This window comes from Gymnoscopelus microlampas (genome assembly GCF_963454915.1).
Source record: "Gymnoscopelus microlampas genome assembly, chromosome: 2".
Classification (NCBI taxonomy): Eukaryota; Metazoa; Chordata; class Actinopteri; order Myctophiformes; family Myctophidae; genus Gymnoscopelus; species Gymnoscopelus microlampas.
This window is the reverse complement of record NC_139939.1, coordinates 8,936,709-9,008,797: the sequence shown is the minus strand read 5'-3', so window position 1 is coordinate 9,008,797 and position 72,089 is coordinate 8,936,709. Positions and strand designations below refer to the sequence as shown.

The 72,089-nt window shown below is 42.1% G+C and overlaps 2 protein-coding genes across 3 annotated transcripts; one reads left to right on the top strand and one right to left on the bottom strand.

Moving 5' to 3' along the window:
• Nucleotides 1–3,080: 3,080 nt before the first annotated feature.
• LOC311038177 (uncharacterized protein) lies at nucleotides 3,081–12,946 on the bottom strand. Its single transcript, XM_084047557.1, has 9 exons — nucleotides 12,925–12,946; nucleotides 12,208–12,882; nucleotides 10,171–10,259; nucleotides 6,527–6,588; nucleotides 5,660–6,349; nucleotides 5,467–5,527; nucleotides 5,211–5,336; nucleotides 4,512–4,649; nucleotides 3,081–3,844 (listed from the first exon to the last, which is right to left on the bottom strand). Exons 2-9 carry the CDS (start codon nucleotides 12,573–12,575, stop codon nucleotides 3,771–3,773), a joined length of 1,608 nt encoding a protein of 535 aa, XP_083903683.1. The 5' UTR covers nucleotides 12,576–12,882; nucleotides 12,925–12,946; the 3' UTR covers nucleotides 3,081–3,770.
• A 16,623-nt stretch (nucleotides 12,947–29,569) lies between these two features.
• LOC311034431 (galactosylceramide sulfotransferase-like) lies at nucleotides 29,570–44,374 on the top strand. 2 transcript variants are annotated; one of them, XM_084042312.1, is made up of 4 exons: nucleotides 29,570–29,692; nucleotides 37,588–37,752; nucleotides 39,837–40,080; nucleotides 40,807–44,374. In XM_084042312.1, exons 1-4 carry the CDS (start codon nucleotides 29,667–29,669, stop codon nucleotides 41,710–41,712), a joined length of 1,341 nt encoding a protein of 446 aa, XP_083898438.1. In that variant the 5' UTR covers nucleotides 29,570–29,666; the 3' UTR covers nucleotides 41,713–44,374. The 2 variants fall into 2 exon arrangements, with proteins under 2 accessions (XP_083898438.1, XP_083898439.1); XM_084042313.1 differs by having other exon boundaries at nucleotides 29,579–29,687.
• The last annotated feature ends 27,715 nt before the right edge of the window (nucleotides 44,375–72,089 follow it).

Here is a 72,089-nt window from a genome sequence, read left to right as displayed (position 1 = left end):
GTATTGTGTTTTATATCATTTTTATCGTTGATTAGTCACCTTTACAAGGAGGTACAGCTTGTAAGGATCGGGCATTCGTGGAATGAGCAACACAGCTAAACGTGTGGGTAGCGCCTCCAAAAAATTTGCCAAAATCACCCAATATGCTTCTGTTGGTAATCGCTCTTGTTTTGAGCAACCTGCCAGCACACACCTGCTGAGAGGTGTGTGCCAGTAGTCACAGGTGTGTGACTGCCTCACAGGTGAGTGACTGGCACCTGAACATGGGTTTTGCAACTTTGTTAAGTTGGAGTGTGTATGCTCCAAGCAGCAACACTGCCCCCATGGAAAGATGCCACGTTTGTCCCTTCAGGATGAGGCCTGTGATAGGGCAAGTGAATCAGAGTGACAGCATTATTTGGTGTCAGCCCAGGTACCATTTGCAAACTTAGGACCAAGTTCTGTGAGACTGGTGAAGTCAACAAGGAAGACAACAACCCAAGACCCCTTGCTTAACTGAGGAACCATAGATTTACAGGCCAGATTTGCACAACGGAACCAAAGACAGACGTCAAAGTTGCAGGACCCATGCTCAGGTGCCGGCACACACCTGCCTGCAAATGGTACCAGGTCTGACATCAAATAATGCGTAATCTGCGTAACAGAACATCAGCTTCACTTGCCCTATTGCACGGGCCTTATCCTGAAGGGACAAACGTGGTATCTTTCCATGGGGGCAGTGTTGCTGCTTGGAGCATACACACTCCAACTCAACAAAGTTGCAGAACCCATGTTCAGGTGCCAGTCACTCACCTGTGAGGCAGTCACACACCTGTGACTACTGGCACACACCTCTCAGCAGGTGTGTGCTGGCAGGTTGCTCAAAACAAGAGCGATTACCAACAGAAGCATATTGGGTGATTTTGGCACATTTTTTGGAGGCGCTACCCACACGTTTAGCTGTGTTGCTCATTCCACGAATGCCCGATCCTTACAAGCTGTACCTCCTTGTAAAGGTGACTAATCAATGATAAAAATGATATAAAACACAATACCAATTGGTATTATTAAAGGGGAGATATAATTGGCCGAAGTTACGTTTCCGAACTTTTTTTGAGCAGTTTAGTATTGACAAAGGATGAGGCCGCACAGCTCTTAGCCACGATGCAAAATGTTTATTTTAAAATGAAACCAACGTTTCGACAGTGAAGTCCTCCTCAGGGTACCATTACCAAGATACACTCAAATAATACTCAGATTATTATAATTGGACTGTACTATACATGTGTGAAGCTCTGTTGGTCTAGCTTTTTGGAACCAGAAGTTCACAAGAGCAACAGCTTTCTTGCCGCTTCCATATTTAAACTGCTGTAGCACAGCTCCAAAATATGCACACACGGCGTCTCTATAATTCATCGTTATGTCAACGTCCTCATCGTTATGGCACTTACCTGATGGGGTTGAATGGAGTCTCTGGTCCTCTGGGTGTGTCTGTGGACCAGGACGATGGGGTCTGCGTTGCAAAATGCATTGACCCATGATGGAAGAAAAGCCGTTGACTACTGGTCTGCAGACTAGCTTGGTTGGTTGGTCTGGTTCTTCTCTTTGGTTCTCTATCTGTGGTTGTCTCGCTGGTTGTCTCTCTGGTTCTGTGGTTGTCTCTGGTTCTCTGGTTTTAACTCTGTGGTTGTCTCTCCTACTCTACAACGTCCGCATCTGCTCCGCTCGCATTTAAGCACCACAGCGTTCAAAGCCAGGCCAATCGCGAGGCCGATAGGTTGAGTTGACCAATCAGAATCAGGGAACGTAGCGCAGGTAACCATGGAGGTGCGTGAGATATATTTTTTAAAGTCGCACTTTTTTTTTTAAATAGCATGCGACGCGTTGTGACTTTGTAATGTAAATTATATATTTAAAGGGTGAAGTTATGTTTAAAGGGTGAAGGGTTTGCTTAATTTGGGCTTGTTTTCATAGATCTGGTTGCTTGTTTCTCTCTCAAAATCTGGCAACACCGTCATCGTGTATGTTAATGTGTTACTGCGATTCGAGTCCATTATTTCACCGTGTTGGGGAGAGACTAGGTTGGTAACGGTGGTTCTCAAACTTGTTGGGCTCAGGGCATCCCCTATATAGAATTGTTTCATCCACAGCACCCCTACATTAAATTGTTACGATATGTTGGGCCCTATAACTATTTGTATCATTATTTATCTTAACATTCAAATGAATGCACCCAGTTGAAGGCATGCATACGCTCACTCTAATTGTGTGGTTTCAGTCTCAATTAATTGGATTTGTATCCTGGATGGCTAAAAGACTTGGTTAGAGCTGATTGAAAATGACTGACTAGATAAACTAAACCAATGGTAAATTGCGTGGCACCCACTTTGAGGAACCCTGGTCTGTACAGTAATGGATTTTCTCTACGCACTTTGACGCCATTGTTTGGATGTGGGCTACAACCTCTCCGATTTGCTCTCCTGGAGAGAGCGTAGGTGCATCATGCTGTTCTGGTCCTGGCTCTGGCTGCTCCAACTTGTCTTCCTGGTATTTCTGGTAGGCAACCCCTTGCATTTCACAGAAGCTGTGCAACACTACACAAGCAGACACGATATACTTAGCTCTCTTGGTTGCATAATGCATCACCAGCGACCAAATGCATGTTATACATGGATTCGTGCATGGCTCAAGCAGGCGTTGTAGGGTGCCTCTGGTGGCCTACCTCTGATGGTGAATGAAAGTAATATTCAATGTTGGTGTGAAGGTGCCATTACGGCTAAAAAAAAAAGTTATTAAAGATATTTATTATAGTATTATACTAATTATACCATTTTCCCTTGGACATATATGGACCTTTTTACAAGTATTAATTTTACAGGAAACGTTGAAACATATTTTCTTTTTTTTTATTTTCGTCAAAATCTAAAATCATTTTTTAACTTCTATAATTGTAAAATGCATCTATACAATAACATTCGTATAATAATTTTAGAGAATGAAAACATGTTTCTTAAATAACTGTTTATTTATAAATAATAAAATTACAGAAAATAACAAAAAAACAATTGTATTTGATTGTATGATATATACTTCATCCTCCTCATGTATTGTCGCCATATGCAGGTCCAGTTCGGTGTCTTCATCTGATAACGGTAAATGGCTTGATGATCCTTGTGGAGCGGTAGAGGGGATTATTGAGGTGATTATGAAATTGGATGTGTGTTCAATGGTGAAATGTTCCGTGTCCAAGAGGTGCTCTTCTATCGTGTCGGAGTTGGTGAGTGTGCGTGCGAGTTGTGGTTGTGATAATAAATACTTGGTGACGGCGGAGTGAGGGAAAGTGAGTCATTGTTCTGATGATTGTGTTTTTATTACGATTGTGCCGGATGTGAGTGCTTTTTAAGTGTTTGTTTTTTTACGCATTGTGCAATTAGTGCATTTGTTTGTGGGGTTGTTAGGTAGAAAATTGTCCATATATGTGTGGCAGTGTGAACATTCCATCTGTGTACTAAGGGTGCATAGCAGTGATAGGTGCGGTGACGGTGATATTTTGTGGGGCTAATCGTGATGATAATACTGATTGGAGAATGTGAATATTGGTGCTCTGTGCAGTGATGGTGCTGTCTGGGGTGGTGCTTAATGATGAATGAACCAATGATGAATGGTGAATTTTTTTTGTATGTAACATCGTTATGTTGTATGATGATCTTTCTTGCACTTGTTCTATTGCAGTTCCCCAGATTGTTAAATGACATTTCCCTGTGGGGTCGGCTATTTCGGCATTGCGTAGGTTAATGGGTCCTCTTGATGTATGGGCAGTTTCTTCCGTGTATATCTTTAGAACTTCGCACTTGATTTCTCCAATCTTATGACAAAAGAAAAGACAAGATATTAGGTTATATTAAGTTATTTCCGATGCATTACTGATGGATGATCTTCAAAATACTTGCTGCACCGTCTCCTATTTTGATCTGTAGACTACATCTACATACTAATAATACATGGTCACAGTCTCACAGATGTTACAATTGTGTATACGGCCCTCAGAAGAATCCATATATTTGATATTGTTGGATAAAAAAGTATTTGAATCCTATTAGTGGCCATTTTCACCATAATGCTTTCAAGTAAAACACCTTATTGGTTAGAAGATGTACTGCATTGTGATTGTATGAGAAAATGCCCACTGATCGGATTATAATGCTTTTTAGAACAATACGGAATGTATAGTTACTTCTGCGGGATCGGATTTAACTATAACATATGTGCTATGGAGTGCACTTTATATTTGAAATCTGAACGTTTATGTAGATACAAATGGGAAAAGTTAAAATACTATTAAACACATCTTTTTCCACACAAATTACAAACATTACTATAGGGCGTAGTCACACCAAACTGCAGTTCTCATTGAATAGCAATTGTTACATTCTCATTGAATAGCAATTGTTAGCAGAACATCGAAGTTAAACTTCGACGACAACGTGCGTTCTCTAATAAGTCTAATGATGAAGCATGAATTCAATACTTACTTTTTGATTTAGTTGCAGGTTTCCAATGTCCATGATGTTGAATGGTTTGTCCTCGGTTCTCGGGTTCATTCTCAGAAAGGTGGCTGTGGCTGATAACACTTGGCTGTATGAGTTCACCATTACATTGAGTAGTTGTGTCTGTAATACAAATATTAGATAGACATTTAGTTCTTATGGTAATATTATGTAGGAACAAAAGAAACAGAACAATGGGATTAAAAGTGATTTAACTCGTCAGGCAAATGAGTTATCAGCATAAGTGATCGTGCATTAACTGTAGGCCGACATCTGTTATTGAAATTTGTTTATCCCTTAAAATCACAAAGGGTAATTTGACCTTTGAGATACACAAATAAGTTGGTGTGTCCAAAAACATAGTTATACTGCTTTGTAAGGCTGCTTTGTATAGGGCAGTACAGGCCCAAACCATGAAATAGCATTAATAAAAGATCAATGCAAATCATCAAATTATATATACAGCGCGTGCGCACACACACACACACACACACACACACACACACACACACACACACACACACACACACACACACACACACACACACACACACACACACACACACACACACACACAGAACATTGTGCCCTGTATTGCATGAAATTACATGCGCTGCCACAATTATCTCATGATAACATGAATAGTATATACTGTACTGTATACAGCTTTGAACCAGAGCCAACCTTTAGCTGTGTTCCATACGTCGAACTGATGTTCGATCTCCGGGTGTTCAACTCTCATCAGCTTTCGGACCGAGGGAGAGCGGTCTGTAGCGATCATGTCCACATACAACCCCATACCAAGCAGCTCTGTAAGTAAGCAAAGTTTATCTATGAAGTGCCTTTCAAAACATAGTTACAAGGTGCTGTACAATGACCCACAAAATGAGAAAATGTAGTTTTAACAAGGCAACATAAGAGCAATAAAGCATATGAGAACCTGTCAGTCCACGCCTGAAGCCCAGTGGTTCCATCATAACAGAGCTGGAGGCTTCTGTGACCTGGAAGGAGGAGCAAGAAACAAAATGCAGCAGTACAGAAAGTTATTTCAGAAACAAGACAATGTTACACTATGTTCTGTTAGAAACAGACCACCCTGCTGTGAACGCAACATTTCAAAACATCACAATTACCTGAACCAGTTCAGTGTGAAGAATCTCCTTCGTGTCCTCCAACATGAAGGTGTAGTGGCAGAACTTGGCACTGAATCCAGGAGAGTCGCATCTGGCATCTCCCAGGAGGTGTGGCTCCTTACTAGGACTATAGTCTATGCCTTCCTGCTCAAAGTAGACATGGGCCAAGAGTCCTCTTCTCTGCTCCTGGTATAGGTCCTCAATGGCAGGGTGAAGATATGCCTTTGGAAGTTGATGGAAGGTTGTGGCACCAAACATGTGCAGTCTCATGGCCTTTGCCCATGCTGAAAACTCAGTGAAACTGCCCCCCGTGAAAACAACTGCTCCAGCAACTTGTAAGTGGACCATTGGCATGCCCCTGACATCCGGCGATGACCTCCAGGTGTCTGTGTGCCCGTCAGTGCACCGCCACTTTATGTTCAGCTGTGCACCAACATAGTGCTTCTGCACATCAGATTTTGGGAGAGATTTTCCACAAACCTGGCAGAATTTGAAGAGGGACATTATCCTCTCCTCATCCACCAGCACCTTCCCATCCTTGAGCACCTTCCCCTTCCCATTCAATGCCTCCTCCTCCTCCTCCTCCCCGCAAGATGACGTCATCGTCTCAGGCTCGTAGCTCTCATCCCCCAGGTCATCGGCCTCCTCCTGAGAAGACGTCTCAACTTCACTGGAAAGTTGTCCTGCGGTCTGAATGAAAAACATAACTTGAAAGCAATCTCTTTCATATGGAACTATGATTGTATTCAAATGAGAACATTACAGATGTTCACTTCAACATTTGCTAACTTTTCATTGCATATTTTCAATGGCGCTAGAAGTGGATGACACCTGAGTAAAGTTTTTCAAACAGCTAGGCTAACTTACAGATTGATGTGCCCTGGCACTGCCACTGGAACAATGTTCAGCGACGTTGACGGTTCCTCTGTCTGGATGAGAGTAGAAACAGCAACAGAGTGTTATGTCAAAAAAAAAAAACATGATCTATTACTACATTCAAACATTTGGACAGCTGTGTGAGGCCTGGTGAGGAATGGTTTAGCGGTACAATTCAAACATGTTATCAAATTCTGTTGTCCAAGCAATATACAAATTAGTTATATTTGGTATTATATTAGTTTGACTAGTTTTTCTTTTCCTGATCATGTTGCTAATGCTATGAAGAATTTCACACTCTTATTTCATTGTAAACTGTGATGTGACAAAGTGCATTCTGAAGTGTAAGAAGTGAAGAGATGTACTGTAAATGGAGTGAAAATGAAATCACGTGCTGTAAAACATCTGGCCCCCCAGATATGTGGCCCAGTTGTAGGGGAGGTATTATTGACCTATTTTCCAACGTTGTAAAGCGAATTTGAAAGGAACTGACCTTTTCCTACAGATGTACAAACAAACGGTACAACCCGAAACAAACAACTCAGATGGGCAAGGAAATATTACACCACGCAACTTCGACACATGCAATAATAACGATAGCCATTCATATATACCCATTGTTATGCTACGCGTAGCTATGTTTGCTCAATGTACTCAGATATAAGCATGGATCACACAACGGTCGTGAAGTCATCTACATAAACATTCCGATTTCACATATAAAGTGCTTACCCCATTGCCACGGATGTTACAATATACTGTACATCGGGTGGGTCTAAGTACCCGTATCTTACGTATTGTTCAATAAAAAGCATTTTAATCCGTTCGGTGGCCATTTTCTCTGAATTTCCTCCATGCTTTCAACTATGCGACCCTATCGGTTGGGAGTTGTATTGCACTCTGATACATTATAACTATGATAAAATGGCTGGCGATCGGATGAAAATGCTTTTTATTGAACACTACGTAAGATACGGGTACTTCTGGGGGCCCGTACATAATTGTAACATCCGTGGCCATGAAGTAAGCACTTTATATTTGAAATCTGAACGTATATGTAGATGTACGGGTTGTAAATGCAGAAAGTACCTAAAAACCAGGTTGAATTTGCGCCATTACGCTCATGACAGACGAACATCATGCAAACCATTTATGGCTAGTTTCAATGCAATACTAAGATATTACCGTGATCCGATCAAAACAAAACAGTGCTATGACAAACAAGAAACAAGTCTGATACCTCAAGACTACTCTGAACTCCTACTCTACAAATTAAATATGGCGCTTCTTGAGTTTATACCCCATGCATGCCCAAAACATACCCAGGTGGCACCGGGGTAGCCATGTGTTGTGGGTGTGTGTAGGTGATATTATTATGTAATGTGGGTGGCTGTGTTTGGGAACCGCGCCCCGTCGGAGAGGGTGGGTGCGCAAAGCATTCTGGGAGTTGAAGTTATAGGTGTCACGGTGAGGACCGTTTAAGACAGAATGTGAACCCAAACGCAGGACATGATGGAAACTTGGAAATAAGGCTTTATATTACTTCAGCATATAAACAAGCAACAGAAACAAGAACAGAACCCTCAGGTATAGAGGGAAAACACTCAAGACACGGAAGGCACACACACGTAAACAGAGTGTAATGTCCGGACAGCGGCTGGGGAGTCCGAAAGGCTGGCGAAGAACCACGGGGGGGGGGGGGGTCGAGAACCAAGGCAGAAGATAAGAGGCCCCGGACAGCGACGACCGGTGAACGGGACTCGAGCGGCCCTGCCGGGACCGCGGACCAATCAGGAGGACCGGACGCCGCACCGGATACTGGCGGCGCCCCTCCCTCACAGGAGACGGGACCGAAGACACGGCCCGACCCGCAGCAGGACGACGAGGCACGGCAGGACGAGGTGACACGGCAGGATGAGGAGAACCAACGGAACCAGGGCGCGGAGACGAACGGTGACGCGCCGGGATGACCCGTCGCTGCGGAGTTCTCACCCGCTCACGGGGAAGATGGAAGCTCTCCGAAGAAGACGACCTCCGCAGACGAAGCCCAGCCAGCTCGCAGGAGAGAGCTCGTGGACCACTGGTTCTCACACGGGAACGGGAACGGGAAGGCAAACACTACTGTGGCGCCGAGGACGAGGAAGTGGGAGCCTCGGGCCGCTCGCTGGAACTCGGCTCGCCGGCTGAGCTTTCACTCGAGGCGCGTGCACTCGAGTGGACCGAATCCGCCGCTAGAGCACGCTGCGGCGGACCCGACCCCTGAACGACCCGTTCCCAGATATTCTGGGTCCGCACCAGCAGGGACCGCTGGCCGCCCGCCACTGCCGCCAGCGGGATTCCAGGCGAAACATGCGCGCCTCGAGGCGAATGAAAGCGTCCATTATGATGCCCAATCCGCCCTCCAGGGCGAGTGGATCGAGCGCAGAATCGTCGGTCTGGCTGCCGACGGAGTGCCCCGCTGGGTTCAGGTTTGGTCCGGACATTCTGTCACGGTGAGGACCGGTTAAGACAGAATATGAACCCAAACGCAGGACACGATGGAAACTTGGAAATAAGGCTTTATATTACTTCAGCATATAAACAAGGAACAGAGACAATAACAGAACCCTCAGGTATAGAGGGAAAACACTCAAGACACGGAAGGCACACACACGTAAACAGAGTGTAATGTCCGGACACAGAGTACCGGCTGGAAGGTGCTATATAAAGGGAACGCAGTCATTAGGTACAATAGGCCGCAGCCGGGCGAACCGCCGGCAACAAGGCTCACACGGGAAAAAGTCAGTGAAGAGAAAGGGGCGGGGCCGGAGGCGCGGCGGCGCCCGGACTGTGACAGTAGGTTATAGACACAGACAGACTATTTTTGTCCTCCAGTTATGGGACGCCAATTTTAAATGTTTATACTTGTTCCCACTACATATAGAGGTATGTTTGTGAGTGACTGAAATTTCTTCCAGGGGTGAAATGCTCCTTTAAAGCACAAAGAATAATGGTTAAAGTGGTTCAAAGCAAAAGCACACAGGTCTAAATGGGTTAATGAACTTGGAAAAGAAAAGTTAATTTTTAGGTAAAATAAAAAGCATCCCAAAAAAACTTGCACTGCACAAAACAGAACAAAGTGCAAATTAAAATAATGTTTAAAGTGGTTCAAAGCTAAAGTGCACAGGTATAAATGAAAGTGCAAAACTCACCTACACAGCACTAATGAGCCCATTCATTTTCCCCATAGCTTGGTTCTATGTTTAACATAATTGTTAAATAAAGATTTTTGTAAAAGTCTATGTTGTCAGTGAATCATGACCATGAAACCTTTGATCCTGTGAAATGTAATAACCTTTGTTTAGCGTTTATTTTATTTATTTTTTCTCTCTTTCTTTCTATATTTTTTTTTCACAGAATCAAAAGTTTCATGATCATGATTCACTGAGATCCAAATGGAGAAAATGAATGGGCTCATTTCAGAGGAACAAGTAAACCCCGCCCACTTGTCAGCGCTACTGTCTACCTCCTCCCGAGATCTTTCTTTTCAAGGCAGCGATTTTGTTCTTCACATAGAATTTTACGGCATTCCAGTCCCTTTCTTTAAGTCCCGGCTCTGCCGCGAGGCATCTATCGCAGGCCGTTTTATCTGGCACCTTGTAGATGAGGATGTTTTTCTTGAGGTGCCTCTCCACCGCTGCCTGCTCCTCTGCTGTCCAGGGCCTCCTCTTCCTTTGTTGCTGTCCTAAAAAAGAAGAGAAAAAAAAGAAAATAAATGAATAACTTAAACCCCATCACGGTAATGTAGGGAAAGCTACCACTGAAAATCGCATATCGACAAGCTCACAATCGATCAGCTATTTTCAGCCGAAGCTTTCCCCCACTCTAACAGAAAACAGAAAAGACTAGCATTGAGCCCTGAGGGACTCCGGATACCCATATGAGGTTCAAGAGGTTAATACAAGCCTGATTCCGGTGAAGATGGGACGCTTTGTAAAACTTGGAAAAAACATAATAATGTGATAATTTGCAAAGCCTATTTGACCTATATTCAATTGAATACACTACAAAGACAAGATACTTGTATTTTGTCACACACACACACACACACACACACACACACACACACACACACACACACACACACTTGTTGTATTGCTTGTTGATATTTGCCAGTTTTATTGCATACAATAGTGAGGACAAAAATGAATCCAGTGGCACTTGATTCATCCTCCAGTTTCTGTTTCTTAGCAGATGTCGCCATTTTGAGTGAGTATTTGTCCGTTAATTGTAGTGATATTTATAGTGGAATATATTAACATTATTTGATTTTTGTGATGGAAGTCAGGTGTTTGGGGGGATTTGGGATGTTTGGGATTTCGCTCCTCCTGAAACTTTAACCGAAAAACATCACCATAAGCTAACGTTTTCCCCCCCTATCATGCCTGAAGTGTTTACCACAAACCTTACAGGGGTTTTCCCCTGTATGAATCCTCATGTGTCTTTTCACATGACTCATCTGACCAAAGTTTTCTGTTGAAGTAGTCGTGGGATAGTTAACTGGGGCAATGACTGGTATGTGCGTGCCGTGCAAAGGACCAGCACACATGGGGAATCCAGTCTTCCTCTCGAAACCAGCAATAATGGCTTGAACTTCAGGGACAGTTTTTGGCCCCTGCACAAAAACCTTCCTCAGTTCACTCAGTGCCTATAGAATAGAATATTTTTTTATTGGCAGACTGCAGTGTATAAAATTACAATAATAATTAAAGCTGCAAGCAGCGATGAACGGGCCCTCGACGTTCTGTCCAAGATACAAGCCTGTATGGCAATCAGCTGAAAAGTTAGGCTAAATAGCTTAAGCGATTACAGCCTGTCCCTATTGGCCGTCTAAGTGCACCTAGCAAGTTTCAGAAGTTTAGCATGCGGGGAATGAATCAGAATCAGAATCAGAATCAGAATCAGGTTTATTGTCACATCACAGGTTTACAAGGTAAAAAAGTGGGTGAAATTCGTTTTTGTACAACACTCCCATCGCAACGTTAAATTCCGTAGAAAGAAGAGTGGGGAGAGAGAAAAAGAAGAGGGGTAGGGGGTTAAGTGGGAAGGAGATCAACAGAGAACAATAGAAGGCCAAGAACAAGTTATCTACATATTTACAAAGTACCTGAGATAAGAGACAAACTAAGGTGCCTGAGCATAGCAGCAATGTATGTATACTGTGCATGATATACTTATAGACGCTAAGGTGCTTAGAGAGAAAAGAGCGCAGTAATTATAAATAAAAAAAAGATTTTTTAGAAGAAGGGGAACTGAAGTTATGGCTGTTTAAAGCCCAGCCAATAGGAACACAGAGGGGGTGGGGCTTAAACAATTACAGCCTGTCCCTTTTGGCCGTCTAAGTGTACCTAGGATGTTTAGAAGGTGTTCGATGCTGGGAACCGGAGTTATGGCTGTTAGAAGCCCTAGATACATACTCCACTTAATCATTAATTCAAAGAATGAATAGGATCATATTTTACTAAACACATATCATGGCGGGGTTATGTAACTCCAATGAAGGACAAGGACTCTGAACCGAATCAAGTGACGCGACTCACAAGTCTGTGTGACAAACCGTTCAAATGTTTTGGCAAAAAAATAGGAACTATCAAACGGCCATAAGAACATGTCGCCCAGGTCCTTCAACTTACCCATCTCCTGATCTCTGTCTTTGATCTGCTGTCTCAGCCTCTCGCAAGCCTCCCTGGCTGCGTTGTGTTCCGGCTCTTTCACCAGGATCGTATAGTCTAGCAGAGCCTTGTCCAGCTTGTCCGTCTCCTCGTAGAGCTGGACCCTCTTCAGGATAGCCCGCACGTAGTCCGGGTTCAGCTTTACGGCTGTGGAGCAGTCGGCGATGGCCTGGTACTTCAGATCCAGGTGGAAGAGTGCGGTGGCCCGGTTGTAGAACAGAACCGCCATGTCGCTGCTGAAGCACTCGGGCATACGCCCAACGCCTCTGTGTAGTAGCGCTCGGCCTCCCGGAACTCCTTGGCTTTGAACTGAACGTTGACTTTACCATTCAGGTTTAAGCTCGCTTTATGCTCGCTAGCCTTGTTCTTTTCAGCGTCAGTCTCCATCCTCCCTCCAACCTCCTGTGTTCCAAAGGTAGAAGTACTCATTAGGCAGAATGTCCCAATTCAAGTTTTCAAAATGTATACAAATCTTTTGAAAATAGCAGATATACTGGCTCACAACGACGGGTTGTGAGCTTGTAGATCGGCTATTGTTCAAATAGCCGAAATATATAGAAAGTTTAAGTGGATAATGTATGTTTAGTAATACAAATCTGAATCTAAAAAGTTATATCACAAAAAAAAGGAAACGTACTTAAAAAGTGTCATAATTGGGAAATTTAGTAGGTATTTCACACTGAGAACCGGAGTTATGGCTATTTAAAGCCCAGCCAATAGGAACACAGAGGGCGTGGAGCTTAAGCAATTCAGGCCTGTCCCTATTGGCCGTCTAAGTGTACCTCAGAAGTTTTGTAGGTATTCGATGCTGGGAGCCGGAGTTATGGCTGTTTAAAGGCCAGCCAATAGGATGACAGAGGGGGCGGGGCTTCAGAAATTACAGTTCGTCCCTATTGGTGGTCTAAGACCACATACCAAATTTGTACTCGGTATCATAATGAGAACTCAAGTTATGGCTGTTTAAAGGCCAGCCAATAGGAAGACAGAGGGGGCGGGGCTTCAGCAATTACAGCTCGTCCCTATTGGTGGTCTAAGTCCACACACCAAATTTGTACTCTGTAGCATGCTGCGAACTCGAGTTATGGCTGTTTAAAGGCCAGCCAATAGGAAGATAGAGGGGGCGGGGCTTCAGAAATTACAGATCATCCCTATTGGTGGTGTAAGTCCACATGCCAAATTTGTACTCGGTAGCATGCTGCAAACTCGAGTTATGGCTGTTTAAAGGCCAGCCAATAGGACTTGTAGATCGGCTAATTCTCACTTCCTGTTTGGCGTTGAAGTTTGACGCTTTGCCACGGTCACGCCGTTTTACGAAAACTCAAGCTTTTGATAACTTTTCATCGTTAACGTCTTTTGTGTACTCTGAGCGAATTTGAGGCGGATCCGATAATCCGCCTGGGAGGAGTTTGTTAATGTACAACCTGTGAAAATGGCGTGAAATACACAAAAACGCCACTATCAATTCAATATGGCAGACTTCCTGTTTGGTTTTGGCTCCAAGTGACTTTTTCGTAAGTTGTGACATGATACAGGTGTGTACCGATTTTTATACATGTAGGTGAAACCGTATTGTCGGGCTTGAAGCACAAAGTTTTGTAGGGGGCGCTATTGAGCCATTAGACCACGCCCACTTTTTTTTTTTTTAAATACGTAATTTTTCACCACTGATGATGTGTGTGCACAGTAGCGTAACTTTTGGAGTATGTGTAAGCCGTCATTTTCCCATTTCATTATCGGGAAGAATCGGAAGAAGAAGAATAATAATCATTGCAGTTTCAATAGGGCTTCGCAGTGCTCGGGCCCTAAAAATGCCAACGTGGATGAAAGTCACAAAAAAGCAGGAGCTTGTTTGTTTCCATTGTGGTCCACTCACCTCACACATCAACATCATGGAACTCAACAGTACTGGCAAGCTTATACACAGTAACTGCAACCCCCTTCTCTAAGGTCACTGGATCCACCATAGTAGTAGTTTGGGGGTCGACGAACGGGCGCAGCATGTCTCATAAGACATAGAAGGCATGCTCGGGCATTCTGAAGTTCAGGTCCCAATCTTTCTCCACAAATGTCTGAAGTGTCTGTTTCCCAGAAAGCCAGCCCTCACACCTGTGTGTCCTCCCAATGTACCATGCATTTGCTAAAACAGAGAGGGAAGGCAATCAGTTAGCAGTGTATAGACCTATTAATGCACCTTTATACGGCACTTGGTCCTCTGACTTGTCTGTGCGCTATTAGGAGTCATATTGATTGGAAAGAGTATTATCAGCCATAACTTTATTATTAGCCTAATAGGCGGAGCTACTATTTGCACTAAAATAGCCTTTTCTGTTGATCGACAAATGTTCCTTACCGCATGCTGCTATGCAATTTACACCTCAACATCTTTCGAGACTTTGCTCTTCTGGGGTTGGATTTCACTCTGCGAATGGTCGGTCCCCATGCTGATGCCGTATAGAGCGTGCCAACGACTCGTCACCACGGGGGGTGTGGCATAGTAGCCGCAGACATACTTGAGGGGGGCAATGTTAAGTCAACCTGGTTTTTACCCCTCAAAGATGTCCGCCGCTACCAAAAGACACTTGTTGACGCCCCCTTCAGGATTTTTGGCACGCTCTATAGGTAGATGAGCCTGAACTTGAACCCAAAATGCTGTCCAAACTATCACAAAAAATACTCGAACGAGCTCCTGCTTGTTCTCCATTAAAATATACTACCTGAGCTAGCACTGCTTAAACAGTTAACACTTGATAAACAAGACAAAATTAAACAGTAATGCTAGAACAAGTGTTTAGGCCAAATATACGAGCGATCAAGCAAGATCAGGAATGGATTGTGTTCAGAACTACATTAAGCAGCACAGACAGGTAAGTGAACAATCACAGGTGTATTTATACTGTGGTGATTGCAACGTGGATTGGCTATGAGATAAGTGAAGGCAGGTGTAGTTGATAAGGTGATAGTGGACAGGGAGTGGCCGAGATAAGCAGAGGGTGGTCTCTCTACTTCTGAACTTGCGTTGAACACAACTACATTAGCTTGTGTGTGAAAGAATATCATCCACTTTGTATCTGTAAACATGTGATGTGACAATAAAGCTGATTCTGATTCAGACCCACTGTCACTGGAGCTGACGACAAAAGACTATATGAAATATAGTGCCCCCAGGACTCTATACTTGGTCTGCACCTTTTTTGTCCCTATACCGGATCTCTTCACTGAACATAACCAATCTACAAGCTCTTGCAGCACACTGTGAGCTTGTAGATCTGCTATTTTCGCCGAATGTTCGCCCCCAGTACAGGGACGCTAGGGTGGCTAATTTGTTTGATGTGGCCATAAAGTATATGAATTTGTTCTTTATAACCTAAGGTTAAATACAAAATAAATAAGAGAGGAGAGGAGAGGAGAGGAGGGGAGAGGACAGGACAGGACAGGACAGGACAGGACAGGACAGGACAGGAATGTTCTAAAAGCCCAGCTTGTAAAAGGTCCTCACTGACAGATCAATCCTGAGGACCCCTTCAGGCCAACACAACCCTCTCCCCATCCTCCCCGCCGGACATTCCCTGGCTTTTTTTTTCTTTTCTTTTTTTTATATAAACAGAAATTATTTATATGCTACAGAGATGCAAGCCCTGTAGCCGAAGCTGATAGAAATATTTTATACAACAAAATAATTTAACAAAAAAAGAATATAAACTACAAAAGAAACAACAGAACACCAGATTTCTTGGCAGCAGGTGTTTAACACAGTCCACTCCAAACAGTCCATGGACACCACTGGAAGAGTTGCCACTTGAAGACTGTGGCAACGCGAAGACCCTTTTGACCTCCACGCCTCTATTTCTCCAGGGCAGCTACCCTCTTGCGCAGATCCATCTGACCATACGTCAGGACAGCTACCCTCTCGCACAGCTCCTCCTGAGTTGACCTCAGTTCTTCGATTCCATCAGATTGCCTCATGCCTTTCCTCATCATGTGGAGATCTTTCACTCGATTCTGAGAGTGTTGCTCTCGCTCCCTCCTATCCACTTCCAACTCCTTTCTGTACAATAGCATCGTACGCTCCATAATAGCCCCAGAGTCCCGGTCGAAAATAATGTGGTTGCGCCAATTTTTTACATTTTCAGAAACTCCTGGGAGCGTGGTGTGACTGTGAACTTCCACATCTTGGCGACAATCCATTCCCTGGCTTTCTAACGGGTGACATCGAACATGAGTCATATTTTGTGCGGTACTGTGCAGACATTTCTAGATATCTCCTGACTGTCTGAATGTCAGCCAGGCAGACCAATAACTGCTATGACTCACCCCGAGATGGTTTTTAATGTCGGCCATGAGGACAAATGCGCACACACGCACACACACACACACACACACACACACACACACACACACACACACACACACACACACACACACACACACACACACACACACACACAGCTTTTGTCTCGTGAGTCGCACACACATACACGCATGCACTCCTACATACACAAACTCTCTTATACTCACTCACCTGTCACACAAAAAGCCAAATCCAAACATATCCTATATTAACATTGGCTAATGGGAGGGTGCGCAGGAAGATGGGCTGACATAACCATAAACAAACCCGATCCGCCCATATATTGGCAGGCCCACGGCAACGTCTCTATGACTCAGACATAACCATAAACAAGCCCGGAGGTGGGCTAGCTGGAGGGGACAGAGAAAAACGACGACGGACAGGCAGACAGAAAAGACGAGAGAGAGAGAGAGTGATGGAGAGGTATAAAGTGAAAGGTAGAGAGAATTCCCAGCGGAGTGCACTGCAGTAATTAAGAGCCGCTCGTTACGGACGCTCTCAGTCATGAGAGAGAGAGACTAATGGACACACTCCCTCCACGGGGGACGAGACAAGACATGAGCAGATGTGGTTATTTAAAGTAGCGCCACCGTGTTTTCATTATTTCCTTACATCGCGTGTCCTCTCCGCTGCCCTCGCTATCCTCCACACGCAGTCAATCCTCCACGGTTGATTTAACTTTTACGGCATGGCCGTAGCTCAGTGGGTAGAGAGGCAGGTAATCAGGGACACTTCCAACACTTCGAAAAGGGCCCGGAGGCGAACCGGTGACCTTCTGAGTGTCATCTTAACCATCTGAGCAGCCATCATCTGGGTGAAGCGGAACCCCCCCCCCCCCCTCCCCCACCGGCAGGACTATAAGGTCTACGGGGAAAAAAAGAACTCTGAGCCCTATTGCTTCTCTATTCTGAGCGCTCATCTTAACCTTCTGAGCAGCCATCAGTTGGGTGAAGTGATTAGGAGTAGTGTTAGGATCAGACATGTCTTTATGGTAACTATTTTAACAAGATGGGGTCTAATGCCGGCGTGACTGCAAGCTCGATCTATGGCCGATCTACAAGCTCACAACGACGCGCTGTGAGTTTGTAGATTGGCTATTTTCAATTTTTTTAGAAATTGAAAAACCAGTGTGTTTTGGAAACACTGGTCTATGATGTCAGTCACCTACGACGTATCTACGACGTATGACTCTATATTTGGGCAAGGTTTCAGTCCAATTTGACCGCCATTGACTTCCATTATAATGTGACAAAACGTGTGCAGGTACACCCCTTGGATTAGCCTACGTAGCTGCGCTAACTGTTCTACAAGCTCACAGCATATCGCAGAACTTCACGTTGTGAGCTTGTAGAATGTAGATAGATATGCTGGTTTTGGCACACGACACACAACTAATTACAAATCAGGCATAGCTCCAACCCCTGCATGATCCTAACCCCAACCTGAATCTTTTCTTAGCCATCCCGGGGGATCCCGAGGCGATGTAATCCCCCCATCTGGTCCTTGGTCTGCCCCAGGGCCTCCTACCAGTTGGATGTGCAGCGAGAACCTATAGGGAGACACTTGGGAGGCATCCATACTAGATGCCCGAACCACCTTACCTGGCTCCAGTGGTGGAAAGTAACTAGTACATTTACTCAAGTACTGTACTTAAGTACAATGTTGAGGTATTTTTACTTTACTCCAGTATTTACAATTTTCTGTACTTTTATTTCTACTCCACAACATCTCAGAGGCAAATATTATACTTTTACTCCACTACAATTATATGATTTTCAAAATATTTTGAACTTGTGAAATGGGACATTCTGCATAATGAGTACTTTCTACTTTTGGTACTTTTAGTACTGTTTGATACCAATACTTTTACTCAAGTATTTTTTTTATTCCGGACTTTTACTTGTATGACAGAGTTTTCCTACAGTGCAGTATTGATACTTTTACTTAAGTAAAACATCTGAACTTCCCACCCTATCCCTATTTCTTTCGGTCATGACCCACACTTCATCATGACCATAGGTGAGAGTAGGAGCGAAGATTACTCGGTGCATCCAGAGTTTTGCCTTCAGGCTCTGCTCATTTAGTGACGAAAAGGAACCAGGAAAATGGTTCTCAGAATGTTTATTCCTCAAATTCGACTATACTTATTGGAACATTTGGCCTTCACTAGTGCTGTATAGTCACACACACACACACACACACGCGCAGTATAATGCTGTATACATAGCAGCCACAAGGCACTGAGGTGAGATGATGGATTGTGCTGTGGTGTGAATAATGATGCTCTTCTATGCTGGTCCCAAAGGACAATCAGAGAGGGAGAAAGCGAGGGAAGACTGAATTAGGACAGGAAAATTAATCTTAAATGAGAGAGAGAGAGAGAGAGAGAGAGAGAGAGAGAGAGAGAGCGTGTAAGTACCAGTGTAGAATGAGTGTATGCGAGCCTGGTGTAAATTAGAGAGTAACACCAAAAGAGAGAAGGAGAAAGAGAGCGAGAAGGCAGGAGAGAACATTTCTAATACCCTCGTGGAGCAAGTGTATTTACTGCACCGTTAAATAGCACTCATTTATCTTACAAAAAACGCGCTACTGACGCACACACACACACACACACACACACACGCACACACGCACGTGTGCACTCACGCACGCACACGGACACACACACACACACACACACACACACACAAAAGCACTGAGGGATTTTTCCCTAGACATTACCTCTAATTAGCTCCATATAAATGATAGGGTTAAGAGATGCTATTTATGTGCTTGCTCTACTAATGCAATGTATTCGCTAGTGTTGTGACACACACACACACACACACACACACACACACACACACACACACACACACACACACACACACACACACACACACACACACACACACACACACACACACACACACACACACACGTAAGCACGCACACACTTACACACACTCAAACACATGCAGTATAACAGCTGCAATTATTCGAGCTGATTGTATTCCAGGCCTTAAATCAGCAAACCTTTGCATGTTAAGGACCCTCAAATGAACATGTTACATGCCACTGACCCCCCCCCATCTGAAAATATTTTGTGTCAGAGAGGGACCCCCCACACAAGATTTGTGTATACGGTCGGTAATAGAAGTATGTGTGTGAGAGAGAGAGTGGTGCATTGTGAGCTTGTAGATCAGCTATTTTCAAATAGCCGATGTATATAAACTTAAAGTGGCTAAAATGATTAACTCATTTTGCAGGGGACCCCCTCAACGACCCCCGGATGTCCCCGAACCCCACTTTGAGAACCACTGCCTTAAGATGACACTCAATCTGGTCACTGTTTGACTTGCAGAGGGAACAAGCCACACAGACATAAAATGTCCAAGTTCAGTTGATTATGAATAGTTTTTGCCCTGGAAGGCAGGATTGTTTGAGCAGAACCAGGCAAAGAAATTGAGAGTTATATGAAACCTTTAAGAAACATAATTTGCACTCCTCCTTTTGGCTTCTCTACCTCCTTCCCTTCCCATACCTCTTCCCTATTCTCATTCTCATTTCCATTTGTCCTTCCTACCTCCCAGTGGTGTAAAGTAACTAAGTACATTTACTCAAGTACTGTACTATATTTTTTACTTTACTTGAGTATTTCCAGTTTTCAGTGCTAATTGTACTTTTTACTACAATACAATTATTTGAAAACTGTAGTTACTAATGAATTACTTTGTAAAACATACATTAACCACTTTAGCCATGGCTATTTGAAAATAGCCGATCTACAAGCTCACAACGTGTCGCAAAGCGACGTGTTGTGAGATCTGCTATTTTCAAAGGATTTGTATACATTTGGAAACATGTGAAATGCGATATTGTACATAATGAGTGCCTTGACTTTCTTACTTAAGTATATTTTGATGCCAATATGTACTTTCACTCAAGTCAATTTTGAATACCAGACTATTACTTGTAACAGAGTATTTCTACATGTTAGTATTGATACTTTTACTCAAGTAAATAATTGTACTTTTCCATTGTACTTTTTCCACCACTGCTACCTCCCCCATCTCTCCATCTTTTCATACCTATTTATGGTACCTGTACCTTCTCTAATTGAACATGCTTTGTCCTCTACTTTATCTTTTCTCAATGATGTTGAACAACAAGCCGTACTTACAACACAAACGCAATTCCCAAGTAATTGCTCTGTTTCAGACATTTCAGCTGCAGTGAGACAAGAGACTGCATTTGTGAAACAACGCATGAAATTGTAAGGTTTATTGCAGCTCTATTCAGTCCCTCACATGGTGAAGGTTTATTGCAGCTCTATTCAGTTACACGGTAAAGTCCTGAGTGCGAACTATGAGAGAGTAAAAATGGACCCAAATTGACACTGGAGACTTTAATGCGTAAAGGGCCGTTCACAGTGAGCACTATTAACTAACTTTATTACACGGCTTGGTTGAATGCTTGATTCTGATTGGTCAATGGCTGAATTCAGCGGTGTGTTATTTCTGAATAATGACCGATGAGCTCTATAACAGACCGCTGGCTAATCAAAGACTCAGAGCACCTGCTCATATCAACCTGTGCTGCTTATTTTTATGCTGTATCCAACATGACAGCGATGTAAATACACGCACCATGTCATTTACAGCTAAACGTTGCTCTCAAGAATGTTTTTGAAAACATTTGAAGTGAGAAATAGATGCAGTAACCGAAAATGTATTGTATTTGATCAGCACTTCCTTGTTTTCAGGCAATTCCGGTGGTATTCACCTGGTATTCACCTCTGGTCTGCGAAAAGAATGGGGCGAGCGTGTTTCGGGGCAAGTCTTCCGGTTACCTTATGGAATACTTTCATTGCTGTAAGCAAGGACATACTTTGTTTTGTTTTACTTTTGGGTCAATTTATTAGTTTATTTATTAAGTAGCCATGTAATAAGCGGGATAATTGCCGGGTAGCTGTTCATTATTGAAAATCACACCCTGTGTGAAGGAAGCGGTGCCTTTGGGGGCTTAACTAATTTCAGTTCGTCCCTGTTGGTGGTCTGAGTCCACTTACCAAATGTGTACTTGGTAGCATGCTGCAAACTGGAATAATGGCCGTTTAAAGCCCAGCCAATAGGAAGACAGAGGGGACGGGGCTTAATTAATTTCAGTTCGTGCCTATTGGTGGTTTTAGTCCATGTACAAAATTTGCACTCCGTAGCATGCTGCGAACTGGAGTTATAGCTGTTTAAATGCCGTGCTCAAACGGACGGACATAACATACGGACGGACATACGGACGTCAAGTGTGTGTGTGTGTGTGTGTGTGTGTGTGTGTGTGTGTGTGTGTGTGTGTGTGTGTGTGTGTGCGTGTGTTCGCGTGTGCGCATGTGTGCAGTATTGGCTTGTGTGTGTGTGTGTGTGTGTGTGTGTGTGTGTGTGTGTGTGTGTGTGTGCGTGTGTTCGCGTGTGCGCATGTGTGCAGTATTGGCTTGTGTGTGTGTGTGTGTGTGTGTGTGTGTGTGTGTGTGTGTGTGTGTGTGTTGAAGTGGCGCATGTGTTGCTTCTTTGCCGTGTTCAAACATACGGAGGGACATAACACACGGACGGACGGACGGACGGACACGCAGACAGAGTCAAATGTAGAGCGGCTGGCACCGCAAAAAATACATTTTGTGATTATGCACCTCCCCTCCGCGTCGGTGCATAATCATCCTGTCGGGATTTATTTTTAGCGGTGCCAACCGCTCTATATCTGACTTTGTCTGTGTGTCCGTGTGTCCGGGTGTCCGTGTGTCTGTCCGGGTGTGTGTCTGTCCCATAAACAAATATTGATGACAACATCAATACGAGGCTCATCAAAGGCACCGCTTCCTTCACACAGGGTGTGATTTTTTCAATAATGACCAGCTACCGTGCAAATATCCCTTGCATACTGTTCACCGTTGTATTCGTTGTGTTATAGGCCTAGTTGTGGTGTGAACTCTGCCATGTCCTGGGAGCTGACACAGTGCAGACTTCTTTTTCTTCTCTCAGTGTAACTATTGTTGTCCAGCACAACAATTTTTGGATGTGCGCGCTTCCCTTTGGACTCTTAACTCTGCAATCCACTTGACTTAGAAAGATTTTTATATTTTTATAGTTATAGTGCTCGCACTGCTTGGTGTGAACAGCCCTTAACAGTGTAAATAAATAAAAAAGCGTCCAGGATACACTGCTTGCAACCTGTATAGCAAAGTTCTGTTATGTTTCCACAATCTCTTAACTTTCTCTTTCTGTCTCCTCCTACATTTATTACTGCCTTTAATCTGAATTCTGTACAATCTATGTCCTACATGGGACATGAACCTGGGTCTCTCACGCAAACACTGCGATTTCTCCTGCTAAGCTAAGATAAAAAGCCCATTTGGGCAGGGGAGATAATATTACGCGTTTTAGCTTTATGCAATAACTCTTGTCAACCAGTAGTGATTCTACCCGAGCAAAGGACCTAAATGTCTCAACAGAAGAAGGTAGACCACCTCCAACACAACTGCAGATCTTCTAGTTGTATTGTAATAACATAATGTACCATACTTAACAAAGTTATGGACTACAGCTTTAATTTTCTTTACTGTAAAACACATTCACACACACAAACCTTTGGGTACATTACATTGATTTCATATCTCCTTACCCTAAACTTGACCGCAACTGCTACCCTAATTCTATGAAATTCAGTAGCACACTCGCACACGCATGCACACACGCACGCACGCACGCACGCACACACACACAAACACACACAATCTGTGACAGGACCACTCACTCCCCTCTCAGCTGGAGATCAGAGTGGCTATTAAATAATGCAGGGGGCACACAATCTGTCACAGCTCCACATCCACTGCCTGTGTAAAGGGAGGTGTTATAGCACAAACGGTGCCATGACTTATTAATGTTATCGACAGTGTTGCCCGATGATGAGGGATAGGCAAGCGTTGACATTGTGCTTATTATGATAGTGTAATCACACGTGGTGTGTGTGTGTGTGTGTGTGTGTGTGTGTGTGTGTGTGTGTGTGTGTGTGTGTGTGTGTGTGTGTGTGTGTGTGTGTGTGTGTGTGTGTGTGTGTGTGTGTGTGTGAGTGTGTGTGAGAGAGTGTGTGCGTGTGTCTATAGGCTATAAGTCATTTTCAATGGAAGCCAATGACAGGAAGATACAAACCAACGCCCGATAGGGCTACAAAAGCTACAGTTAATCTACAGTAGCTTAAACTTTTCCCAGTGTTCCAATGACACGGTGAAGCATCAATCATTCATTATGCATTTTGTTTCACCATTTCCACTCCCCTTCTTTCTCCACACGTGCTTGTAAAGCGCGTGATTCATGTTGGTTCAGTATCTCCATGTTTGGAACCAGCCAACGCTTGTGTAATTGTTTTGGAGGACTGGAGGGGACTGTCTTAGGAAATCCCTCGTAGAGCTGTGGACCCCAGTGTCTTCTTCCCCACGCTCATCACACATCATCATCATCTTCACCTGAATCAAGTCAATGGACCTTTATGGGTCTGAGCGTGTACACATGTACGTATAAACATTTCACCAGTCACCACTGCGGGCGAGGCTGCAGAAATGACTCAGAGGGGCGTGGTGTAGCATCTAGGTACGAGCGAGGGAGGGGAGGATTATGTAAAAATAAACATACACTGCTCATACAGCCAACCAGTTGCAGATTGATGGGGTTTTATGGAAGATGCTTCTGTACATGCATTATATTGCTATAGTTTGACCAATAGGCTCTATGCACAGCAGCCATATTGGAAAGAAATTGGGCCTCTTCTTACTTCTTTCACAGGTGTTACCAATGATACTAATGAAGGCTCTGTTCCATTCTGGTCAGGGTGCTGATATTGTGCATGTTGGCTCACTAGAAACACTCCATTTTGGTTCCCAAATGGCCCCTTATGGTGGGTGTGTAACTCTGAGAGTGTACAAAATTTGTACACTCAGAGTTATGGGGGTCCTTGAAAATAAGACAACCACTATGCCACACTACGTGGAACAGAGCCTTAATTAGTATCACTAGACCATACCCGTTGGGGAATATGAGCACCTAAAGTGTGCAGTTTGGCTTATGCGCTGAGAACAGAGAGTTTATCAGGGATCGAAAGTGAGTTTGTACTGTGTAGTCCATTGGTTCTGAAAGTGGGGTACGGGGACCCCCAGGGGTACTTGAGGCAGTTCCAGGGGGTCCCCAGCTAAATGATGGATAGGAACCAAATGCACCCTTATGGTTCTGTAACTCTGAGAGTGTACAAATGGAACCAAATGGACCCTAACGTGTCCATTTGGTTCCATTTGCACACTCTCAGAGTTAAATTAACATTGATTTTATAATATAAATTCGGGCCCCAGGTATAAATGCCATTAAATGGGGGTCCGTAGCCTAATACATGTCAAACTGGGGGTACTTGACATTAAAATGGTTGAGAATCACTGCTAGAAAGCCGTATAAACCTTCTCTTATTGGGGTCCCTGGCTTATCTTTTCAAATGGGGGTCCGCGGGCTAATAAGTGTCAATTTGGGGGTCCTTGACATGCAAAAGTTTGAGAACCACTGGTGTAGTCAGTCGTGTGTACACACAAACGGATGCACATCCCGTCGTGGAGGTACAGAACACACCCGCGCATATAACAGGCGGAGCCGTCGGCCGTCGCGAGCGCGCACAAAAACAAACACACACACACACACACACACACACCACGGTACATCCATGCGGCCCGTGGCCTGTCGCGAACACACACGGGCGATCATCTCCCCCCCCAGCCACACACACACACCACGGAGGCACGATGCTACTCCCCCCCCGTCCCCCCCGTCGTCGCAAACACACACACACACACACGAAACACAGCAGAGTTTTTGACGCACACACGCTCACTTTTAGATCCAGTCCTATTTTAAAAGTCTGCGTATGGGGGATGCACGTATCCGCGCGCCTCGTGTAGCCGGTGTCATTGATAATCAATTGAATCTAAACAAACGGTACGCACAACGCATACGCTTGCTTCCCGTGGCAAACTTATTTATTCAGGCTATGTAGTCAGCCTGTGGCCATGTTTCCCATTCAACCCGAAAAAAAAACCTACGTTCGCTGCCAGTACTGCTCCCGGTTTGGCTCCAATAGGAAACATGGCCACAGGCTGACTAAATAAGCGATTTAAACGGGTAGTTTCGCTGGCGACCTAAAATATTATGCAGCCGACCAAACCTTAAACATCCGTGCGGTTTAGAATCTACCATTAGTTTTGGGATACGATGTATACAAAAGGGTAAACAGCGGAGCCTTGGCGGACGTTCGCCCGATCCTGGAAGAGAACGACATAGAACCGTTCTTTATGGAGCTAATGTGCATCGTGTGTGGGGGAAAAAATCTGGAGTGTTAACTTTCCACAGTAGAGAGTGGGCGGGGTCTATGGTGTAGCGTCGGCGTCGGTGTTGCCATGTCCGCCGATTGTAAGCGCTTTAGGGCCAATGTTGGTGTTATAGGGTTCGTTTGGTTTGGCCTCGTTTTCATAGACCTTGCTGCTTGTTTCTCTCGCGAAACCTGGCAACGACGCATGCGCAGTTTGATCAAGAGTCCCCCGAACCACCAAGACACCGCCGCCACCACCACCGTGAGGTTACTAGAATTATAGGAGGATTGGTAACACCTGTGAAGGAAGTAAGGAAGGGGCCCAATTCATTCCCAATATGGCTGCTGTGCATAGAGCCTATTCAAATACTCTTTATTGTAAAGTAACTTAAATATCTATTATTACTGTAGGCTACAGCCATGGGTTAAGGTTAGGGTTTAGGGCTATGCCTGATTCATACTATGCTCACAACGCGTCCCACTGAAGCGCATTGTGAACTTGTATCTGTGTTACATTTTCAGTCATGACTTAACATAACAGTTGAACATACAGAACAATAAAGGCAACTAGCTATTGGCCGCAAAGGTATGGACTGAAGCCGAAGCTTATTTTGCCCACCTTATTGCTATTTAAATGAATTGTCACAATAGACCAATTATCAACGAAGCTGCAAGTCTTACACATCGGAACAAACGAAACAGAACGAAAAGAAACACACAGCAACCCGCTCGTCAGGAGCAGTTTGGTGTCTCGCTCAAGGAAGGACACTTCAACACTAACACAGGGGGTGCTGGGGATCGAACCGGGAGTTACAGTAAACCGGGAACTTTCCAATTTGTAAGCGGCCACTCTAGTACCACCTGAGCCACTGCCACTCTACCAAGTAGGCCTATGAATCAGTAGTTCTCAAGCTTTTTCGTGCCAAGGACCCCCAAATTGATATGTATTTGGCCACGGACCACCATCTGAAATTGTTTTGTGCCAGGGACCCCCAGAAGAGAAGATTTGTGTTTAAAAAAAATCTAAATTACAGAAGAGAAGATTTGTGTTTAAAAAAAAAATCTAAATGATTCAAACATTTCAAACGCTTTCAAGATTTTTCTAAAAATTGCAGATGTACAAGCTTGCAGAGTGCTATGAAGTGACGCGCTGTGAGCTTGTACATCTGCTATTTTTTGATAGCCAACGTATAAAATATGGATAAACGGGTTCAAATTATTGTAACGCTGCATTAACATATTTTGATCCCCTGAGAATGTGTTGCAACCTCCTCCTCCTGTGAACCACTGGTATAATAAATCCTCCTTTAGAGAAAGCCAAGAGTCAAGAATAAGACATGCTGGCCTCATTTTGGAATCCAAAATGAGTGCGTCTGAGAATTTTAATCCAGGCAGGCGTGAGTCAGTGGGGTGTGGTGAACTGTATAGGTGCTGTCTGAGAGAGTGGAGCACGGGAGGCCGGGATGATTCTGCTGACTCACAGGCAGTGGTGGATTTTCTTTAGAAATACAATTGTCACAAAGCAAAAGGCCTAGTACAGGGGCCTTCAACGTTTTCAGCCCAAGGACCCCCTAAGCTGAGAGAGAGATGAAGCAGGGACCCCCTCTATATTGTATAAAATGTTGTGTTTTAGATTCAGCTTTTTTTGTTTACGTTTACTGTTCTTTTTTCCCTCTACACCTATGCCTTTTTGCCCAAAAAATGCGGATCGACAAGCTCACTAACGCCTCGCAGCGCGAGGCGTTGTGAGCTTGTAGAGCCGCTATATTTTGGCTAAAGTTCTCCTCTGAAAAGGGATGCTAGAGTTCCAAGTGGTTAAGGCAAAAAAAAAACATATCACACAAAGATTTGGCGGACCCCCTGTCGTAACTCTGAGGACCCCCTAGGGGTCCCGGACCCCCTGTTGAAGACCCCTGGCCTAGTATCTAAAATCGTTCTAATATTTTACCTTTTTTCCCGAAAATTGTGTAAAATATATATATTTTTTTCCCTAGCTGCTTTTGTTATTTTGGCAACATTCGTGTCCCTTGGTAGTGGCTTGGTTTACTGTGTATGCCCTGTGCATACCTTGTTTTTGTGAAACTATATGTAAATACTGTAAATACTATCCTGCTTAAGAATATAGCCACATGTTGAAACCGCTCCCTCATGCTCTAAAGGCAACTTTTTCACAGCACCAACTGTCTCACACCCGACTGTCTCACACATTCCTTGGTGCCTGTGAGGGGGAGGGGGGCCGAGTATTCTTACCCTTTTCCGCACATTGTATTAAAATTAAATATTTCTGCACCCCTGCTTTTAAATGTTTGCATTTTTAGCGGCCAAGATAATCTAAGCAACGGGTTGAAACAAGCGTTTAATTCGCTTATATAGTCAACCTGTGGCCATTAAACCCCCGTCTACAGGCGCTCTCATACTCCCAATTGATAACGTTAGTAAAATATAATAAAAATAATGTTGCGATGCCACAACGATATCCATTGTGTAGAAGGGCTCCATTGTTTACTTGCCATCCCCCGTTGCATTAGATAAATGATAAAATAGAAACTAGAATGAATTAATTCGGTGGAAAGTACAGTCAAACACTGTCAGTCGCATTTTCAATACAAAACAGCACACACATGACTCAAATAAATATAATTATAAAATACTTACTGTAGAGAGACGTACAGTTGGTATAGATGCTTTATTTAGAGTTAGGTTGCTTGCATGACCAGACTTGTACATGGGCAGATTTGAGAAACAATTATCCAAGAAATGATTTGCGCAAACATATAAACAATTATCCAAGAAATGATTTGCGCAAACATATAGAGTCTTCTTGGTCAGAGGAACGTCGCGACCCTCATTAATAAAGTTTATCCACATAGTTCTAATGACATCGTCCTGCTTTGGTACTCTATGTACAGACTTGTGTTGGTCTTCACAGCCGAAAACACAGCAAATATAAAGGTTTTTAGATGATTTAGCCATTATGTTACTGCAAACACTACCTAGCGACTGAAAAAAAGAATGGTGAATGGTTGTAAACAATATAAAGAGGAAAGGGGTGGAGACTGAGAGGTGGAGACTGAAAATGAGGGGGCGAGGCTATGAAATGCAACTTACGTCAGTATCCTTGCCATTCTGAGATGGCCTGTTCAGACACGCCCATTCAGGAAATCCATGAAATGAGAATGAATGACTGACACGCCCATTCAGGAAATCCATGAAATGAGAATGAATGACTGAATGTTAAAAAAAAAACATTTTTTTGGGTACAAGAGACACTGGGGACCCCAAAAAATACTAAAAGAAATACCTAATACCTAAAAATAAATGAAATTCATGGTGTAGCCCCTTTAAGAGTAAAAGCACCCTGCACCTTTTGCTCCAAACCGGTCTCCCTTGTTTGCACCTCTTATTGCTCAACATCCCGGTTATTAAAACCGAATTTCGTTATGTTACAAATCCATCCCTAGACCCTAAAGGGTTTCGTAACAGGCTAGCTTGATCTGGTGGAGTACCACTGGGTGTAGGTGATGCGTGCCAGTGTCTGTAGGGGAGGCTGGGATGACACTGTTGACTCACAGGCGTACCTGCAGCAGGCCAGGGAATTAGGTTGAGGTAATTACACTTGGCAGCGGTCCTGTGGAATGGTATACTAATCTCAAGTCTATTAGTTCTATCGTAAATTGTAACTCTTCTCAAACAAGTTGGATGGATGAGGGAAATGGACTTAAAGGTGCAGTAAGTGATATCACTTTTTTATATACAGTATATATTGTGACAGTGATAGCATTTAGCTATTTGTGTGTGTTTGTGTGTGTGTGTGTGTGTGTGTGTGTGTGTGTGTGTGTGTGTGTGTGCGTGCGTGCGTGCGTGCGTGCGTGCGTGCGTGCGTGCGTGCGTTCAGTAACAGGAAACAGGTATGTATGTATGTCACCTTCGGAAAAATCACAGCCAGTCCTGTATGCTCTTCTTTGTGTTGCAATGGGGCTGGTATGCTGGCATGGGTCCATACTATTGCCAACTACCTGAAATTCAAAGAAGGGACGCCCAGAAATAGATACAATGTCACTGAATATACTGTATGTAGAGATTAACCACTTGAACCCCAGCATCCATATTCTGGGGGGAATATGTTTTGGCAAAGAGATTATATTATCTCTTTGCCAAATATTAGCCCCCCCAGAATATGTTTTGGCAAAGAGATTTGGGGGTGTAGACAGTGAACCGGACCCGGGTTGTCTGTATCTGTACTTGGACCACCTTTTTTCTAAGTGTAGAGGGTTTAAGTGGACCACCTTTTTTCTAAGTGTAGAGGGTTTAAGTGGTAATCTGTATTATAGTAAACCTGCATAACATGAGCTGTTTGAACTTAGTTCAAGAAAGGACCGTCTTTTAGTTTAGACCAGGGGTCTTCAACGTTTTCAGGCCAAGGAGACAGAGATGAAGCAGGGACCCCCTCTATACCCCCTGCAGTAACTCAGAGGACCGCCATAGGGGTCCCGGACCCCCTGTTGAAGACCCCTGGTTTAGACCATTCCATATTTCAAGCGACGGTTGGCAACCCGGGGCTCTGGGGAGTGGAGAGAGAAAGCTAAATACCCTACAAGGCTGCAGTGTATTTGTATTTGCACAAAACTCTGTTCAAACTCAGCCTTTGTTATTGTCACTCGGTGACTGCGTTTATTATTTCCAGTTTACTTATGGCCGTGGGCCAAGAGAGCCTCTGTTTGTTTAGATGGCAATAAAGCTAACGTTAGTTAATTAAGCTGTCCTCTCATCTTGTGTGCCCTCATTCACCCATTGCCTTGTGATGAGTTCATGTTCACACGTGGATATCTGGAAAATTAATTATACTAAATTGAATTAGTTAGTTCAATTGAATGGCAATTAAAGGTGGGGTAAGGGATTTTCTTTTCTCTTTTTCGTTAAAATAATTGTTAAATACCTCTTTATTCCAATAGTAATCATTGCTATAGAGCCTTTGTTCATTAACAGGGGTCTCCCCATCTCTCTAGCTCTTTAGTAAACAGAAAATACATTTTCAGGTTTGGGATACCAATGCAGGATACTGCATAAATACGTGAAATTGGAAGTGATGAAACAAACTAAAAATAAAAAATGAGCCTGATTGATTATCTTTGTGGAGTTCTCGCTCCAGATTGGATAACGTTGGTATGCCGACCTGAAACTTTTGGCCAGGGGGAGAGATTACGCATTATGAACTTCAGGCAATACTACTTATCAACCAGTATGTCCTACCTGACATCAGGGTCTGCTAACATACCCTATGCATAGTATTAACATACTCTATGCTTTTGTCAATCAATCAATCAATCAATACGATACAGATTATTTTAAATAGCCTTTTATTCATTAAAATAAGTTACCGATTGCAGCTTTAAGACCTTCTCACACGTTCAGACATCCATAATGTATGCTGTATATCCTCTGCCACAGCTGCCTTGTTTATGTTATGCATAAGGTACAGTATGCACCCAGGGGACATTTACTTGGTGCTTCCTGCATTAATGAATTCTATAAATATTTGCTGTGTTATGCAGTAAGTAGCACCCTCGAGAGTAGAATCACGCTGCAAGGTATAATTATATTGGCCTACAATTGCAATAAACTGTACTTTTGTTGTCAATTTGACCTTTATGTTGCTTGGTTCAAACAGTTTTTTTGATGCTCTAGGGGCTGCTGTTAAGGCTTTTAGACTCTTCTTCTTAGGGACTTTGAACTCCTAGGCTGTTCACATTATGTTATACTCCATGGGTTGTTCAACATACTTCGTGTGCATAAAGAGTATCTTTTCAGATGGTGGTATTGAATCACACAGAATGTGAGGAAAGTGACCCATCTGTTGGCCAGCAGAGGTACTACACATAAAGGTTCCAGTAGTAAAACGTTGTTTCTAACAGGCACAAAATAATGTAATGAATATATAGTTAGTGTATTTCGAACACAGGCCTGATTCCAGCACTAATGGTCATTGTCTCCGAAAGCATAGTCCCTTCGGCGCTCCGGCTTGGAGGGCCGAAGGGACTATGTTTTCGGAGACAATGACCAAGACAATGACTGTCTGAGCAGCTAATCTTGGAACACCGCTGGACCGGTGGAGAACCTTTTCTATTTATCTGTGGGAGTCCATGCTGTAAATTCCTCTGTGTTCATTTGGCTCACAATCCTTTAGCCGCTCACCTCAAAAGACCTCACATTGAGAACCACTGTACTTCTAAGATACAAAAGCATCAAATGTTATTGTACTTCTAAGATACAAAAGGATCAAATGTTATTCAATTCATATGAAACCTGTGTACTATTATAGTCCTATCGAGTTCGCAGTGCATACACTGCACAGTATCAGCTGTTCCAGTTTTCTAGATGTGCTTTGAAATGCTGAAGTGAATTAATGATGTACAAACAATGGCGGCGCATACCGTACGTTCACTTAGTGAGTTCCAGAGAAAGAGCAGGTGCTCTGTAGTTTTACAGTACAATAATAATACAGTGTAGCTGTAGCAGGTATCTAGTCCATGGGCCAAGGCCAGAATTTTCACTAATCAGGGACACTCAAGGTGGCAAATTCTAGTTTGGTATTTTGAAAAGGTCTATATCCCTAGATAATATTTCAACATGATAGCCCTTCCCAAGTAGTAGCTTAGTCCCAGTTATCAGCCTTCAATGACACCAACCATAGATACAAAGAATGAAAAAATCGTCTAACCTTTTTTGAATAGAACATGTCATACAGAGGGGAAAAAAAACATTATTCAATCTCTTTCTCTCACTTATGAACCTTATGAACCACACATGAACCCTAGCATGCCTATTCTGGAGCAAACATTCAGCAAATGGCTTGTCTACAAGCTCACAACACCTCACGTTGTGATACAATGTGAACAGCATTTTCACTATGCGGGGTCACTCAAGTGCAACATTTGCAAATTCTAGTTTTGTATTTTGAATAGGTCTATATCCCTAGATGATATTTGATCATGATAGCCTTTCCCAAGTGGTAGCTTAGTCACAGTTATCAGTGAAGAAAGCGAGCCACTTTTTTGTGAATCCAACAATAGAAAAGGAAATGTTATCCGATCTTTGTGAATACAATGATAGAGACAGCTTTGGTAACATTGTGGGAATAATATGTTGACCTAATAAGTTTTACAAGCTGACATTGTTCTTCCTCTTGTTTATGACCAAAGCTTTCTGGGACACAGCCTGTTATTGGTACAGTATCTTAAGTATCATGGATATATTGTGAGATTTTCTTTAATTGTTTTATTTAGCAGGGTTTGTTGTTAGTTTAATGGAAGGGAAGAGCTGTCTTATCAGTGTCTGCGAGAGAAATAAGCAACCAGCTCAATGAAAACTATTCCAAAAGAAGGGACTATTATTATAGGCCAAATGAGCACTTTAAACCTATACACATAGGCTTTTGAAAATAGCAGATCTTCAAGCTCACAACAATGCGTTGTGAGCTTGTAGATCTCTTATTTTAAAATATATATATATATATATATATATTGAAAAAAGTGACAAATGTTTAATATTTTTAAAACATTTTAACAACACAAATCTTATACATATTAATTTCCTTAACATGAACATTTTTGAGAACAACTGATTACATTTTTTCTATAGGAAGCAAGAACAAATAAGCAACTACACTTTAGAAACAAGCCCAAAAATACGCAATCCACAACTATCAATGTTTACTAGCTACTTTACTCTCTCTCTCTCTCTCTCTCTCTCTCTCTCTCTCTCTCTCTCTCTCTCTGTGCATGTGCATGTGCGTGCGTGTGCGTATGCGCGTGTGTGTGTGGATGTTTTACTAGCATGGGGTCAACCATGCTGAAGTCGAGGAGATGATGAGGTCGACATGTCTCTATGGTCTGAGGACAGAGAAGTAGGGAGAGTTCAGCTTCAGCCCAGCATTTAGTCCATGGGCCCAGGCCAGAATTTTCACTAATCAGGGACACTCAAGGTTGCAAATTCTAGTTTGGTATTTTGAAAAGGTCTATATCCCTAGATAATATTTCAACATGACAGCCCTTCCCAAGTAGTAGCTTAGTCCCAGTTATCAGCCTTCAATGACACCAACCATAGATACAAAGAATGAAAAAATCATCTAACCTTTTTTGAATAGAACATGTCATACATACAGAGGGAAAAAAAAACATTATTCAATCTCTTTCTTTCACTTATGAACCTTATGAACCACACATGAACCAGCATGCCTATTCTGGAGCAAACATTCAGCAAATGGCTTGTCTACAAGCTCACAACACCTCACGTTGTGATACAATGTGAACAGCATTTTCACTTTTGCGTGGTCACTCAAGTGCAACATTTGCAAATTCTAGTTTTGTATTTTGAATATATCCCTAGATGATATTTGATCATGATAGCCTTTCCCAAGTGGTAGCTTAGTCACAGTTACAGTATCAGTGAAGAAAGCGAGCCACTTTTTTTTTAACAGAACATGTCATACAGAGGAACAAAAAAATTAATTTTCTCTCTTTCATTCACTTCAATAATAATAATAATAATAGCTTGAATTTATATAGCGCCTTTCATAAACCCAAGGACGCTTTACATCAAAAACAATGAACAACTAACAGACAAACAAACAAAACAACAAACAACTAAGCCATAAGCCTGAGAGAAGTGTCTTTTCAAGGCAGCCTTAAAAGAGTCCAGTGTTGGAGCATGGCGAATTCCTATTGGGAGAGAGTTCCACAGGGTGGGGGCTGCCACACTGAAGGCTCTGTCCCCGAAGGTTCACTTGTTTGCCTTGGGGACAGAGAGGAGGTCCAAGTCTGTGGACCGCAGGGTCTGTGACAGAGTCAGGTTTATAGGCCAGGTACAGGACTACTGTGCAGATAATGTGGGGAGATAATCGCAAAAAAATGAATGTCCTAAAAAAGTATTAAAGCTACTCATTTGAAAAGGCTATCATGTTTCAAAGTACTTATATGGACCCTACAAACAAAATGGTGCCAAAGAGATTTTGCCACCTTACGTGTCCCTGACTTCTGGTCTGGCCCATGGACTAATCATGGCTGAGAATGCAGGAGAGAACATCGGCACTGAAATTATTGTTAGCCTATGTTACACTTTTGGAATTATTTGAAGAATAATTGTAAGTATTGAATTTATTATAATTATGGCACATTTGGTCCATTTGCACACTCTCAGAGTTAAATTAACAATGAGTATTTTACAGTGTGGATTGGGGTCCCAAAGATATAAAAAGAAAGTGGCCTTTTGCATCAAAGTGGGGGTCCTTGAAATTAAAAGCTTTGAGCATTTTCAGAACAGTCTATTATAGAGTGTATAAGGCATGTATGTGTAATGTAGTCTGCTCCATGACAGCATGCTCCATTAGGTCACTGGTAACACAAACATGGTCATAAAAGATGATAACGTATCAAAGGTGGAGCTGTGTGGTCAGTGCAATGCGAGAGGCAGATGACAGACATGCCAGCAAAACGGTAGGATCACTCTGATTCTTTTTCTGTATACATGTTATGTACTATTCTAAGGAACATTATGAAGAACATATATTTCTAAAATCCTTTTTCTAAAGAGCCATGAGAAGGCCATTCATGCTTTTATCCCGTTTAGATCTTGGTTAGATTATTGTACATTTTTGGACTCTTTTGGACTTTTGGACAGAAAACAATCGCATACTCCTCATCAGCGTGTTAAAAAAAAGCAGCAGCCAGGCTTTTAAATAACACTAAGAGACGAGAACACGTCACACCCATTCTGAACTGTCTCCACTGGTTGTCTGTTTGTTTTAGAATTTAAAGATTTTACTGGTAATGTTTAACGCCTTCACATGACTGGGCTCCCAGTATAACGTACATGTTAGTTCCCTATGTGCCAGACAGTCTCTTGTCTGTTCCTGGTTCCCAGCTCAATTCTGAGGGTGACCAGGCTTTAGAATCAGAAATCAGAATGAACGTTATTGTCACATCAACAAGTTTACAGCTGTAATGAAGTGGTTGAAATGATTCTTTTCGTTTGTAGTTTTCAGGAAAGGGAGGTAGATTAGACATACTGTAGAAAGAAGAGCAAGGCAAAATACAAGGACAGAAACAGGTCAAATAATCAGATATCATGTTCTCTAAACATGATAAAAAATGTAAACATGCAACATTGTTTAGAAAAAAGTGCTATGAAAATAAATGTTAATTAGTATTGCTGTTATTATTATTATTTATTATTATTATTATTTCCATTTAAAATGAACATTTAGAATGATGTTTGGTGCGCAGTACGGTATTCAGCTTATTGCTTATGATTATGTTTATGTTGTGTGTTTTTAACAACAGAGTGCAAAGAGTCCAACAATAGGGTGCTTGTATGAGGCCCAATGAACACCCAACTATAAAACTAAACAACCACTTTTTCAAATAAAATCATGCCACATACAACAAATGTAAAGGCAGAACTACAGAAATAGCGGGAGAGAAGCACAATGAAGAATGTGACAACAGAGGCATTGCCAGGGCGTTTGCATATGATTTAATTCACATTTTAACACATTTCTACAGTATATTATTTACGTGTCTGTATTATGATTTAATACAGCAAAACACTGATACTGTATATAAATACTAAAAATGTTAAACAAATACATCTTATGTAACATGAATTAAATCATATACGGAATTCATGAGTGTTAAAAATAAGAATTAAATCATATGCTTCATTCAATAATTTGAATAATGCTGTCAAGACTGCCGTCCCTGCAGTAACTAATGGTAGTCTATAAAAGACACAATAGTATGTTAAATTAACCAGAAAACAGTGTGTGTGTGTGTGTGTGTGTGTGTGTGTGTGTGTGTGTGTGTGTGTGTGTGTGTGTGTGTGTGTGTGTGTGTGTGTGTGTGTGTGTGTGTGTGTGTGTGTGTGTGTGTGTGTGTGTGAGAGAGAGAGAGAGAGAGAGAGAGAGTGTGTGAGTGTCTGTGTCTGTGTGTCTGTGTTTGACTGCTAACTGAGGCAGAGGAGAGGTTAGAGTCCATGGGTGGTTTCCCCGCCGTGGTTGGCTATAAAACTATAAAAGAGACAGTTTATTGCCAGTGGAACCAACATCAGGCTAGAATTAACCCTTTGCTGTATGGTGTATCTAAAAACTGAAAAGATGGTAGGTGTTGTTACTAAAACTGTCAACATACTCCACTATGTTGTTCCCTGATCAGATTGATTTAAATTTGATTGAAGTTTAACAGCGTGAGAGTACTGTGGGGCACAGGATATAGATAGAAGAATAAACATCACAAATGATAGACTCCAACCCTAGACTAAGGCACATATAAGCAAAAAAGATACATGCAATCAAAAGTCGTTACACCGATAGTGTTGCCGAGTCAACAGTATAAACAGTACAGTAACCACACCCCTAGTGTCACTGCTCAATAGAGTGCATCAGTGATAGGCTATTAGACTACAGCCTCTGTGCACTTTTTTTGTTTGTTGACTTTTTTTGTTTGTTGACTACATAACTGGCCAACATCATGAGTCGACATGAGGATGTTTGTTGTTTATCCTCCACTTCATGTTATAATAAGAACGGCAAACAAATGCATTCTTCCTCTTCCTCTTGTGGCTGTCCACAGGTTATGGTGTGGTGGACAATGCTCTGGAACCATGGCTGGCAAACATGAAGGCAAACAGTGGAGACCTGCGTGTAAACGCATGCTGGTGGCTGCACTCTTCATCACTATGATCCTGTGCTACTGCCTCTCCAGTCCCAACATCCACTTCACTGTGCCCGAGTTAAGGCAGGTACACACTGCAGGATATTTGGTCCGATTATGTTGTCGGGGACCTGTTTTGGTGCTCGCCGACAAAACCTCCTGATCTGACGCAGATCGGGAGGCGAGGTTTTGGTCGCTGTGTGTGAAAGGCTCTGCGAGAGGATGCGGCCACGATAATTAGGCTCGGCGATGGCTTCCCGACCGTTTTCAAATATCTACCAAGTTAGTTATTCGTCTCTGTCGCAGACAGGACATCAGACAATATCATACAGTATGAAAGGGGCTCAGACCACGCTGCGAGGAGATGAACGCTACAGCCAATGAGAGCACATTACAGCCACCGTGGCTAGGGGAGCGGCGCTGGATCTGACCACAACAAACATTATAACATTTAACATTATAAAACAAAATGAGAGAGTGAGCGAGCCTGGTGGGCTGTTTATTTTAGAGGAATTGTACAGAGAGAGAGAGACGGAGACAGAGAGCGAGAGCGAGCTCTGTGTGTGTGTATATGTGTGTGTGTGTGTGTGTGTGTGTGTGTGTGTGTGTGTGTGTGTGTGTGTGTGTGTGTGTGTGTGTGTGTGTCTGTGAGTGCAGCATGCGTGTGACACACGCTGTGTCTGAACAGCGTTGCCAGATGTTGCGAGAGAAATAAGCAACCAGGTCTATGAAAACAAGCCCAAGAAAAGGCCACTTGAAACCTATTTACAAATACATTGGATATTTGAAAAGAGATACATACAGAGAAATAGAGAATGAATTATTTAATTTCAACAATCAATAGCGTACTGTCACGTTTTCCCTGGCATATCACGGGAGCTGTGCACATATTCATGAGACGTCGGTTAAAATGAATTGGAATAAAAACAAATGTATGTATCGGGTCTGGATAGCATCCTAGTGAACTATCCTACAGTGTGTGATCCCTAGTCGGTGATCAATCGTATAGTGTGAAAACCACAAGGATATGTGAGAGACGATTTCAAGAAATAGACTCCTGTAGTGTGAAATGCTTAACGATCAGACGACCCCCGACCACTTTAAAAGTCCTACAGTGTGTACCTGCCCTTAAGACTCATTATACCATTGGTTCGCAAAGTGGGGCCCGGGGACCCCCAGCGGTCCTTGAGGGAGTTCCAGGGGGTCCCCAGCTAAATGATAGGTAGCTAGGAACCAAATTGACCCTTATGGGATTTGGTTCCATTCGTACACTCTGAGAGTTAAATAACATTGATTTTACAATTTAAATTGGGGTCCCAGAGATAGAAATGCCATTAAATGGGGGTCCGTAGCCTATTACATGTCAAACTGGGGGTCCTTGAAATTAAAATGGTTGAAAATCACTGCTAGCTTTTCAAATGGGGGTCCACGGGCTAATAAGTGTCAATTTGGGGGTTGGCGTAACAGTCTGGGCACCCACCTAAGCTGGGCACCTAATCCTGCCTGACAGCGTGTCGCGGGTTCGACTCCCGATCCCGACGACCTTTGCTGCGTGTTATCTCCCCATCTCTCTCCCCTTGTCCTGTCAGCCTACTGTTCCTATCAGTAAAGGCAGAAAAAGTCCCCAAAAAAATAATACAAATAAAATAACTGTCCAGGATTATCACAATTTCGGCCCTAATTATGTCTTCAGTGTTGACTGGTGTCTCTCAAATATACAATATATACCGTTGATGTCTGTCAGAAACCTCTTATATCCATATTGTATGTGTTTGTGTTTTTTCATAAATTAATGCTCTACTTGATCATAGGCTACTACAGCGTCACACAAAAGTATCAAAAGTAGTAGATCTACTACTTTTGCCATTTTTGAATTTGAATCCTGAAAAGTCACAGTTTTGGACATATGAGGTTTCCACCCGACAGAGACAGTATACATACAGTATAGGTGTGATGGCAGACCCCTGAATAATGATTGTGCCAAGTTTGGTGCGGACTGGAGCAACAGTGCACCTCGCAAGTCTGGATTTTATGTGACCCACCGTCGACCATTTTGGCATTTTTTTCACACAAGACTGCTCAGATTCTACTTTTTAATGATGTTATACGATGTTGTTTACTTATATTTTCATCTCATGATTTGACCATTCTGAATTCTTTATTTATAGTTTTCCGGTGCCTCATTCTTGTGCTCCAGCCGAGCTCCACAGTCGGCCGACTGCAAACAGCTCCCAGCCCATGGTTAGCAGCACTGGACTCTGTACTCCTAAAACAGACCTCATGTTCATGAAGACCCACAAGACAGCCAGCAGCACCATCCTCAACATCCTGTTCCGCTTCGGAGAGAAACACCGGCTTAGATTTGCTTTCCCCAACGGCAGGAATGACTTTTCGTACCCGTCTCCTTTCCAGGTTATTATAGTTTTTCATTGTTTTGTCTTCATGATTAAAAATGTCAGTGAGTTTTAATTGGTTTGTAAAGATTTGCTAGTTTACTTTTTTTTTGTTTTTTTAAGGCCTAGCTTTAGAGTGTGAGTTTTAGTTTATTCTAATACAGGGTATTTTGTCAGATCAAAATAGTAAAAACAGTAAAACAAAATAGCAGATCTACAGGCTCAAAACCTTTTTTTCCTTAACTATGGACATTTTCTGTTGCAAGCAGATACTGTAATACAGTTTCAGTTAGTTATTTCAGAATTTTTATTTCAGTTAAAGCTGCGCTATGTAACTTTCCTCTACGCTGGATTTGAACCTGTCTCTGCACAAGTGCTGACATTTTAACCTTTGAGCTAATAGAGTCTGCCTGCTTGCTCAAGGGATAAATTGAATCTTGACCACAATTCGTGTCATAATCGTGGTCACAATTCGTGTCAAACCAGAAAAAAGGATTGTGTCAAAGGTCATGGTTCACACACTGGATCTAAATGTCTCAATAGAAGAGCAGGGAGACAAAACACAACCACCCCAATCGTATAAGTTATATTGTATTAACATACTCTACCATACAGAAAATGACATGTTATTCTTAAAAAGAAAGTTACATGGTGCCGCTTTAACTAAAATGTTTTGTCAATTTTAGTTTCATTTATTTTGTTTTATTAGTTTTAGTTAACTGTAATAACTCTTTCTCCTTTCCAGCGATCCAAGGTTAAAGACTACAGACCCGGAATGTGCTTCAACATCATGTGTAATCACATGCGCTTCAACGCAACAGAGGTGGCCACGGTTCTGCCCGCCGACACCTCCTACTTCACCGTTCTGCGAGACCCCGCCGAGCTGTTTGAATCCTCCTTCCACTACTTTGGCCATGTGGTGCCGCTGACCTGGGCGATACCCGGCGAGGACAGGATGGCCGAATTCCTGCGGGATCCGCAGCACTACTTCAAACCGGACGGCTACAACTCGTTCTACCTGAAGAATCTGCTGTTCTTCGACTTCGGGCAGGACAACACCCTGCAGCCGGACGACCCGAGGGTGGAGGAAGGCATCAGGGCCATCGCTGACCGTTTCCAGCTGGTCATGCTGGTGGAACACTTTGACGAATCGCTCATCCTACTCAAGGACGCCCTTTGCTGGGAAATGGAGGACGTGCTCTTCTTTAAACTCAACGCCCGCGCGGAATCTACCATATCCAAACTGACCCCGGCGCAGAGGGCAAAAGCTCTCGAGTGGAACGCGATCGACTGGAGGCTGTACCAGCGCTTCAACGCCACCTTCTGGAAGAAGGTGGAAGGATACGGACAGAGGCGCATGGCGCAGGACGTGGCGGAGCTCAGGAGGAGGAACGCGGAGATGGCGGCCCTCTGCATCGAAGGGGGCCACGCCGTGGACACCGGTAGCATTCACGAGGCCGCCATGCAGCCGTGGCAACCCGTCGGAGAGAAGACCATCATGGGGTACAACCTCAAGGCGAGCGTGGACGAGGCCCACAGCACGTTGTGCCGTAAGATGCTGACCCCGGAGATTCAGTACATGACGGATCTGGGGGTGAACCTGTGGATGACCAATTTATGGGGTCGTGTGAGGGCTATCATTAACTGGTGATACAACACGCGGCAGTTTCAGTTGCCAAAAAAAGAAATAAGAGCACTGTAAATGTATTTAAACCAAAAGTGTGAGCTTTTCAGGAAATGGAAAAAAAGAACTGTGTTCCGATGGATCCACTGCAGTTATCATTCAATCACAAGATCTTGTTTTCATCGGTTAATATTCATAAAATCCACAACGCGCCGCGTTGCAACACAACACATTTTAAGCTAAGGCTATTTGTGTTACTTTTGTGTGACAGTATGACATGCACATTTAATTAGGAGATCAGGTTTCTGCATGATGGCAAAGATTTGCTTTTTTTTTTATTGTAAATTATTTATTTTTCTACTTTATTTCTGATAGTGATAGTGAGAGAGAGGATGCCGGGTGCATTTCTCCTTTCCGACATGTCGCCTTTCCGACGTTGACGAAGCCTATACCTAACCCTAACCCTAACCCTAACCGCACGCGGAAGCCACTAGTCGGAGTGGTGAGATGTCGGAATGGAGAGTGAACACCGAGGATGCCATATAGCAAAAAAAAAACTTCAAACCCGGGTCAGCTGCAGGGAGGACTATATAACCTTATTTATGTGGTAAATATAGGCTCTTACGCAGTGAGCCTGGTATTTTGTTATTTTTACAAATTTAGGACAAAACTTACAAAATCATAAATGAGCTGAAATACAAATGTCATGTTTAGCAATTGTTTATACAGGTATTAAGATAAGTATTCCAAAATGTTTATAATATACATAATCATTTAAGTTAACCCAGTTACTGAGTAAACAATACATGGCCTACTGTACAATGAGCAGTTCTACATCAAATATTCAGTTACTGAGTAAACAATGCTACATGGCCTACAATGAGCAGTTCTACATCAAATATTCAGCAAACTTGTTCAACAGATGATGAACAGAGAATCGAATCTACCACAGGGTAGCCTCGCGTAGCCTCACTGCGTGGATATGAGTCTGGTGCTTCCATGAGGACGCTTTTTCCCCAAGGGACAGGATCAAAACAATGGCCCCCGACGCAATTGGTTAGACCTACAACCAACTGCCAATTACAGTCTCCCATATTCGAATACTGGGCCCTGATTGGTCCCCCACGTCTTCTGGAGCAGGAAATGGATTCTCTATGGAGTGGTGCCAGACCCAAATCGCAGAGTGCAATTTTTTTTTGCACTCGCAGATTCGTCTGGTCCCAGGCTATACACACAGGGAACCACACTGGATTTTAAATGTCCACATAGTCTGTGTTGTGCTAACAAATGAAGTTACAGAATAGCACAGTGATATTCCGAAACAAGACAGGGCCTCATGATGGTGTGGTTTCTCTCCGACATCATAGTGATGGTGTCATATTGATGACATCATATGGATGATGTCATATTGATGACATCAGTCATGTCCATATATGGAGTGCAGGACAGTGGATCGGACAGACACGGACAAACTCTCATCCCCCTGGGCGCCACACTGTATAAGGGCTGTTTACCTTAATTAAAAGAGCCCTCCTACATATCCTCCTACATATATTTTGCATTTGTGTCATTTAGATATCCACGACCTCAAGGGACAGGGTTAAATCTCAGTTAGGCCTAGTACCGCCAAAGACGCTCAGCAAGTGAAAACACCTATTGGTGAGTTAACACAAACACTGTTTTAGTGTTTTGTCCATTAGTTTTATTTCATTCTGAGGATTTAGATTTTTTTTGGGTACAGTATACAATTATTATTTTAGTATTCTAATAGGTTTCCAAATAAGAAAAATAAGTGTAGCAAGACCCGCCACCTCTGTGGCTTTGCCAGGGTTCCTTTGTCACTCAGTCAGGCAGTTGGTTCAAATACATGTATTGTAGAGGGCAAGATGGTACAAGCCAGAGCAGATGTAAATGAGTGTGTGTGGGGATGACTAATTTATTGATTTGGGGGATGACTAATTTATTGATTTGTGTATCGATTAGATCAGAGTACAAACAGGTGTGCAGTCACACCCAGCTCAGTCCAATTTGTTTGGATTCAGGCCAAGTGTGATTGCTTAAATCAGCCCTCACCCACAGCAATAACCTTTTTTTCCTTTTTCTATTCTGTGAAATACATTTCTTATGTAGGCTAGTAGTTTAACCATGGAAAAAAAAATCACGTTCTGAGCTAGAAGTGCCAGATCCATGACAGCAAAACACCAATCAGGTGGTCCAATGAGCACAGTAAATATTTTGTTAACTACACACTATTGAACAAATAGGCTTACGCTATGTTTTCATAAACAGGATATTGTAACCACTGAACTTGAGAACTGTTTTTGCCTATAGCCTATACCATAGTGCTATAATGAAATGAAATGAAATAAACAATGATGTATGTATATTTGGCCATATGGGTGGCTTATTTTATGAACTTAGTTTCTATAGACGGGTTTCCTGTTAGTAAACATGAGAGGAATATGACCGCGCAGAGGAGGGGGAAGCCTATGGGTGCGTTTGGAAATTACGCACCGGAGCACACTCGCCTATTAGTTTGTATTGGCCAGTGCGCTCACTGCCGCTCAGGGCTGTATTTTCGAACGCGCCTTTCACCCGGGCATGCGCAGATTGCGCATTCTGCTCTGTGATGACGTCGCGCGGAAATCCGTCTATTGTGAGAAACACGTGTGTGAATGTATGCATTTAGTTATTACAGCCACCAGGTGGAGCCATAGCACAGCTGACAGAAACAAGTATCACAACTGTCTCAATTAAATACTTTATTCAAGTGAATAAAACTACTGAAACTTCAGAAAGCTTAATAGCTTGTTCAGGTTGTTTGTATTGCAAATCATATATGAAGAAGTATAAACCAGAGGTTCCCCATAGCCCTAGAATGGCAGTGATTATTACCTTAATTAAAAGAGCCCTCCTACATATCCTCCTACATATATTTTGCATTTGTGTCATTTAGATATCCACGACCTCAAGGGACAGGGTTAAATCTTAGTTAGGCCTAGTACCGCCAAAGACGCTCAGCAAGTGAAAACACCATATTGGTGAGTTAACACAAACACTGTTTTAGTGTTTTGTCCATTAGTTTTATTTCATTCTGAGGATTTAGATTTTTTTGGGGTACAGTATACAATTATTATTTTAGTATTCTAATAGGTTTCCAAATAAGAAAAATAAGTGTAGCAAGACCCGCCACCTCTGTGGCTTTGCCAGGGTTCCTTTGTCACTCAGTCAGGCAGTTGGTTCAAATACATGTATTGTAGAGGGCAAGATGGTACAAGCCAGAGCAGATGTAAATGAGTGTGTGTGGGGATGACTAATTTATTGATTTGGGGGATGACTAATTTATTGATTTGTGTATCGATTAGATCAGAGTACAAACAGGTGTGCAGTCACACCCAGCTCAGTCCAATTTGTTTGGATTCAGGCCAAGTGTGATTGCTTAAATCAGCCCTCACCCACAGCAATAACCTTTTTTTCCTTTTTCTATTCTGTGAAATACATTTCTTATGTAGGCTAGTAGTTTAACCATGGAAAAAAAAATCACATTGCCAGATCCATGACAGCAAAACACCAATCAGGTGGTCCAATGAGCACAGTAAATATTTTGTTAACTACACACTATTGAACAAATAGGCTTACGCTATGTTTTCATAAACAGGATATTGTAACCACTGAACTTGAGAACTGTTTTTGCCTATAGCCTATACCATAGTGCTATAATGAAATGAAATGAAATAAACAATGATGTATGTATATTTGGCCATATGGGTGGCTTATTTTATGAACTTAGTTTCTATTGTGAGAAACACGTGTGTGAATGTATGCATTTAGTTATTACAGCCACCAGGTGGAGCCATAGCACAGCTGACAGAAACAAGTATCACAACTGTCTCAATTAAATACTTTATTCAAGTGAATAAAACTACTGAAACTTCAGAAAGCTTAATAGCTTGTTCAGGTTGTTTGTATTGCAAATCATATATGAAGAAGTATAAACCAGAGGTTCCCCATAGCCCTAGAATGGCAGTGATTATTACATACATTGGCACACACCTGTGATTATTACATACATTGTCGATTGTGTGCCCCATACCTACTGTACATGCTCATGCAGTTTTACTTTTGCAGCTATGAGTGTCTTGGGCTTCACCCCCAAATTGTCACTGGACATCCGTGCGGAAAGCCTGTACTTCTCTGTACATAGTACAAAATAAACATATGTGCGCTGTGGGCGAGTCTTCTCCTCCGCGTCATCAGCGCCCATACCCAGGGTGGGGTTGGCGAAAGGGCCTACTCTGTGTGGAGTTTGCATGTTCTCCCCGTGTCTCCTAGGGTAGTTAATACCCTCACAAAAACATGTAGTAATCCTGGTCGCTATACCGCCTCCCCCATGACAGCCGGGGCGCCTGATGGAGGGGAAGGGAACTGGTTGGAATAACGTGTTCCTTCCACGCGCTACGTCCAACCAGGGAAACTCCCCCCTGTCAGGTGACAAGAAGGTCAGTTGGCTCTCATGCACTGAAGGAAGCATGAGCTCGGCCCTGGCCTCCCTGGCTGTGGGGGACCGGTGTAGCGCTGGTGTAGGGCTGGTGTAGCGCCCAGGATCACTTAGGAAATTGGCACCGGGTGAAAAAAATGGGTTACAAAAATCGTGGGATAAAAATGATAAGTTTAAATAAAAACAAAATAAACATATTAGTGCTGACCCTGTAGCCTCCGACGTTAACTCGACATTATGAACCTGTGTGCACTGTATTAGCCCGTATTTTTCAATAGATATGTGTTTTAATCCTGTCTGTGTCAGATTCTGTCGGAAGTTCCTTGTATAGAGGGAAAAATTGCGTTCAGGCACAGACGGGATTAAAACACATTGGCGAATTGGCAAATACGGACTAATAAAGTGCACAAAGATGCAGAATGCTGTAAGCACGTTATCTTTTGCATTTGTAGGTACATGTTAGGAGGAATACAGATTTATACGGGCGAATGTCCAGTGACAATTGAGGGGTGAAGCCCAAGACGATCTTAGATCATAGATGTATGTTATCGATTTTAACATTTGCATATCTATGTTCCCAAACCTTTTCAACTCGAGACCCAAAGGGGAAATTTGACGTCCTTGGCACATTTTTTAAAACAAAATAATGTAATGATCATAAAATGTACAGGATATTTAGGCTACTTGCAACTCATAGAACCGCACTCATCCTTATGCTGTGTGTGAATGTGAACCCCACTCATATAAAAGGCTGGTCTGGACAGTGAAGAAACAAGGAGTTCTGTAACTGACTGTAGGAATTATTGTGATCCCACTGTCATCGGATCAACCGGTAGGCAGGTGTCACTGCAGCCTATATATAAATCTGGTCAACACACTCGTCCCCATGATGTGTGTGAATAACCATTATAATAAGCAACTCAATTCAGTAAACACAGCCACTATATGCAGCAATGTAGGCACGATAAGGCGACTTGCAGGGACTGGTTTAATATTTTATATCATCCTATAATTCTACAAAGCTCTGTGCGTGCTGCGTGCGTCTCCATAACTCTTCTGCCAGGTTCTCCTGCGTGGCTGGAGCAATTGATCTGCATTTGCACACAGCCATTGACCATTACCATGTGCACTGAACACCGACGCCCGTTTTTGGCTTTCCCCAAATGTCAGCTGTTTATTAGCGTTTTTGTGTTCGCTTTTTAAATAGCTGATCTACAAGCTCACAACACCTCACAAAATGTGAGGCGTTGTGAGCTTGTAGATCAGCTATTTTCACAATATGTATCTGTGGAACTGAGTCAAACAAAATTGAATGCCTTAACTCCTACAATATCAATAGATATCAAATCAGTTTGAATTGAAAAGCGTCTGCTAAATGACTGTATTGTAATGTATAGTCCTCATGTTATATGTATGTATAGAGACCAATTATTTATTTACCAACATTGAGACTGGATGCACAGGTGATTGTTTCACGCAATCAATTCTCAACCTGTTGTTTTGTGGTGCGCTGGTTTCAGCGCATCCCAACCCCCTCTTGTGTGTTGGCTGGGGTTACATGGCGGCTTTCCGACATGTCGCCTTTCCGACGTTAACGAACCCTATACCTAAACCTCACCCTAACCCTAACCGCACGCGGAAGCCACTAGTCGGAGTGGCGAGATGTCGGCGTGGAAGACGGTTACCGTTGGCTGGTTGGCTGAGGCGAGACGCATACTGATTCTTATGAGTGTGTGGGTCTATGTATATATATATATATATATATATATATATATATATATATATATATATATATATATATATATGGCCTCCCAGATAGTAGTAGATAGTAGTCTGTTGATATCTGAATTCTTTCCATCCGTTATGAACCAAGCCTCTGTTTCGCTAACTACTAGTGATGCGCGGGTCGGGTTTTTTCATGACCCGCCCCGCCCCGCGACGGAACCCAACCCGCCTCAACCCGCCCCGCGAACCCATATATAAATCTATGGCTCAACCCGCCCCACGACCCGCAATTTTTTTTTTATTCTGTAAAATCATGGTTAGAAAATAATCCCCAAGTGTATTCAAACTGTTTTATTCTTATTATTCTTATTCTTATTAGGAATAAAGACAAAACGTGTGAGTGGCTGACCCGCTCACCCGCAGCCCGCATAATTGCCTCCGAAATTCTGACTTGACCCACCCGCGCCGCGGGTTACGGGTCAACCCGCGCATCCTACTATAATCCTACTATCCTACTATAATTCTAGTAACCTCTGTAGTGGTGCGTGAGTGAAGCTACCCGGTTCTCCTCAGTGGCTGGACCAATTGCTCTGATTTTGCACACAGCCATTGACCATTACCATCTGAACTTAACTGTGAAGCCCGTTTTTCAATTTCATCAAATCTCAGCTACTTATTAGCGTTTATGTGTCAAACAATGTCGCCTCCCGGGTTGCCAGATCATGTGCGCATATCCCCCCACGGATGCGTCGACCGGGTATGGTCTAGTCACTACTAACTACAGTACTCTAGATCACTGGTTCACAAACCATTTACCCAATAAAGAATTGTTTTGTCTCCTCGGAACAAAAACTAGCTAGTGAAAATAGACAATCTACAAGCTCACAACAGGTTGCTATCTGAAAAGTTGTGAGCTTGTGGATCAGCTATTTTCAAAAGATTTTTAGACATTTGAAAACTTGTGAAACGGGACATTCTGCAGAATGAGTACGTTCTACTTTTGGTACTTTAACTACATGTTGATACCAATACTTTTGTACTTTTACTCAAGTAAATGTTGAATTCCAGACCTTTTACCTTCTGTCTACATTGCAGTATTGATACTTTTACTTAAGTAAGAAATATGATATTTTTCACCACATGAAGTGCCCCTCTCCTCTGTGGACTTAATTGAGTGACTCTTCCACCTGGGCACCCAGCTGTGTTGCATCTAAGTTGACGAGACTCTGAGAGTATATAATGAGTGGGTTTAGCTTAGTGACTGCTTTCTCGCCATCATGGTGTGTGCTGTGTCATGTCAGATACCTGCTTGCATTAGTCTCGCTCAGACAATTGCAATGAATAGTGACAACCTTTATTTTCCTCTGTTGGAGGTCAAAGCCTTTGTATTTTGACCAATATAAAGTTGTCAGTCGGCTCAACTTTCTTATTTTAAGTCCTACTTTATCTCCCCAGGTGTGAGAGAAGTGACTTTTCACAGATTGTCTCCCATGCCAGCTTTAATTTTTTTATTTGAATACTTTAATTAGTCAGGAATGTAGTTAAACAGCACGAGGTACTGCCAGACGAGGTTAAAAGGATAACAAAAAAAGTCCTGGGCACTTGTTTCCATTGTGGCCCTATGTATTAAATTAATCAACATGGCATCTAAAACAAATCACACGCCAATACATGTCATCAACAAACACGACACTATGTACAAAGAAAAAAATGGGGGGGGGGGGGGGTGAATGTCATAAGTGAATGACACTTCCTTTCAATGGGAAATTGCATTTACCTCCCTATGAGGACTTTTATAGAGTTTCTCAAGCTAGTTTTGAAAGAAACCAGGCAGTGATTCAAATGTTTTAATGGATGGTGTCCGGGCATTCCGTGTTTTGGTGGCAGAGCAGTAGAATGAGAATGTTCTCATGTTGGTTCTATATTTGGGCAGTACCAGATCTACAAGCTTTGCGTTTGCTGCACATTTCCCAAACACTCTGGAGAGGGATTAGACAGTGTATTGAGTATAAGGGCAGTGGTTGTCAAGCACTCTCAAATTAATATATGTGTGTGTGTGTGTGCCATAGACTGTAAAAAAGAATGGACAATGCCACTCCCCTGCTTTCTACAGAACGAAAATGAAGCCGATAGTTCAGGAACATGCATTCCTCCATCGTTAATATATACAGTTGGCCACGTCCGGAACTCAAACGCTATTGGTTGAGACCAGACACGTGACCAGCGAACCGGAAAACACCCCCAAAAATGCTATTGGTTGGGTAGCTTGTCAATCAAGAGCGGGGGCGGGGAATGAATGCTATTGGTTGTGTAGGTTGTCAATCAAATCATCCCGCCCCTCCTGGAGCATAGCCTACTTTATCGTCAATTTTAGAATAAATGGGACCATAATTTAGCAAAACGCATATCATGATGATTGAAAGGAGACTTTAAACTAGCAACTGGAAGCATATAGAATTTATGACAATTTTTATTACGGTAAGAAAATCTAGTCTAAAATAAATTCTTTCTGACACTTCAGGTCGGCGCAGGGTAAAACAGCGCCACTCTGGCCATTCATAAGCTTCCGTGTTGGCCTCATCGTAAATATCCAAGCCTTGCCCCTTGGTGTGTGCGCACGCAGACCCCTCTTGTCTCACCAGTCCAAGTCCCAAGACTGTGAAGTGATAAATTAAGGACTTTTAAGACCTCCTTTTCTTTTCTTCAAAAGGCCATTATTGTGTCAAAAATAGCCTACTCAGCAAACAGTCAAATCATAAAAGAGGCAAACATTTTGAAAATAGCCGATCTACAAGGTCTTGTGAGCTTGCTATTTTCACAACATTTATCTGTGGAGTCAAACTAATTGTAATGCCTCAATCGATTATTTTGGGGGTCACCGGGTCAAATATGGTTATTTTGGGGGGTCCCTGCAGTTCAAATATGATTATTTTGGGGGGTCCCTGCAGTTCAAATATTATCTTGGAGGGTCCCTACAGCCTGAAAAGGTTGAGAACCACTGTCTTAATGTGTTCTTAGTGTTCCCAGTACAGTAACAGAATGGGTTAAAAACACAACATTACATTAATGGTGCATCCAATCGCAGTTGGATCTGGTTGTACGTAAGCAGAACTTGGTCCCGGAATGCGGCACAAAGTGACGCAGTATGAGCTTGAATATCTGCTATTTTTTAAATAACCAACCAATGTGCTATATACATAAATGTGCTAAAATCTAAAATAACACGGATGCTTTCCCGTTTTTAATGGGTTAAGTGGTTAAGTAATTGAAAAGAAACACCAGACAGAGCTGATAAAACCCAACCCCGTATGTCATCAATGGCTCTTGAAAGCCAGTGGTGGACAAAGTGTCACGATCCGTGTCCTTACTGTATTCCTGATGTGTTACTTGATCCTATAGTTTTAAGTTAGTGTTTTACTTTTCTGTTGTGTTCCTTTCATTTTGAAGTTTTGTGTATTCCTTGTTTTTTGGTTGCAGTTGGAGTTTTACTTTACACTTGTGCACCTTTTATTTTGTAGTGTGTAGTGTCTCCTGGTTTCCTCTGTTGCCGTCTCTGTACCTGTCTTGTCTCAGCAGTCCTGTGATTTGCCAGTGTTTCCACCTGTGTCCTCTTAGTCCCCCAGCCTATCCCAGTGTTGATTGTCCAGTTGAGTTCACCTGTGCTTAGTTAGTCCTTGTGTATTTATACCCCCGTTTCCCAGCAAGACTGTGAATCTATTCTTTCCCCAGTCAGCATGCAAGGTCCACTGCATTTTCTTATTTCCATTTATTTTTTATTGAATTTTTCAAAACAGGAACAAACATTCATGAAAAAGGAAAGACTAGCACATTACTAACAAACAAACCGGACAAACAAATACAAACATATGGGGAGAAAACTGTCTCTCTACTTGGTCACTTATTGACTACTATGCATACGTAAATCCCATACACTTGGTCACATCTTCAAAACCGGTCAACAAAAAGTCCATTAATGGAACAGATTCAACATACACCATTCAATAGGTCAATCAAAGAAAAATAGCTGAAGGAAATGTTAGAATAACTGAATTCAAATAAAATGATGGTCTTATGGTAGAGACATGAGTAATGAATTCTCTCCATGTGGGGGAACTTGTCATTTTCCATTGGTGTTTACGTCCTGTATGCACTGTCCGTTAAGAATTGGGTAATGCTATATGTATTTAGCCACAGACCCCCATCTCAAAACATTTAGTTCCAGGGACCCCGAGAAGCAAAGATTTGAGTTAAAAGTGTGCATACTGTATATATTCAAAGATTTGCCCACATTTTCACAATTTAAAAAGAGCAGATCTACAAGCTCAGAGCCCGGCACTCGGTGCTGTGCTTGTACATTTTTTAATAGCCAAAGAAATCTAAAATGACACGGTATGCATTCCCGGATTGAATGGGTTAACCCAGTGGTTCCCAAACTTTATGCTCAAGACCCAAAAGAGAAATTAGACGTTTGCCCGGGACCCAAACTAGTGAAAATAGCAGATCTATCAGATCTATCTTTATCAGAGAATACAGATGATTATTCAAACTCAAAATGTTAAAGCTTGGCCTTGTTTAAACTATTAGTAAAGACACTTAATTCTCTACACAACAACTACTATATAAACATCAGATACAAAAAAAAAAAATCAATGCAATTATTTTATTTTCTGCATGTCACAGAAACTGAAGCGGATATGAACTCGGCCACATTACCAAAACTGTTAAATTAAAGTGAATCTCTGAGTTATATCCTGTCCCAAAACATTAGATCTCTAGAGCCTGACATCTAGACAACCGACCGGGACTAGTCCACAACCAAACATTTTACCCACAGCATCAGCATTCACCGTGATTAACCACTTGAACCCCAGCATCCATCCTTAGCAACCCCAAAAATAGCCTATCGGCAAGCTCACAACGTGTCGGGAACACGGCGCGTTGTGAGCTTGTCGATCGGCTATTTTTGGCAAAGAGATTTGGCGTAGACTGAAAAGTTGCAACTCAGGTCCGTTTCACTGGGACTAATGGGTTTTTAGAGTGGTGGCATGTGCGACTAGGCCCCACATGCCCCAGAACAAAAAGCATTCAAACTGTGCTCAGGTCCCACAAATATGGCAAACATTGAGCCGACAACACTTTGAACACAGAGAGTAATCCCGATGTGGCTTTTATGTATGTACAAAAGAACAAAAAGCTTCGACAACACTTTGAACACAGAGAGTAATCCCGATGTGGCTTTTATGTATGTACAAAAGAACAAAAAGCTTTCAAACTATACAACAGCAGTTATGTGTTACTGTAAAAAGTAAAACCTATTTTTGTTCTGCTTCCCCCAAGTCCCCGAAAAAGGGTTAGGGAGACACATTAAGCTTGTCGGGCCCTTCCCCTGATAGTATTTTCCATTAAAAAAACGTGGTTCTCTGGTCAGGATCGTCCTTCTCGTGGAGGAACCGTTCACACCAATAGTAGTGATTGGAGGGGAGTTCATACACGCTCACCCAGGCTTGTCAGAAGCTGGGCCAGACAGTTCACCAGCATCTGTGGGAACATGGTGGACACAGGACCAGTGTTAATTTTGCTGACTAAAACTATGATGAAAACCTTTCGTCGACTACCTTTTTTCACTGACAGAAACTAAACTAAACAAAAACTAAGCTATTATGGCTAAAACGATGACTAAATATATTTACAATTTCGTCAACAAATAAAAACAACAAAATGTTAGTGAGGGATTAGAGGAAAAGAGATCCAGTAGAACTAAGACAAGTGATGTTATGCTTAGTTGCGCGTGGGTGGTGCACTTCTTATGATATTTAGTCAACTAAAACTAGATGACTAAAATATGATTAAAACGACTAAAAGTAAATAGAATTTTATTCAAAAGACCATGACCACGTTCTAAATCAAACTTTGCTGTCAAAATGAACACTGCACAGGAGAGGTCCAGACAACAACAAAGAACACATTTTTTTAAAGAGTTGAAGCTCTATATGCTGATGGTAATTATTGCTTAGCATTGGCAGATTTGAACAAAACCGTAACGCAAAACTCTACCAAATTAAACAACAATAACGTGATCAATAAGGTCACCTTATTGTCCAGATGCTTTCCTTCTACCACACGGAACAGATAGTCAAACAATACTGTCACCAGATTCTCCGGTTTGACCGCGTCATCCTTGTACTCGTCATCCTTGTACAGGTTGCTGATGACAGTGGTGACCATCAAATTATGTTGTGCGTCAAAGTCAGACTCCGACAGCTGTTGCAGCAGGTTCGCTTTTAACTTACCATCCTAGATAGAAGAAAAAACACCATCAGCAATAAATAACGGTATACAGGATCCTGCACTATGCGGAAACAAGACACTCTAATCGTTTTGTTTCGTTGGGTATAATACTCGTTTGGTATATCCATCTTTTGTTCTAACTCGAATGAAAAACAGGATTTCCTCCGTGTGGGAAGCCTGGTGGTGACGCGAGGTAGGCAGGGTTGCGTTGGTCATGTGACGGCCTAACACGCCGTGCAACCACTATTTTGAGTAGGAGCACGCGCAGGCACAGATTTAAAACAGCTTTAAATTCACACCTCAACAAAGTTAAAGGAGAGATCCGTACATTTGAAGTGTTATCTTTGATGTGTCGCTAATCACTCACCAACATTGAAAGGGACGTTGAGTTATTCCCTGAGAGTCCCCTTCGTCAAGTCTAACGACCCCCTCCGTTGGCATAATGGGAGCCCGTGGAAGGCTGAAATTCGCCTTATATAACAGATGCAAAGTTCGTTTTTTCTCTACTCCTGCTCATTGTTGAGTGTCATGATACTCAAACATGCACTGAATGTCGCGAACGATCGACCATTCGTGCAGAATGAGACGACGCAGGTTGCTTGTTTTTCCATAGACGCCAGGTTCTATGGAAGAAACAAGCAACCTGCGTCATCTCGTTCTGAGCGTGCGGCGATGAAGATAGGAGTGAGCATTCTCAAGTTATAGAATTTTTGGTCACCTTTGGCCTATTCGGATTGGCCTTTTTCAGAGATTGGGGTAGTTCTAAAGAATAGCCAAAAAAACAAATTTTGCCCCAAAATAAAATTTCAAACCAATCCATTTCATTAATGGGAGACCCTAAAGATAAGAAAAAACATGGTTATGTTTTGTTCTAACTCGGGTAGGGTATCTCAAAATCTGAGCCTTTTCTAGTGTTTGTCAATGTATTGTGTGATCTGTCTATGTATTGTGTATTTATATTATGTTGTGATTTTTTTTGTATCCTGATGGCTGCTTGGTACAAAATGAATTTCCGCAAGGACAATAAAGTATATCTACAAGCTCTCAACGAAGCGTTGAGGTCCCAACCCACAGGTTTGAACCCCACTGTTGAACCCCAGGTTGTGAGAGAGAAATAAGCAACCAGGTCTATGAAAACAAGCCCGAAAACAAAGTGATATGTACTATTTGATCACATTGTGATCAAATAGTACATAGTGATGTTGCTAGGTTTTCAATGTAATGGGTCCTGGTACCCAAGGGTGGTCTTTTAGATGGGTCCCAGGGACATTTTATGAGTCCCACCAAAATTCACACCCTACGTGGTGCCCGGTGCTTGGACCCGGTTCGGTGCCCCCCGGGACGGTTTTCTCTCATCTGAACAAAAGGCTTATATTGCCCGTCAAGGAATGAATGAGCATGTTTTCTGTCTGAAGACAGGGATTGACAACTTTAAACATGACTCTGCAAAGTTCTATTCCGTTTTTTTAGATTTCCGTGATGCATTCGGCACACTGCCTCATAATGTTATGATTTATGCTCTCAATGAAATACAATTGCCACAGCTGTATACAGATATAGTGAAAAATGTCTATGAAAAGTCCTACATTCAAGTTATATGTGGGAATACTCTGACTGATCCAATTAAACTTGGTATCGGAATTAAAACAGGATGTCCCTGGAGTGCGGTAAACTTTATTCTTGCAATCAACCACTGGCTCAAATGGATGCGCCAATGCGCACCTGATGGAATAAGATCTCCAAACCCAGTACAAGGATACGCTGATGACGTTCAGATCGCGTCACGTCAGGAGAGCGTTATTCTATCCATGCTCTCCCGCACTGAGGAGTTTCTGCTGTGGTCCAGGCTGGAGGCAAAACAAAGCAAATGCGCTGCGTTCTATGAAAGACGCAGCGGTGGTATGCATCTAAAGCCGATAAGCCCCCATCCTTTACACTAATGCAAAAACCCATCCGAGTATATTCAAGACATGAAGCATATCTGTACCTGGGACATAAATGTAATGTTGGAGGTGACTGGGAAGAACAAGTCCGAGAACTGTATGATGACTATTCTGTCAGACTGGATTTAATCGATTCCTCCCCCCTCCCCATCCGAATGAAACTGCAGGCCATCAGAGAATTGTCACTTGCCAAAATTCAACACCTTTTCTCAAATGTCCATTTGCCACAGAACACCCTTACAGAATTGAACAACAAGACAGTGCGTCTGGTGAGGGGCTGGTTCAAACTTAATACCCACTCCACCCGCTCCATCCTCTTTCAGCCCATCAGGGAGGGTGGTTTGGGCGTACCGAATATAGAATGGGTTTACACCACTACCAGAACCAGCCACCTCATCAATATGCTCAACAATGATGATCCTACGGTCAGGGAAATGGCCCGTGAATGACTCATTCAACATCTGCAGCGACGCAAAGTACCACCCGCGATGGATAATGAGCCGCAATTCCTTGGATTCAGGACGAAGGGAAATGGAAAACTGGACATTAAAGCGACAGGATTTGGTGTGCGGGCCGATTGGATGGACTTAAACGACCTGTGCCATCGTTCGGGATTGCAGCTGAAGTGGGCGGCGCCCGATGGAACAGCTGTGGCGATCAATAACCGCATCGTCACAGATCCGCTCGTTTATGCACGCGCGATCTACCAGCAGGACGGTGTTGAGCTGTCAATCAAATCTGCGACTGCGAGAGCCTCCATTCTGGGAGTGAATCGATCTCACAGTGCACAGCACTGGACCAGTCTGAAGCTACAGGGCAAACTGGCTTTTATTCCTTTTGCAAATCACTCACTGTCCCATTCTGTCCTCTCAAATAACACTATTGGTGAGGACATTCTAATCTTCACCATTAAAGGACAACTTTGTTTTTTTTACAACTAAGGTTTATGTCTTAGCTCGTAATTAAAGTGAATAAAAGATGAGTGTTATTTTTTATTTTATTTACTGCTTTCTATAGTTTTAGCAATTTTCTGTCCGGTGGCTAAATATGTCTTTTTTTACACAATAACCCAGCGTTTTCTTTATTATTATTTATAGTAGCTCTTCTAGCCCCCAATAACTCACATCTGACCATCAAAGACCACAGGACCTTTTTTATTGTGTAAAAAAGAGATATTTAGCCACCGGACAGAATGCCCCCGCCCACTGTAAAAATGATCGTGAAAATTGCTAAAACTATAGAAAGCAGTAAAAAAATAAAAAATAACACTCACCTTTTATTTACTTTAATTACAAGCTAAAATATAAACCGTGGTTGTAAAAAAACAAAGTTGTCCTTTAAAGCACGTCTACAAGTGCTGCCGACCAAGTTTAACTTGGCAACCTGGTATCCATCAGAACATGACCCACACTGTATTCTACACTCAGTACCACATGACAAAGAGACAGTCGCACACATCTTAAATGGCTGCAGCCACTATAAAGGACTGTACATTGCCAGACATGATCGTCTGGTGGATCTGGTCTCAGACAGAATCAGAGAAGTACAGGAAAGGACAACAAAAATGTGTAAACACAGCACTGTAAAACTAGACTGGTTTGATCACAATGACACACATGTCAATTCACTGCAAGATATTCCAAATACCCCAGATATTGTGTTCATTAATGAAATGAGAAAACACTGGAACATCCCCGTTATCCAGGCAGATGTTGTGCAAGAATGCGCATGACAAGGCAACCTCCGAGGCAAAGGCTGGTCGGACCTCCAGGGCCTTGAGGAAGGTGGTCTGCCAGTGTGTCTTCATTTGGCCAAATGCACGCTCAACAACACATCGTGCCCTGCCATGCATTTTGTTAAAGCGGTCCTGCATTGGCCCATCAAATGGCTTTTTGTATGGAACGATCATGGTGATGGGTTGGTCCAGGCAGGGGTAGCCAGCGTCTCCCAAAATAAAAAAAACAGGTGGTGGGTATAATGACTGGACATAAACCGGGCTATTTCTCAGAATGCGTGTGTCATGGACAGAACCGGGGTATCCTACAAAAATGTCCAGAAATCTTGCTTCGGAGTCGCAGATGGCCTGGAGCTGGATGGAGTGGAAACCTTTGTAGTTGTAATAGCATTTTTTATTGTTTTTTGGTGGTTTGATACGGATATGACAGCCATCAATTGCCCCCACAGCCCTGTTGAATGAGTGATGTCGTGCCAGTCTGGCAAAGCCTTGGCCAGCTTCTCCCAAGCTGTGTGGAGGTGGGAAGTGAATTACTCTGCTTTTGGCCTCTCTTATTGCTTTTGCTGTATTGTGGATTGCTCTAAAGACTGTGGTTTTTGGGATGTCAAAGGCGTCTGAAGTGACCTTGTAAGACAACCCATGTGCTAGCCAGTAGGTGAACATCAGTATTTCCAGGTGCTGGCCCCAGCCATGGTCTCTCTCCTGATGGAGTATTCTGAGCAGACTGGTGAAGGCCTGCCTTAGTGCCTGGAGAGCCTGAACTCAGGCTTCATGCTCCTTTCTGGATCCAGATACACCCTTAGTATTTTAACATGGATGTTCAGCATGGTGTATGGTGGGCGCTGGAATGGCAAAATGAACAAGAAAGCACTACATTAACATAGATATAATAAGATTATTCATAAAAACCTGCAGAGGAATGCAAGTGGTTGTATTTCACACACACACACACACACACACACACACACACACACACACACACACACACACACACACACACACACACACACACACACACACACACACATATATATGTGTATATATATATATATATATATATATATATATATATATATATATATATATATATATATATATATATATATACACACACGTGTGTGTGTGTGTGTGTGTCTGTATGTGCGTTATTTTTATAACAAAGAAAATGTATTTTTAGTTCAAACTTTTATCTGAATCATTACATTTTATACTGAACAAACACTCTAAAGCAGTGATTACTTTCAGAATACAGTGCTTTAACCTTTTAACCATTCAATATCACTTAACCTATCATTAATGCTGGTTTTAAAATAAATGTATCTAATCATTATTTAGCAATTACCTGTTGTCCATGTTCACGAGCAAGTGTGTGCAAAAGGAGTGGAACAATGTTGGCCTTTCTTCTGCGACGTCGCTGGCCGAGAAATAAATGTAGAATTACACTTGCCCAGGGAGGCAAGTGTCAGTCGCATCTTAGGTTGTCAAGGCAACGTTGTCATCTGTCGTCAAGGTAACGTGGGACGTCACAAAGGGCTGTTCCATTGCTTTTGTACCCTTTTGGAGCCCTTAAACCCTCCCACACTCAGGCACTTACCAGCTGACTTACTTTAAGCTAATGATGGTGCAGGGCTTGAGGGCTTAGGGCGGAGTTTGGAATAGACGGATTTCCGCGCGACGTCATCACAGAGCAGAATTCGCAATCTGCGCATGCTCGGGGAAAACGAATTGTTGCGCCGTTCACTCTGTTGTTATGTTCGGGAGTTAGATAGCCATAATTCTGCTATTATAGGCATAATAGGCATAATGCTGCTATTATATACAAACAGATCCAACTTCCGACAAATCATTTTTATTGAGTAAACAAGGTATTACAAACTGCATAATTTAATCTACTTTCATTAAACCCGGTGAAGATCATTTATTTTATGAATGGACATTTGACCAGAGCTGCTGCGGGTAATGGCGCCCTCTATAGGCTACCCCCGGATCTGCACGGTCATATCCTCTCATGTTTACTAACAGGAAACCTGTTTATTGGGCCGTTGATTACATGCAGCCTAGAGTCAGATGGAGTTAAGTCAATGGAGCTAGGGCATGGCGGTTAACGGGTGGATTTACCAGCCGCGTGTTATTTTTTCATATATTGTCCCACTTACCATTCGGATAGATCCTCCATCTGGCTGTTCGAAGCATAGTGGCCCCAAAAAGTAGCGGCAAAACCCGCCACAGCCCCGGTTAAGATGGATATATTCAACACCTTGGTGTTCTCCAAATAGTAGCGTGCGAAAAACTTGACTGACCACATCTTGGACATCTTGGAGGTAATGTCTCTGGCTTGTGCGAAAAACTTGACTGACCACATCTTGGACATCTTGGAGGTAATGTCTCGCAAATTGATGTCAAACTTCAAATGTCGCAATTTCAGCACGTCATCTGTGAGGTACGTTAGAGAGCAGCGCGTGCGCGTCAACGTCATCAATTCTGATCCAACCAGTGTTGCCATGTCAGCTTATTATAAGCGACTTTGGGCTTCTTTTTCTGTAAAGTTGCGGGTTGTGTTTTTTTGGGCTTGTTTATAGTGTACTTGCTTATTTAAGCTTGCTTCCAAAGTATTCATTATTATTTAAACCAGTGGTTCTCAAATAGTTTCATAAATGTTTTGTGCCAGCCAGGGAGCATTTGTGTCGTTAGAACTTTCAAAAGTTCAAAAGTTCAAAAAAATTCAAAAGAAAACACTCTTTCCGATCATTAAGTGAGATTTGAAGGTCAGGAATTAGATACAAATATTAAGCTTTTAACTAACATCAACATGTACAGAAGCACTGCTTTCTGTACTTTTACGTTTGTTACGATAATAGTTATTGTAACTACAAGGAGGTGTATTCTGGACACCAGGTGGCAGTGTACTACCACTACACATGGGGTTGCCCACATAAGAAAATGTTAACATTTAGGAATGGGTTTGGTGAAAAGATAAAGGAACTGTATTGATTCCAAGACGCTGAATGCGACAGTGAACACCTAATTCCCCTGAGGAGCAGTCTGGTGATTTGCCTTCAAACTTTGCACTAAAACCAATTCTTGCAGATTATGGCAGATATTCTATTAAGGCCCTTGAAATCCTGAAAGTATATCTATGCCAATATTTGGTCTTTCAAGGTTTCTGTCAGTTTTAATTTAGTGCTGCTACATGCTTAACAGAGCTGCATCCATCCTTGGAAGAGTGTGAGTTCAACCATCACTGATTCTCAACCTTTTTCATTTCAAGGACCTCCAGTTTGATATGCATTAGGCCGCAGACCCCCATTGACACAATTTGTCATCTCTGGGACCCCAGTCTATACATTCCATTCATGCACTTTAGTAAGGGTTCATTTATTGGAACCCTGGTGGGCTCAGAACCCAACGTTGAGAACCAGTGTTAGCCTACTACTACACAGTGCAGTGGTATAGACAGTATACCACAAATTTGGTTCCCCACTGCTGTCTATTCCAGAGCTTTTCACACTTTTTGTGCCCAACACCAACAGACAAGTCAAAATCTCAAGGCACACCTGTATTCATAGCAAAAATAGCCGATCTACAAGCTCAGTATGGCACAATATGAGCTTGTAGATCTTTTTTTGTCTGGGGAAAAAATATATAGCTTATATAGAGCATAGAAATGCCTAAATAAGGACGCCAGGTTGAAAGTGGTTAAAATATTCTTTGTGGGTATATAATTTGCCTCGGTATTGGGAAATGGGTGTGCACAAAATACTAATATATATTTTTTAAAAATGGTATAGTTGTATATTATACTGTATATTTGAAATAATGCGTGTGTCACACAATCCCAAGGCACACCAATAGGAACCACTTGTCTATTAAATTAATTTCTTAGACAAATGGAAAAAGTACATTAGTAAACCGGGTGGTTTCATGGGCATGTGAATTACACCTAGTGCCACAACTTTCTTTTCAGTCAGACCAACAATTCTCATGGTTCAAAATGATCATTTTATTATATAAATATTTACAGATAATATATACAAACATTTACACATAAATATTTACATATTTACTTTTTTTCTTTTACACACACACACACACACACACACACACACACACACACAAAACTAAAACGGTTAGGGATTATTGATTTATATACATGCCTTTTGTTATTGTTCATTTATGAACACAGGCAACTCAGAGTGATAGAAGTCAACTGACTAGTCGTTGACTAAGCTAAGCCAAGCAGAACGCTCTCTGTGTCAACAAACCATAATAGGACACTGACACAATAGAATACCTGGAGCTAAATAAAGACTCATTACAACATAATGCCACTGACCACAAGACCCACGGCAGCAATGGCACAATCATGCAGAAGAAACTGACTACTGACATGAACAATCAAGATTGCGTGCTGACCCAATTGTTGTGTATATAAACCATGATCTGATAGGTCCCAGCAGCTAATAGCCAGGGACATCCAACATGTACTTGCTTTGGACTTGCTTTGCATGGCTCTGATAATAAATTGATACTACTTAATTCAACAAGTTTCTTTCTTTTGCACAAATTTGAACAATTTCTTAAAAAAAGCAGATCCCTAGGTCATGCCAATCAAATTTAAAAACTCTGCCAAACCCAGTGTTGTTCTAACCCTGAAATGGAATTGTGTCGAAGTGACCCTGAATCAACAATACCCTGAAGTACAGTATTTACAACCACCCAGTCTAAGATAAAATACACATTGCCACACTGCATTAGCCTAGAAGAAAATTAAGGAAAAAAGGATTAATTGCAGAGAAATGTCCTTCAAGTTGCAGTTCTGTTTGATATTTTAAACACTGAAATACAGAGAGTTGAGTTGATGGTGGGTGGAAGGAGAAACAAAAACAAAAGCACAAGAGACCAAAATCAACACTGAGCAACAGAACATGAATAAACGTTTAAATGATTACTACAGTATCTGGGAAGCGACAGAATAGTTGTTTGAACCTACTCGCAGGGCACCGACTTGAGGGCTGTTATGTTGGTGCGGCAGCATTCTGCTTGGCCTTATATTTGTGTCCTCTATGCCTCTCTCTTGTGGCGGTGGAAGCGGGGCCTGATGGTGATGCTGGGGCGGTGGAAGCGGAAGCGGGGCCTCATGGTGATGATGCTGGGGTGGTGGGAGCGGGGCCTCATGGTGCTGGTGATGGTGATGGTGGGTCGGGGACGGAGGAACCACTGGAACCACTCGAGCCACTGGAACCACTGGTAGACGGGGTGGGGCCCGAATTCCAGTGGTTCCTCGGTCCCCACCCTGTGCTAAAATTGACTCTGTGAGAATCAATTCAACACCCGTCTTTTTTTCCCTTCAGTCGTTTTAGAACTCTGGTGACCAAACAGGTCACTACAATGTGTAATTGTTTTTAGAACTCTGAAAAATGCTGTCTTGATTTATTTTTGTAACTTTTTATATCTCACATGTACTGTATGCCTTTTTCTTTTCCAATTCCCAGATGTAATGTATTTTTAAACTGTGATGTTGAATTTGCACTGTATTGTATTACTCGACGACACTGCAAATGAGTTTAATTACTCAGTGTAATTTCGAGAATAAATAAATCTTGAATGAATGAATGAATTACAGAAGAAGAATGGGTGAATATGTGGAGAGCACATCAAACGACCACCAATTCACCAATCTGGAGGGAGTTCCCCCTTCCAAAATTGTATTCAGTTCATAAACAGTACAAACAATTACAATGCGTCACTCCCTCCAGTGTCACTCAGTCCAGTCCTGTCTGTTTGTCTGGAGACCTGTTAAAGAGAGGAGAAAGAAATTAAATCAAGGTCTTAACATTACATTACAGTCATTTAGCAGACGCTTTTATCCAAACGTATTCCATTCATGGAATACGTTAGTATATTAATTTATTTAAGCCATACCGAGCAGTGCGCGTTCGAGTTACACTGAAATAAAGCTGTCATGTAGGCTATTCCCATTTCCCAGTGAGACCGTCGAACGGGCGAGTCCCGTCCCGCTCCGAATTAATGAGAGATAGCCTAGAGAGAACATTAATGGATGAAGGCTGGTGTGTGTTGGACCATGGGTTAAATGTCTGATCTCCCGGTGGCCATGAAAATATAACAGCAGCGCCGCTGCACCGGTAGACCGGTGGGATTCCTGAAATATGTGATTGTTAGAGGCATTTGGGGGTAAAAGTTGGGAACAAGGCCATTTTACATAATTCAAGGGTGCCGAATCAGAAAAACACTGTTCCCAAGCAAAATTCTTAGTGCTTAACCTCCTAATTTGCATATCAAAATGGCTGCCGATTTTAAAGTATTTCTTAAACAACTCTATAACAAAGCAAGCAAATCTGACAAATAAAGTGTATATATTTATGTTCTGAGGGTCATACAATGTGTGGAAGATATTTGTAATGTAATGAATGTAAATAAATGTAAATAATGTAAATAAATATGCAAATTAGAGGCCACCATTACATAAAATGATGTACCGTAGTACTCAAACGGTGCAAAAGGTGCATCCCCCTTATTTTGTTTCTAATTATCTGTATTTTTGCCATCCTTAGGACATCTAAAATACATACTTTTTCCCCACGACCGTGAACCTGCTGTTTCCATTCTCCACCTTCCTGGACAGCCGCAGGCGGACGTTGGGAGGGATATTCCTGTACAAGAAAAAAACTTTGAAAGTTACCAGCTTTATTCAATCCAGTTGAAATGCAGATACAAGCTGAGTAGTCTCGCGTACCCAATCTATCAGAGATCTCAGCCTACTGATACGTCTGGTGACATCTAAATTCAATGAATGGGTTTAAAGTGGGTGGAAACAATTTCGAAATGTAGAACCAATGCAAAGACTTTGGGGCGATCCTTCATATTGGGACGTCTCAGGATTGGTTTTCAAACAGGTGTGTGTTGGTGCTAGTTTTCTCCGGCATACAAGCCCTTTCATTGATATTTCCCCAGACGTCTGGCTGTGCGAGACTACAGTATAAGCTGAGAGACATGCATCGTTGCCCTGCACTGTGATTATATATTCATATAATTGGTCCTCACTAATGCTCAGTGAGGACCAAACATACTAAACATTACAAAACCCAACTCAGCATTTCTGTTTCTTCTTTTTTATGTCAACTTTCTGTTCTTTGTTTGTTACTATGTGAATTAGGAAGATGATCCGATCTTCCTAAAAAGAAAAATGCTGAGTTAGGTTTTGCAATATTATATATTTGTATTTGTGTATTATATATATGTTCATGTGCAAAATGTAAGTCAATGAGGAGACTATTTTGGAATATCAATTTCTAATCAATGTATCACTATGTAACTTTCCTCTTCTAACCCGGATTTGAACCCGGTTTCCCACGCAAGTGCTGCCATTTTTACCATTGAGATAAATTGAATCTTGACCATCAGGTAAAGATTTGTATCAGATCCTGGCCCTCATTTATCAACGGAGCGTATAAACCGGCGTATATCTTTCCATATATTCGGCCGTACACCAACGTCACATTTATCAAAGAATCCTATACAGCCGATCTACTAACGTATTCCATGAATGGAATACGTTAGTATATTAATTTATTTAAGCCATACCGAGCAGTGCGCGTTCGAGTTACACTGAAATAAAGCTGTCATGTAGGCTATTCCCATTTCCCAGTGAGACTCGGACCGTCGAACGGGCGAGTCCCGTCCCGCTCCGAATTAATGAGAGATAGCCTAGAGAGAACATTAATGGATGAAGGCTGGTGTGTGTTGGACCATGGGTTAAATGTCTGATCTCCCGGTGGCCATGAAAATATAACAGCAGCGCCGCTGCACCGGTAGACCGGTGGGATTTCTGAAATATGTGATTGTTAGAGGCATTTGGGGGTAAAAGTTGGGAACAAGGCCATTTTACATAATTCAAGGGTGCTGAATCAGAAAAACACTGTTCCCAAGCAAAATTCTTAGTGCTTAACCTCCTAATTTGCATATCAAAATGGCTGCCGATTTTAAAGTATTTCTTAAACAACTCTATAACAAAGCAAGCAAATCTGACAAATAAAGTGTATATATTTATGTTCTGAGGGTCATACAATGTGTGGAAGATATTTGTAATGTAATAAATGTAAATAAATGTAAATAATGTAAATAAATATGCAAATTAGAGGCCACCATTACATAAAATGATGTACCGTAGTACTCAAACGGTGCAAAAGGTGCATCCCCCTTATTTTGTTTCTAATTATCTGTATTTTTGCCATCCTTAGGACATCTAAAATACATACTTTTTCCCCACGACCGTGAACCTGCTGTTTCCATTCTCCACCTTCCTGGACAGCCGCAGGCGGACGTTGGGAGGGATATTCCTGTACAAGAAAAAAACTTTGAAAGTTACCAGCTTTATTCAATCCAGTTGAAATGCAGATACAAGCTGAGTAGTCTCGTGTACCCAATCTATCAGAGATCTCAGCCTACTGATACGTCTGGTGACATCTAAATTCAATGAATGGGTTTAAAGTGGGTGGAAACAATTTCGAAATGTAGAACCAATGCAAAGACTTTGGGGCGGTCCTTCATATTGGGACGTCTCAGGATTGGTTTTCAAACAGGTGTGTGTTGGTGCTAGTTTTCTCCGGCATACAAGCCCTTTCATTGATATTTCCCCAGACGTCTGGCTGTGCGAGACTACAGTATAAGCTGAGAGACATGCATCGTTGCCCTGCACTGTGATTATATATTCATATAATTGGTCCTCACTAATGCTCAGTGAGGACCAAACATACTAAACATTACAAAACCTAACTCAGCATTTCTGTTTCTTCTTTTTTATGTCAACTTTCTGTTCTTTGTTTGTTACTATGTGAATTAGGAAGATGATCCGATCTTCCTAAAAAGAAAAATGCTGAGTTAGGTTTTGCAATATTATATATTTGTATTTGTGTATTATATATATGTTCATGTGCAAAATGTAAGTCAATGAGGAGACTATTTTGGAATATCAATTTCTAATCAATGTATCACTATGTAACTTTCCTCTTCTAACCCGGATTTGAACCCGGTTTCCCACGCAAGTGCTGCCATTTTTACCATTGAGATAAATTGAATCTTGACCATCAGGTAAAGATTTGTATCAGATCCTGGCCCTCATTTATCAACGGAGCGTATAAACCGGCTTATATCTTTCCATATATTCGGCCGTACACCAACGTCACATTTATCAAAGAATCCTATACAGCCGATCTACTAACGTATTCCATGAATGGAATACGTTAGTATATTAATTTATTTAAGCCATACCGAGCAGTGCGCGTTCGAGTTACACTGAAATAAAGCTGTCATGTAGGCTATTCCCATTTCCCAGTGAGACTCGGACCGTCGAACGGGCGAGTCCCGTCCCGCTCCGAATTAATGAGAGATAGCCTAGAGAGAACATTAATGGATGAAGGCTGGTGTGTGTTGGACCATGGGTTAAATGTCTGATCTCCCGGTGGCCATGAAAATATAACAGCAGCGCCGCTGCACCGGTAGACCGGTGGGATTTCTGAAATATGTGATTGTTAGAGGGGGTAATTTGGGGGTAAAAGTTGGGAACAAGGCCATTTTACATAATTCAAGGGTGCTGAATCAGAAAAACACTGTTCCCAAGCAAAATTCTTAGTGCTTAACCTCCTAATTTGCATATCAAAATGGCTGCCGATTTTAAAGTATTTCTTAAACAACTCTATAACAAAGCAAGCAAATCTGACAAATAAAGTGTATATATTTATGTTCTGAGGGTCATACAATGTGTGGAAGATATTTGTAATGTAATAAATGTAAATAAATGTAAATAATGTAAATAAATATGCAAATTAGAGGCCACCATTACATAAAATGATGTACCGTAGTACTCAAACGGTGCAAAAGGTGCATCCCCCTTATTTTGTTTCTAATTATCTGTATTTTTGCCATCCTTAGGACATCTAAAATACATACTTTTTCCCCACGACCGTGAACCTGCTGTTTCCATTCTCCACCTTCCTGGACAGCCGCAGGCGGACGTTGGGAGGGATATTCCTGTACAAGAAAAAAACTTTGAAAGTTACCAGCTTTATTCAATCCAGTTGAAATGCAGATACAAGCTGAGTAGTCTCGCGTACCCAATCTATCAGAGATCTCAGCCTACTGATACGTCTGGTGACATCTAAATTCAATGAATGGGTTTAAAGTGGGTGGAAACAATTTCGTTCTGTGCGAGACTACAGTATAAGCTGAGAGACATGCATCGCTTGCATGCATGCTAAATGTTTAGTTTTTGACCTTCTAATCTGCATATCTGAATGGCTGCCAAATTGGCAAATTCGCACCTTTATCTTCAATAACTCTGTGGCCAGGCAAGCAAAATTGACAAATGAAGTGTCTATATACAGTTTCTACAATGTGAGTAAAGAATTTGTAAGTAATATAATATGATAATATAATATAATATGGTCTGCACCGCATTGATAAATGAGGGCCCCTGTGTCTAGGTGAGACATGACCTTTGACATGACATAAATGTCTCAATAGAAGAGCAGAGAGGGAAAAAAATACATATATCTACATACAATATATACAATATCTATATACATACATACATCAACTGAAAAATACATTCTTATAGATTGTTTTATAATCTACTAAATTGATTTGTCTGGTAATCACTTAAGCCCTGTTTTATACTGTGACATAGAAAACCGTAATGTCATTGTAGAGTTACTTATATAGTCAGCACCTGACGAATTAAAGAATTGCTTTGAAAAATTAATTATGCAATTCTAGAACAATTGTAACTTTAATACAGTATTACTTAAGATATTCTTTTGGCTTTTTTGCCTTTATTCATAGATTACAGTAGGCTGACAGGAAATGGGGGGAGAGATGGGGCGGTGACATGCAGCAAAGGTCGTCGGGATTACCAGACGGTTACGCCAACCGTCCGGGCCAATACAGTATTACTTACTGCGTGTCCTGGCTTTTGAGGCGGTTGGTAGCGCTCTCCAAACCACCACCCCCCGGCCCATCGTTGCCTGAGCTTCTTCATCCTCCCGGGGAACATGCCTATCTGCTTGGTAACAAAAAAATAAACAAACAACAACAACAGTAAGCATTTGGACGATATTATCTCTTTACTAAATAATAAGGTGACATGTAATCTTTTTAAACACAGTAAGATCGTTCGTGGTCATTTAAGCTTTTGTGAGTTTGGCCCCTAATAATTAAGGGCCTCATTTTTCTAAATGCAATTTACAATTAAAATGTTGTTACTTCTACTCCACTACGTCTCAGAGGCAAATATTGTACTTTAGTGACTAGTTACGTTTTATACATGTGAAAACTTGTGAAATGGGACATTCTGCATAATGAGTACTTTCTACTTTGGATACTTTAAAGACGGGGTGCCGTGATTTTCAGTGATCCCCCCCCCCCCCCCCCTAAAACATAATCATCAGGTATTATGGTTATACTAGGAGGATCTTTTTCAAAAAAGTGTACAGAAATTGTTAAAATTATGTTTTTATGTGGACACGCCTCATACCTGGTTCTCACCTTAGCACCTCCTCCACCACCTTAGCACCACCCACCTGTCCTAGTCCCTCCTCCTCCTCATGCCCACACCTGTTGTGTTATGATAATGAGGGGGATGATATGTTTTTACTATGTCACTAAAGCGCTGTTTTTCCATTGCCATGTTTGACCCTCAAGGTTTCAGCCTCCAGGTAGCAACTCAAAATAGTCAGAGAAGACATAAAACACCATAAAAACACCACCAGGGGCCTTAATTAAGTTATATCAACCTCATAGACACATGAAAAACAGAAAAAGTGCAAAACCATGTGTGACGGCCCTGCCCCCTCTGCCTTCACTGATGGCTAGCCGGCAGCCTGAGTGAGTAGGGCGGAGTGTGGCAGGCCGTTAGACCAACTGGGTGCAGCTGGGTGAGGTGGTTTGGGAGAGTATATAGGGAGCTCTCCCACAATATCTCCCTCTCCTTCCTGATAGCAGGATCACTCAACCTGGCCTGTGGGGCCTAACTCCTTTGTTTCAGTTCATTTACACACTTTATACAACACTCGCCACAGCACATTCCACTCATCCATACACTGCATTACATGACTGATTACTGACTTACTCACACTTCACACTTGTTTTGCTTTTGTTTATCCATATGCTTTAATTAATTCAGAATAATAAATATAATTTCAATGTTGACCTTGTGTGGACTCCCTATTTTTGCCATGTATTATCCTAGTGCATGACAAAATGGGGGCTTGTCTTAAAAATCACTTGGTTTGTTTGGAAATTTAGATTTTGATGATTTGAAATTGCTTTGGAATTTGTTTGTTTGGGAGTTTCACACCAGTTGATCCAACAGGGCAAATTGTCAGCAGCTTCACTGAGCACTGACAAAGGGTCACCTAAGGCTTGTGCACATGGTTCATCTTTTGATTTGGCACTAATCTGAAGCTACTTCAAAAGTTTAATGAGAAGGATCCGGATACCTTCTTTTTATTATTTGAGAGGGTAGCAGGTGCAAGAAATTGGCCAAATGAAGATTGTGCTTTAATGTTAGTGTACACACACACACACACACACACACACACACACACACACACACACACACACACACACACACACACACACACACACACACACACACACACACTAAAGTTATCGTCGGAAGAAAAATGTAATTAAATCAGCCGCTGTTGCCAGCCAGGTGTCCAGGTTCCAGGACCACATGACCAGGAACAGGTAACTTAAATGTATAGGGACACACATGTGATGTAACATGACTTGATGTTTAAGGGGATCGGTCATAATAAACCCACTAAACAAGCTTTCTTGTATCTATGATTCAATTCAGGTTGCACTAACTACGTAGTAAGTCAGGCACACAACAGTTTTTTTTCTCCCTAACAAAAAATAGTAAACAGAAAATGACAAATAGTAGACGTTAGACAATTTATCGAGCTTGTCAACCGGGGGGTAGCCATAAATCACACAACACAACGGTCGATAAACGTTCATATTTCAAATATAAGTGCTGACCCCATGAGCCACGGATGTTACAGAAGTACCCGTATTTTCCGTATTGTTAAATAAAAAGCATTTTAATCCGATCGGCGGCCATTTTCTCAGAGTTATAATGTGCAATACACCTTCTAACTGATGGGATCGCATAGTTTAAACAAGGCCGTTACGGAGAAAATGTCCAACGATCGGATTCAAATGCTTTTTTTATTGAAGAATACGGAAGATATGGGTATGTCTGAGGGTCCATACATAATTGTAACATATATGGCCATGGAATAAGAGTTTTATATTTGAAATATGACGTTCATCCATGACTGTCATGGATGAACTTATCATCCATGAGGGTCCCATGGGGTGTTAAGTTAAGACTGACTAGCTCCGTAGTGCAACAAAGTATAAAACAAGTGAAATTGTTTGTTTGTTTGTTTGTTTGTTAACAGCTCATTTATAAACATATATACAATAATCTTACCTTGTTAAAGCTCATGGTGATGACAAAATCTCAAAAGTCTCTCTCAAAGTCCGTCAGTCAGTCAGTTGATGGGTGGTCGTCGGTGGGTGAGTGAGAGAGAGAGAGAGAGAGAGAGTGACGTAGGTAATATTTGAAATACATGTAGGCCTATTTGAACTACGTATTTGAAATACTTTTTTGTATTTTGTAATTTGTATTTGGTTGGAACTGAAAACATTAGATGTAGTTTGTATCAAGATACTTTCAGATCTAGTATTTTCAAATCTCAAATGTATTTCAAATACATAAAATACATTTGTTTTTATGCATTTTATTCTCAAATTGACACATATTAAACATTTACACAGGTTTACACAGTGGAATAAAAAATAAAAAAACTAGAAAGGGTTGCTCTTCGGAGCACAGGTCTCTGCCAGGCCGGGTCGCCTACCCAGGGGAACACTTTGGACACTTTGGGACTTTGGTCATACCCACTTGGGATGTGATATGAAAAATCTAACTTAATACATCTTGATCACATGACCCCAGAGATAATGTGTAGCGGTTTGTGTGAGTTTTAAACAAAATCTGTAGGAGTAGTAGAAAAAAGTGTGTTTTGACTAAAAGGCTAAATGGCAGAAAATGTAATCTGGCACAGGCCTATATGGAGATTGGAGAATGAGAATTCAAGGAATCTACAGTTCAAGAGTTATTGGC

Coding starts and splice junctions, on each gene's coding strand:
- LOC311038177 (XM_084047557.1), bottom strand. CDS start 12,575: ATGGTAAAGTCAACGTTCAGTTCAAAGCCAAGGAGTTCCGGGAGGCCG. Junction 6,589..10,170: donor AAAACATCCTCATCTACAAG/GTGCCAGATAAA, acceptor ACTCTCATCCAG/ACAGAGGAACCGTCAACGTC. Junction 5,337..5,466: donor CTTCAGGCGTGGACTGACAG/GTTCTCATATGC, acceptor GCTTACTTACAG/AGCTGCTTGGTATGGGGTTG.
- LOC311034431 (XM_084042312.1), top strand. CDS start 29,667: ATGAGGGAAATGGACTTAAAGGTGCA. Junction 29,693..37,587: donor GAAATGGACTTAAAGGTGCA/GTAAGTGATATC, acceptor GGCTGTCCACAG/GTTATGGTGTGGTGGACAAT. Junction 40,081..40,806: donor CGTACCCGTCTCCTTTCCAG/GTTATTATAGTT, acceptor TCTCCTTTCCAG/CGATCCAAGGTTAAAGACTA.